This window comes from Oncorhynchus clarkii, chromosome 6 (assembly GCF_045791955.1).
Source record: "Oncorhynchus clarkii lewisi isolate Uvic-CL-2024 chromosome 6, UVic_Ocla_1.0, whole genome shotgun sequence".
Lineage (NCBI taxonomy): Eukaryota > Metazoa > Chordata > Actinopteri > Salmoniformes > Salmonidae > Oncorhynchus > Oncorhynchus clarkii.
The window spans coordinates 1748531-1820619 of record NC_092152.1 but is presented as its reverse complement, the minus strand read 5'-3'; the positions used below and the strand labels follow the sequence as shown (position 1 = coordinate 1820619).

The window sequence follows — 72089 nt, the reverse complement described above, 5'->3', positions numbered from 1 at the left end:
AGCCGTGGCGAAGCACAGACCCAGCCGTGACGAAGCACAGACCCAGCCGTGACGAAGCACAGACCCAGCCGTGGCGAAGCACAGACCCAGCCGTGACGAAGCACAGACCCAGCCGTGGTGATGATTATAGAATGTTTGCCTGATGTTGCAAGAACCTTCCCATATCACATGTAGTCTGTTCTTTAAAGGTTCCCAGATCACATGTAGTCTGTTCTTTAAAGGTTCCCAGATCACATGTAGTCTGTTCTTTAAAGGTTCCCAGATCACATGTAGTCTGTTCTTTAAAGGTTCCCAGATCACATGTAGTCTGTTCTTTAAAGGTTTTTGCACCCTATTAGAAACATTGTAGAATCATCCACCCAACTGGACAATTTTTGTTTTTTGCTTTATGTAATCTGGGTGGAGGGGCCCCAGCTGTTCCCATGCTCACACCGCTTTATGTAATCTGGGTGGAGGGGCCCCATCTGCTCCCATGCTCACACCGCTTTATGTAATCTGGGTGGAGGGGCCCCATCTGCTCCCATGCTCACACTGCCTTATGTAATCTGGGTGGAGGGGCCCCATCTGCTCCCATGCTCACACTGCCTTATGTAATCTGGGTGGAGGGGCCCCATCTGCTCCCATGCTCACACCGCTTTATGTAATCTGGGTGGAGGGGCCCCATCTGCTCCCATGCTCACACTGCCTTATGTAATCTGGGTGGAGGGGCCCCATCTGCTCCCATGCTCACACTGCCTTATGTAATCTGGGTGGAGGGGCCCCATCTGCTCCCATGCTCACACTGCCTTATGTAATCTGGGTGGAGGGGCCCCATCTGCTCCCATGCTCACACTGCCTTATGTAATCTGGGTGGAGGGGCCCCATCTGCTCCCATGCTCACACTGCCTTATGTAATCTGGGTGGAGGGGCCCCAGCTGCTCCCATGCTCACACTGTTTTATGTAATCTGGGTGCAGGGGCCCAAGTCACCCTGGGAAATATGTTTAGCCAGGCCCAGAAACGACCAAATCTTTAAAAAGCGGAATGTTCTGAAAACTATAGCTATGTCTGATAACATCCTCTAGCTAGGATACAGGTTGTTTCTGGCTTTTGGACCTTGTTGGATTTTAAACACATTGTAAATTCTAAAACAATTACGCTGAGTTCATTTAGTTAATTGAGTAATCTAATAATCTAGGATGTTAGTTCAAAGGATTTGGGGATATTTCCCAACAGTGTTTCTCCTCTAACCATGCCGTCTGTAGGCCTCACCTGGTGTTCCTGCCATCTGTAGGCCTCACCTGGTGTTTGTTTCCTCTGTAGGCCTCACCTGGTGTTTGTTTCCTCTGTAGGCCTCACCTGGTGTTTGTTTCCTCTGTAGGCCTCACCTGGTGTTTATTTCCTCATTAGGCCTCACCTGGAGACAACTCGTCCAGGACGCCCCTCCAGTCTGAACTCTACAGCCAAGTCGTCATCTATGACCACATCACCAGGAGGACCTAGCCAATCACCTCTCACTGTCTCCTCCCACCACATCACCAGGAGGACCTATCCAATCACCTCTCACTGTCTCCTCCCACCACATCACCAGAAGGACCTAGCCAATCAGCTCTCACTGTCTCCTCCCTGCTACCACCACCTCACACTGCTATTAAACACATACTGGAAGTCACTGGAAGCCTCTAATGTGATGTAATAAAGGTTGTCCCCCATCAATGTGGTGCTCTTTCTCCTGTCTCTTTCTATAAGCCTCTCCACCTGGGTGTGGGGACTGAGGACTGATGACAGTGCAGCCTAACTATCCTGTAGGGTGCTGTGCTACACACTGAATGTGAAATCCCATGGAAAACCCAAACAACAACAGAACAGACCGTCAGACCTTATGGTAGACTTTACCTCTGATATAGTCTCATCTTGGATCATATCTACAGACCTTATTGTAGACTTTACCTCTGATAGAGTCTCATCTTGGATCATATCTACAGACCTTATGGTAGACTTTACCTCTGATATAGTCTCATCTTGGATCATATCTACAGACCTTATGGTAGACTTTACCTCTGATATAGTCTCATCTTGAATCATATCTACAGACCTTATTGTAGACTTTACCTCTGATAGAGTCTCATCTTGGATCATATCTACAGACCTTATGGTAGACTTTACCTCTGATAGAGTCTCATCTTGGATCATATCTACAGACCTTATGGTAGACTTTACCTCTGATATAGTCTCATCTTGAATCATATCTACAGACCTTATGGTAGACTTTACCTCTGATAGAGTCTCATCTTGGATCATATCTACAGACCTTATGGTAGACTTTACCTCTGATATAGTCTCATCTTGAATCATATCTACAGACCTTATGGTAGATTTTACCTCTGATAGAGTCTCATCTTATGATCATATCTACAGACCTTATGGTAGACTTTACCTCTGATAGAGTCTCATCTTGGATCATATCTACAGACCTTATGGTAGACTTTACCTCTGATAGAGTCTCATCTTGGATCATATCTACAGACCTTATGGTAGACTTTACCTCTGATATAGTCTCATCTTGAATCATATCTACAGACCTTATGGTAGATTTTACCTCTGATAGAGTCTCATCTTATGATCATATCTACAGACCTTATGGTAGACTTTACCTCTGATAGAGTCTCATCTTATGATCATATCTACAGACCTTATGGTAGACTTTACCTCTGATAGAGTCTCATCTTGGATCATATCTACAGACCTTATGGTAGACTTTACCTCTGATAGAGTCTCATCTTGGATCATATCTACAGACCTTATGGTAGACTTTACCTCTGATAGAGTCTCATCTTATGATCATATCTACAGACCTTATGGTAGACTTTACCTCTGATAGAGTCTCATCTTGGATCATATCTACAGACCTTATGGTAGACTTTACCTCTGATATAGTCTCATCTTGAATCATATCTACAGACCTTATGGTAGACTTTACCTCTGATATAGTCTCATCTTGGATCATATCTACAGACCTTATGGTAGACTTTACCTCTGATAGAGTCTCATCTTGGATCATATCTACAGACCTTATGGTAGACTTTACCTCTGATAGAGTCTCATCTTGGATCATATCTACAGACCTTATGGTAGACTTTACCTCTGATATAGTCTCATCTTGAATCATATCTACAGACCTTATGGTAGACTTTACCTCTGATAGAGTCTCATCTTGGATCATATCTACAGACCTTATGGTAGACTTTACCTCTGATAGAGTCTCATCTTGGATCATATCTACAGACCTTATGGTAGACTTTACCTCTGATATAGTCTCATCTTGAATCATATCTACAGACCTTATGGTAGACTTTACCTCTGATAGAGTCTCATCTTGGATCATATCTACAGACCTTATGGTAGACTTTACCTCTGATAGAGTCTCATCTTGGATCATATCTACAGACCTTATGGTAGACTTTACCTCTGATAGAGTCTCATCTTGGATCATATCTACAGACCTTATGGTAGACTTTACCTCTGATATAGTCTCATCTTGGATCATATCTACAGACCTTATGGTAGATTTTACCTCTGATAGAGTCTCATCTTATGATCATATCTACAGACCTTATGGTAGACTTTACCTCTGATAGAGTCTCATCTTGGATCATATCTACAGACCTTATGGTAGACTTTACCTCTGATAGAGTCTCATCTTGAATCATGTCTATACCAAGTCAGATGTTGTGATCATGATCAAGTATATCCCAAGTTATAGCTAGTTCATCAATATATTTAAAAAATAAAAATAAATGGAGGAACTTATTCAACAAAGATCCAGTGTAATATTTTATCAAAATAAAGAGAACTGGATGGAATATTGGGGAAATTTTTTTGAATCTTCAACATAGAAATGCTACCAAAAAGAATTTACTGAAACTTGTTACAAATGATGGAGTCACTCATGATTCACCAAATGATATTTAGAAAGATGAAGTAAAGTACTTTAAGCATGTTTTGGTTTCAGTCTCCTCCATCTCTTCTAACAGAAGGTGTATGTTTTTTCTATTAATAATGTCAAATGAACATCTGTACAGAAAGACTCATGTCAAGGTAAATTACAGAGGAGGAACTTCTTGATGCTATTAAAGCCTGTAAGTCTGGGAAAACTCCAGGGCTGGATGACATACCAGTGGAGGTTTGTGGTTGTACTCATTGGTTCTGTGGTTATTAGCATGTTTTAACCACTCCTATATAAACGGTAGATTATCAGACACTCAACAAGGTCTGATTTCATTATTACTGAAACAGGATCCAAGTTGGTGAATATAAAGATCCAGTCCATTAAAAAAATAGAGGCCCCTTACACTTCAGTGTTGTGATGCAAAAATTCTAGCAAAATGTATAGCGCATAGAATTGAAAAGGTTTTGTCGGACATTAATCATTCTAATCAGACAGGTTTTTTACATGGTCGATACATTGGAGATAATAAACTCAGCAAAAAAAAGAAACATCCTCTCACTGTCAACTGCGTTTATTTTCAGCAAACTTAACATGTGTAAATATTTGTATGAACATAACAAGATTCAACAACTGAGACATAAACTGAACAAGTTCCACAGACATGTGACTAACAGAAATGGAATAATGTGTTCCTGAACAAAGGGGGGGTCAAAATCAAAAGTAACAGTCAGTATCTGGTGTGGCCACCAGCTGCATTAAGTACTGCAGTGCATCTCCTCCTCATGGACTGCACCAGATCTGCCGGTTCTTGCTGTGAGATGTTACCCCGCTCTTCCACCAAGGCACCTGCAAGTTCTCTGACATTTCTGGGGGGAATGGCTCTATCCCTCACCCTCCGATCCAACAGGTCCCAGACGTGCTCAATGGGATTGAGATCCGGGCTCTTCGCTGGCCATGGCAGAACACTGACATTCCTGAAATCACGCACATTCCTGAAATCACGCACAGAACGAGCAGTATGGCTGCTGGCATTGTCATGCTGGAGGGTCATGTCAGGATGAGCCTGCAGGAAGGGTACCACGTGAGGGAGGAGGATGTCTTCCCTGTAACCAAAATTACAACATTACCTCAAAAATGGAAGAGGAAAAATATTGAAGCAACATCTCAAGGCACCAGTCAGGAATTTAAAGCTTGGTCTTAAATGGGTCTTCCAAATGGACAATGACCCCAAGCATACTTCCAAAATTGAGGCAAAATGGCTTAAGGACAACAAAGTCAAGGTATTGGAGTGGCCATCACAAAGCCCTGACCTCAATCATATAGAAAATGTGTGGGCAGAACTGAAACAGCATGTGCAAGCAAGGAGGCCTACAAACCTGACTTGGTTACACCAGCTCTGTCAGGAGGAATGGGCCAGAATTCACCCAAATTATTGTGGGAAGCTTGTGGAAGTCTACCCGAAACGTTTGACCCAAGTTAAACAATTCAAAGGCAATGCTACCAAATACTAATTGAGTGTATGTAAACTTCTGACCAACTGGGAATGTGATGAAAGAAATAAAAGCTGAAATAAATTATTCTCTCTACTATTATTCTGGCATTTCACATTCTTAAAATAAAGTGGTCATCCTAACTGACCTAAGACAGGGAATTATTACTAGGATTAAATGTCAGGAGTTGTGAAAAACTGAGTTTAAATGTATTTGGCTAAGGTGTATGTAAACTTCTGACTTCAACTGTATATATATATATATTTGCAAGAATATATTTGGGGGATTGTAAGTGATGCAGACAATTACATTGATGGAAGCTACAATCTATCTGCAATATTAAAGCTGATCTACCCCTTAAAAAATGATTAGAATAATACTTTTTTTTTTAAATACCCCCCAAAAATCATATAAAATCATCAGAATATATTTGAGACTGTTATGTAGGTGTTGTCAGGCAGACAGCTGGTGAGCTTGGTCTCCTGTCCTTGTTCAGACGCAGGTAGACCTGGTGGCCTCGTGCTATGATGTTGGGATGCAGGTTACAGTTATACTAACTCTGCTAATCAAATCAAATCAAATTTTATTTGTCACATACACATGGTTAGCAGATGTTAATGCGAGTGTAGCGAAATGCTTGTGCTTCTAGTTCCGACAATGCAGTAATAACCAACAAGTAATCTAACTAACAATTCCAAAACTACTGTCTTGTACACAGTGTAAGGGGATAAAGAATATGTACATAAGGATATATGAATGAGTGATGGTACAGAGCAGCATAGGCAAGATACAGTAGATGGTATCGAGTACAGTATATACATATGAGATGAGTATGTAAACAAAGTGGCATAGTTAAAGTGGCTAGTGATACATGTATTACATAAGGATACAGTCGATGATATAGAGTACAGTATATACGTATGCATATGAGATGAATAATGTAGGGTAAGTAACATTATATAAGGTAGCATTGTTTAAAGTGGCTAGTGATATATTTACATCATTTCCCATCAATTCCCATTATTAAAGTGGCTGGAGTTAAGTCAGTGTCAGTGTGTTGGCAGCAGCCACTCAATGTTAGTGGTGGCTGTTTAACAGTCTGATGGCCTTGAGATAGAAGCTGTTTTTCAGTCTCTCGGTCCCAGCTTTGATGCACCTGTACTGACCTCGCCTTCTGGATGATAGCGGGGTGAACAGGCAGTGGCTCGGGTGGTTGATGTCCTTGATGATCTTTATGGCCTTCCTGTGACATCGGGTGGTGTAGGTGTCCTGGAGGGCAGGTAGTTTGCCCCCGGTGATGCGTTGTGCAGACCTCACTACCCTCTGGAGAGCCTTACGGTTGAGGGCGGAGCAGTTGCCGTACCAGGCGGTGATACAGCCCGCCAGGATGCTCTCGATTGTGCATCTGTAGAAGTTTGTGAGTGCTTTTGGTGACAAGCCAAATTTCTTCAGCCTCCTGAGGTTGAAGAGGCGCTGCTGCGCCTTCTTCACAATGCTGTCTGTGTGAGTGGACCAATTCAGTTTGTCTGTGATGTGTATGCTGAGGAACTTAAAACTTGCTACCCTCTCCACTACTGTTCCATCGATGTGGATAGGGGGGTGTTCCCTCTGCTTTTTCCTGAAGTCCACAATCATCTCCTTAGTTTTGTTGACGTTGAGTGTGAGGTTATTTTCCTGACACCACACTTCGAGGGCCCTCACCTCCTCCCTGTAGGCCGTCTCGTCGTTGTTGGTAATCAAGCCTACCACTGTTGTGTCGTCCGCAAACTTGATGATTGAGTTGGAGGCGTGCGTGGCCACGCAGTCGTGGGTGAACAGGGAGTACAGGAGAGGGCTCAGAACGCACCCTTGTGGGGCCCCAGTGTTGAGGATCAGCGGGGAGGAGATGTTGTTGCCTACCCTCACCACCTGGGGGCGGCCCGTCAGGAAGTCCAGTACCCAGTTGCACAGGGCGGGGTCGAGACCCAGGGTCTCGAGCTTGATGACGAGCTTGGAGGGTACTATGGTGTTGAATGCCGAGCTGTAGTCGATGAACAGCATTCTCACATAGGTATTCCTCTTGTCCAGATGGGTTAGGGCGGTGTGCAGTGTGGTTGAGATTGCATCGTCTGTGGACCTATTTGGGCGGTAAGCAAATTGGAGTGGGTCTAGGGTGTCAGGTAGGGTGGAGGTGATATGGTCCTTGACTAGTCTCTCAAAGCACTTCATGATGACGGAAGTGAGTGCTACGGTGCGGTAGTCGTTTAGCTCAGTTACCTTAGCTTTCTTGGGAACAGGAACAATGGTGGCCCTCTTGAAGCATGTGGGAACAGCAGACTGGTATAGGGATTGATTGAATATGTCCGTAAACACACCGGCCAGCTGGTCTGCGCATGTTCTGAGGGCGCGGCTGGGGATGCCGTTTGGGCCTGCAGCCTTGCGAGGGTTAACACGTTTAAATGTCTTACTCACCTCGGTTGCAGGCCGTGTCAGTGGCACTGTATTGTCCTCAAAGCGGGCAAAAAAGTTATTTAGTCTGCCTGGGAGCAGGACATCCTGGTCCGTGACTGGGCTGGATTTCTTCCTGTAGTCCGTGATTGACTGTAGACCCTGCCACATGCCTCTTGTGTCTGAGCTTAGAAGTAGAATTGAGATTCTACTTTGTCTCTGTACTGACGCTTAGCTTGTTTGATAGCCTTGCGGAGGGAATAGCTGCACTGTTTGTATTCGGTCATGTTACCAGACACCTTGCCCTGATTAAAAGCAGTGGTTCGCGCTTTCAGTTTCACGCGAATGCTGCCATCAATCCACGGTTTTTGGTTAGGGAATGTTTTAATCGTTGCTATGGGAACGACATCTTCAACGCAAGTTCTAATGAACTCGCACACCGAATCAGCGTATTCGTCAATGTTGTTGTCTGACGCAATACGAAACATGTCCCAGTCCACGTGGTGGAAGCAGTCTTGGAGTGTGGAGTCAGCTTGGTCGGACCAGCGTTGGACAGACCTCAGCGTGGGAGCCTCTTGTTTTAGTTTCTGTCTGTAGGCAGGGATCAACAAAATGGAGTGTGGTCAGCTTTTCCGAAAGGGGGGCGGGGCAGGGCCTTAAATGCGTCGCGGAAGTTAGAGTAACAATGATCCAAGGTCTTTCCACCCCTGGTTGCGCAATCGATATGCTGATAAAATTTAGGGAGTCTTGTTTTCAGATTAGCCTTGTTAAAATCCCCAGCTACAATGAATGCAGCCTCCGGATAAATGGTTTCCAGTTTGCAAAGAGTCAAATAAAGTTCATTCAGAGCCATCGATGTGTCTGCTTGGGGGGGGATATATACGGCTGTGATTATAATCGAAGAGAATTCTCTTGGTAGATAATGCGGTCTACATTTGATTGTGAGGAATTCTAAATCAGGTGAACAGAAGGATTTGAGTTCCTGTATGTTTCTTTCATCACACCATGTCACGTTAGTCATAAGGCATACGCCCCCGCCCCTCTTCTTACCAGAAAGATGTTTGTTTCTGTCTGCGCAATGCGTGGAGAAACCCGTTGGCTGCACCGCCTCGGATAGCGTCTCTCCAGTGAGCCACGTTTCCGTGAAGCAAAGAACGTTACAGTCTCTGATGTCCCTCTGGAATGCTACCCTTGCTCGGATTTCATCAACCTTGTTGTCAAGAGACTGGACATTGGCAAGAAGAATGCTAGGGAGTGGTGCACGGTGTGCCCGTCTCCGGAGTCTGACCAGAAGACCGCCTCGTTTCCCTCTTTTTCGGAGTTGTTTTTTTGGGTCGCTGCATGGAATCCACTCCGTTGTCCTGTTTGTAAGGCAGAACACAGGATCCGCGTTGCGAAAAACATATTCTTGGTCGTACTGATGGTGAGTTGACGCTGATCTTATATTCAGTAGTTCTTCTCGACTGTATGTAATGAAACCTAAGATGACCTGGGGTACTAATGTAAGAAATAGCACGTAAAAAAACAAAAAACTGCATAGTTTCCTAGGAACGCGAAGCGAGGCGGCCATCTCTGTCGGCGCCGGAAGTCAAAAAAAATAAAAATAAAATAAAAGGTATGCTATGACCTGCTATGATGTTGGGATGCAGGTTACAGTTATACTAACTCTGCTATGATGTTGGGATGCAGGTTACAGTTATACTAACTCTGCTATGATGTTGGGATGCAGGTTACAGTTATACTAACTCTGCTATGATGTTGGGATGCAGGTTACAGTTATACTAACTCTGCTATGATGTTGGGATGCAGGTTACAGTTATACTAACTCTGCTATGATGTTGGGATGCAGGTTACAGTTATACTAACTCTGCTATGATGTTGGGATGCAGGTTACAGTTATACTAACTCTGCTATGATGTTGGGATGCAGGTTACAGTTATACTAACTCTGCTATGATGTTGGGATGCAGGTTACAGTTATACTAACTCTGCTATGATGTTGGGATGCAGGTTACAGTTATACTAACTCTGCTATGATGTTGGGATGCAGGTTACAGTTATACTAACTCTGCTATGATGTTGGGATGCAGGTTACAGTTATACTAACTCTGCTATGATGTTGGGATGCAGGTTACAGTTATACTAACTCTGCTATGATGTTGGGATGCAGGTTACAGTTATACTAACTCTGCTCTGATGTTGGGATGCAGGTTACAGTTATACTAACTCTGCTATGATGTTGGGATGCAGGTTACAGTTATACTAACTCTGCTATGATGTTGGGATGCAGGTTACAGTTATACTAACTCTGCTATGATGTTGGGATGCAGGTTACAGTTATACTAACTCTGCTATGATGTTGGGATGCAGGTCACAGTTATACTAACTCTGCTATGATGTTGGGATGCAGGTTACAGTTATACTAACTCTGCTATGATGTTGGGATGCAGGTCACAGTTATACTAACTCTGCTATGATGTTGGGATGCAGGTTACAGTTATACTAACTCTGCTATGATGTTGGGATGCAGGTTACAGTTATACTAACTCTGCTATGATGTTGGGATGCAGGTTACAGTTATACTAACTCTGCTATGATGTTGGGATGCAGGTTACAGTTATACTAACTCTGCTATGATGTTGGGATGCAGGTCACAGTTATACTAACTCTGCTATGATGTTGGGATGCAGGTTACAGTTATACTAACTCTGCTATGATGTTGGGATGCAGGTCACAGTTATACTAACTCTGCTATGATGTTGGGATGCAGGTTACAGTTATACTAACTCTGCTATGATGTTGGGATGCAGGTCACAGTTATACTAACTCTGCTATGATGTTGGGATGCAGGTTACAGTTATACTAACTCTGCTATGATGTTGGGATGCAGGTTACAGTTATACTAACTCTGCTATGATGTTGGGATGCAGGTTACAGTTATACTAACTCTGCTATGATGTTGGGATGCAGGTTACAGTTATACTAACTCTGCTATGATGTTGGGATGCAGGTCACAGTTATACTAACTCTGCTATGATGTTGGGATGCAGGTTACAGTTATACTAACTCTGCTATGATGTTGGGATGCAGGTCACAGTTATACTAACTCTGCTATGATGTTGGGATGCAGGTTACAGTTATACTAACTCTGCTATGATGTTGGGATGCAGGTTACAGTTATACTAACTCTGCTATGATGTTGGGATGCAGGTTACAGTTATACTAACTCTGCTATGATGTTGGGATGCAGGTTACAGTTATACTAACTCTGCTATGATGTTGGGATGCAGGTTACAGTTATACTAACTCTGCTATGATGTTGGGATGCAGGTTACAGTTATACTAACTCTGCTATGATGTTGGGATGCAGGTTACAGTTATACTAACTCTGCTATGATGTTGGGATGCAGGTTACAGTTATACTAACTCTGCTATGATGTTGGGATGCAGGTTACAGTTATACTAACTCTGCTATGATGTTGGGATGCAGGTTACAGTTATACTAACTCTGCTATGATGTTGGGATGCAGGTTACAGTTATACTAACTCTGCTATGATGTTGGGATGCAGGTTACAGTTATACTAACTCTGCTATGATGTTGGGATGCAGGTTACAGTTATACTAACTCTGCTATGATGTTGGGATGCAGGTTACAGTTATACTAACTCTGCTATGATGTTGGGATGCAGGTTACAGTTATACTAACTCTGCTATGATGTTGGGATGCAGGTTACAGTTATACTAACTCTGCTATGATGTTGGGATGCAGGTTACAGTTATACTAACTCTGCTATGATGTTGGGATGCAGGTTACAGTTATACTAACTCTGCTATGATGTTGGGATGCAGGTTACAGTTATACTAACTCTGCTATGATGTTGGGATGCAGGTTACAGTTATACTAACTCTGCTATGATGTTGGGATGCAGGTTACAGTTATACTAACTCTGCTATGATGTTGGGATGCAGGTTACAGTTATACTAACTCTGCTATGATGTTGGGATGCAGGTTACAGTTATACTAACTCTGCTATGATGTTGGGATGCAGGTTACAGTTATACTAACTCTGCTATGATGTTGGGATGCAGGTTACAGTTATACTAACTCTGCTATGATGTTGGGATGCAGGTTACAGTTATACTAACTCTGCTATGATGTTGGGATGCAGGTTACAGTTATACTAACTCTGCTATGATGTTGGGATGCAGGTTACAGTTATACTAACTCTGATGTACAGTTATACTAACTCTGGGATGCAGGTTACAGTTATACTAACTCTGCTATGATGTTGGGATGCAGGTTACAGTTATACTAACTCTGCTATGATGTTGGGATGCAGGTTACAGTTATACTAACTCTGCTATGATGTTGGGATGCAGGTTACAGTTATACTAACTCTGCTATGATGTTGGGATGCAGGTTACAGTTATACTAACTCTGCTATGATGTTGGGATGCAGGTTACAGTTATACTAACTCTGCTATGATGTTGGGATGCAGGTTACAGTTATACTAACTCTGCTATGATGTTGGGATGCAGGTTACAGTTATACTAACTCTGCTATGATGTTGGGATGCAGGTTACAGTTATACTAACTCTGCTATGATGTTGGGATGCAGGTTACAGTTATACTAACTCTGCTATGATGTTGGGATGCAGGTTACAGTTATACTAACTCTGCTATGATGTTGGGATGCAGGTTACAGTTATACTAACTCTGCTATGATGTTGGGATGCAGGTTACAGTTATACTAACTCTGCTATGATGTTGGGATGCAGGTTACAGTTATACTAACTCTGCTATGATGTTGGGATGCAGGTTACAGTTATACTAACTCTGCTATGATGTTGGGATGCAGGTTACAGTTATACTAACTCTGCTATGATGTTGGGATGCAGGTTACAGTTATACTAACTCTGCTATGATGTTGGGATGCAGGTTACAGTTATACTAACTCTGCTATGATGTTGGGATGCAGGTTACAGTTATACTAACTCTGCTATGATGTTGGGATGCAGGTTACAGTTATACTAACTCTGCTATGATGTTGGGATGCAGGTTACAGTTATACTAACTCTGCTATGATGTTGGGATGCAGGTTACAGTTATACTAACTCTGCTATGATGTTGGGATGCAGGTTACAGTTATACTAACTCTGCTATGATGTTGGGATGCAGGTTACAGTTATACTAACTCTGCTATGATGTTGGGATGCAGGTTACAGTTATACTAACTCTGCTATGATGTTGGGATGCAGGTTACAGTTATACTAACTCTGCTATGATGTTGGGATGCAGGTTACAGTTATACTAACTCTGCTATGATGTTGGGATGCAGGTTACAGTTATACTAACTCTGCTATGATGTTGGGATGCAGGTTACAGTTATACTAACTCTGCTATGATGTTGGGATGCAGGTTACAGTTATACTAACTCTGCTATGATGTTGGGATGCAGGTTACAGTTATACTAACTCTGCTATGATGTTGGGATGCAGGTTACAGTTATACTAACTCTGCTATGATGTTGGGATGCAGGTTACAGTTATACTAACTCTGCTATGATGTTGGGATGCAGGTTACAGTTATACTAACTCTGCTATGATGTTGGGATGCAGGTTACAGTTATACTAACTCTGCTATGATGTTGGGATGCAGGTTACAGTTATACTAACTCTGCTATGATGTTGGGATGCAGGTTACAGTTATACTAACTCTGCTATGATGTTGGGATGCAGGTTACAGTTATACTAACTCTGCTATGATGTTGGGATGCAGGTTACAGTTATACTAACTCTGCTATGATGTTGGGATGCAGGTTACAGTTATACTAACTCTGCTATGATGTTGGGATGCAGGTTACAGTTATACTAACTCTGCTATGATGTTGGGATGCAGGTTACAGTTATACTAACTCTGCTATGATGTTGGGATGCAGGTGCAGGTTACAGTTATACTAACTCTGCTATGATGTTGGGATGCAGGTTACAGTTATACTAACTCTGCTATGATGTTGGGATGCAGGTTACAGTTATACTAACTCTGCTATGATGTTGGGATGCAGGTTACAGTTATACTAACTCTGCTATGATGTTGGGATGCAGGTTACAGTTATACTAACTCTGCTATGATGTTGGGATGCAGGTTACAGTTATACTAACTCTGCTATGATGTTGGGATGCAGGTTACAGTTATACTAACTCTGCTATGATGTTGGGATGCAGGTTACAGTTATACTAACTCTGCTATGATGTTGGGATGCAGGTCACAGTTATACTAACTCTGCTATGATGTTGGGATGCAGGTTACAGTTATACTAACTCTGCTATGATGTTGGGATGCAGGTTACAGTTATACTAACTCTGCTATGATGTTGGGATGCAGGTTACAGTTATACTAACTCTGCTATGATGTTGGGATGCAGGTTACAGTTATACTAACTCTGCTATGATGTTGGGATGCAGGTTACAGTTATACTAACTCTGCTATGATGTTGGGATGCAGGTTACAGTTATACTAACTCTGCTATGATGTTGGGATGCAGGTTACAGTTATACTAACTCTGCTATGATGTTGGGATGCAGGTTACAGTTATACTAACTCTGCTATGATGTTGGTCACAGTTATACTAACTCTGCTATGATGTTGGGATGCACACAGTTATACTAACTCTGCTATGATGTTGGGATGCAGGTTACAGTTATACTAACTCTGCTATGATGTTGGGATGCAGGTTACAGTTATACTAACTCTGCTATGATGTTGGGATGCAGGTTACAGTTATACTAACTCTGCTATGATGTTGGGATGCAGGTTACAGTTATACTAACTCTGCTATGATGTTGGGATGCAGGTTACAGTTATACTAACTCTGCTATGATGTTGGGATGCAGGTTACAGTTATACTAACTCTGCTATGATGTTGGGATGCAGGTTACATGTTGGGATGCAGGTTACAGTTATACTAACTCTGCTATGATGTTGGGATGCAGGTACAGTTATACTAACTCTGCTATGATGTTGGGATGCAGGTTACAGTTATACTAACTCTGCTATGATGTTGGGATGCAGGTTACAGTTATACTAACTCTGCTATGATGTTGGGATGCAGGTTACAGTTATACTAACTCTGCTATGATGTTGGGATGCAGGTTACAGTTATACTAACTCTGCTATGATGTTGGGATGCAGGTTACAGTTATACTAACTCTGCTATGATGTTGGGATGCAGGTTACAGTTATACTAACTCTGCTATGATGTTGGGATGCAGGTTACAGTTATACTAACTCTGCTATGATGTTGGGATGCAGGTTACAGTTATACTAACTCTGCTATGATGTTGGGATGCAGGTTACAGTTATACTAACTCTGCTATGATGTTGGGATGCAGGTTACAGTTATACTAACTCTGCTATGATGTTGGGATGCAGGTTACAGTTATACTAACTCTGCTATGATGTTGGGATGCAGGTTACAGTTATACTAACTCTGCTATGATGTTGGGATGCAGGTTACAGTTATACTAACTCTGCTATGATGTTGGGATGCAGGTTACAGTTATACTAACTCTGCTATGATGTTGGGTTGCAGGTTACAGTTATACTAACTCTGCTATGATGTTGGGATGCAGGTTACAGTTATACTAACTCTGCTATGATGTTGGGATGCAGGTTACAGTTATACTAACTCTGCTATGATGTTGGGATGCAGGTTACAGTTATACTAACTCTGCTATGATGTTGGGATGCAGGTTACAGTTATACTAACTCTGCTATGATGTTGGGATGCAGGTTACAGTTATACTAACTCTGCTATGATGTTGGGATGCAGGTTACAGTTATACTAACTCTGCTATGATGTTGGGATGCAGGTTACAGTTATACTAACTCTGCTATGATGTTGGGATGCAGGTTACAGTTATACTAACTCTGCTATGATGTTGGGATGCAGGTTACAGTTATACTAACTCTGCTATGATGTTGGGATGCAGGTTACAGTTATACTAACTCTGCTATGATGTTGGGATGCAGGTTACAGTTATACTAACTCTGCTATGATGTTGGGATGCAGGTTACAGTTATACTAACTCTGCTATGATGTTGGGATGCAGGTTACAGTTATACTAACTCTGCTATGATGTTGGGATGCAGGTTACAGTTATACTAACTCTGCTATGATGTTGGGATGCAGGTTACAGTTATACTAACTCTGCTATGATGTTGGGATGCAGGTTACAGTTATACTAACTCTGCTATGATGTTGGGATGCAGGTGCAGGTTACAGTTATACTAACTCTGCTATGATGTTGGGATGCAGGTTACAGTTATACTAACTCTGCTATGATGTTGGGATGCAGGTTACAGTTATACTAACTCTGCTATGATGTTGGGATGCAGGTTACAGTTATACTAACTCTGCTATGATGTTGGGATGCAGGTTACAGTTATACTAACTCTGCTATGATGTTGGGATGCAGGTTACAGTTATACTAACTCTGCTATGATGTTGGGATGCAGGTTACAGTTATACTAACTCTGCTATGATGTTGGGATGCAGGTTACAGTTATACTAACTCTGCTATGATGTTGGGATGCAGGTTACAGTTATACTAACTCTGCTATGATGTTGGGATGCAGGTTACAGTTATACTAACTCTGCTATGATGTTGGGATGCAGGTTACAGTTATACTAACTCTGCTATGATGTTGGGATGCAGGTTACAGTTATACTAACTCTGCTATGATGTTGGGATGCAGGTTACAGTTATACTAACTCTGCTATGATGTTGGGATGCAGGTTACAGTTATACTAACTCTGCTATGATGTTGGGATGCAGGTTACAGTTATACTAACTCTGCTATGATGTTGGGATGCAGGTTACAGTTATACTAACTCTGCTATGATGTTGGGATGCAGGTTACAGTTATACTAACTCTGCTATGATGTTGGGATGCAGGTTACAGTTATACTAACTCTGCTATGATGTTGGGATGCAGGTTACAGTTATACTAACTCTGCTATGATGTTGGGATGCAGGTTACAGTTATACTAACTCTGCTATGATGTTGGGATGCAGGTTACAGTTATACTAACTCTGCTATGATGTTGGGATGCAGGTTACAGTTATACTAACTCTGCTATGATGTTGGGATGCAGGTTACAGTTATACTAACTCTGCTATGATGTTGGGATGCAGGTTACAGTTATACTAACTCTGCTATGATGTTGGGATGCAGGTTACAGTTATACTAACTCTGCTATGATGTTGGGATGCAGGTTACAGTTATACTAACTCTGCTATGATGTTGGGATGCAGGTTACAGTTATACTAACTCTGCTATGATGTTGGGATGCAGGTTACAGTTATACTAACTCTGCTATGATGTTGGGATGCAGGTTACAGTTATACTAACTCTGCTATGATGTTGGGATGCAGGTTACAGTTATACTAACTCTGCTATGATGTTGGGATGCAGGTTACAGTTATACTAACTCTGCTATGATGTTGGGATGCAGGTTACAGTTATACTAACTCTGCTATGATGTTGGGATGCAGGTTACAGTTATACTAACTCTGCTATGATGTTTGGTTACAGTTATACTAACTCTGCTATGATGTTGGGATGCAGGTTACAGTTATACTAACTCTGCTATGATGTTGGGATGCAGGTTACAGTTATACTAACTCTGCTATGATGTTGGGATGCAGGTTACAGTTATACTAACTCTGCTATGATGTTGGGATGCAGGTTACAGTTATACTAACTCTGCTATGATGTTGGGATGCAGGTTACAGTTATACTAACTCTGCTATGATGTTGGGATGCAGGTTACAGTTATACTAACTCTGCTATGATGTTGGGATGCAGGTTACAGTTATACTAACTCTGCTATGATGTTGGGATGCAGGTTACAGTTATACTAACTCTGCTATGATGTTGGGATGCAGGTTACAGTTATACTAACTCTGCTATGATGTTGGGATGCAGGTTACAGTTATACTAACTCTGCTATGATGTTGGGATGCAGGTTACAGTTATACTAACTCTGCTATGATGTTGGGATGCAGGTTACAGTTATACTAACTCTGCTATGATGTTGGGATGCAGGTTACAGTTATACTAACTCTGCTATGATGTTGGGATGCAGGTTACAGTTATACTAACTCTGCTATGATGTTGGGATGCAGGTTACAGTTATACTAACTCTGCTATGATGTTGGGATGCAGGTTACAGTTATACTAACTCTGCTATGATGTTGGGATGCAGGTTACAGTTATACTAACTCTGCTATGATGTTGGGATGCAGGTTACAGTTATACTAACTCTGCTATGATGTTGGGATGCAGGTTACAGTTATACTAACTCTGCTATGATGTTGGGATGCAGGTTACAGTTATACTAACTCTGCTATGATGTTGGGATGCAGGTTACAGTTATACTAACTCTGCTATGATGTTGGGATGCAGGTTACAGTTATACTAACTCTGCTATGATGTTGGGATGCAGGTTACAGTTATACTAACTCTGCTATGATGTTGGGATGCAGGTTACAGTTATACTAACTCTGCTATGATGTTGGGATGCAGGTTACAGTTATACTAACTCTGCTATGATGTTGGGATGCAGGTTACAGTTATACTAACTCTGCTATGATGTTGGGATGCAGGTTACAGTTATACTAACTCTGCTATGATGTTGGGATGCAGGTTACAGTTATACTAACTCTGCTATGATGTTGGGATGCAGGTTACAGTTATACTAACTCTGCTATGATGTTGGGATGCAGGTTACAGTTATACTAACTCTGCTATGATGTTGGGATGCAGGTTACAGTTATACTAACTCTGCTATGATGTTGGGATGCAGGTTACAGTTATACTAACTCTGCTATGATGTTGGGATGCAGGTTACAGTTATACTAACTCTGCTATGATGTTGGGATGCAGGTTACAGTTATACTAACTCTGCTATGATGTTGGGATGCAGGTTACAGTTATACTAACTCTGCTATGATGTTGGGATGCAGGTTACAGTTATACTAACTCTGCTATGATGTTGGGATGCAGGTTACAGTTATACTAACTCTGCTATGATGTTGGGATGCAGGTTACAGTTATACTAACTCTGCTATGATGTTGGGATGCAGGTTACAGTTATACTAACTCTGCTATGATGTTGGGATGCAGGTTACAGTTATACTAACTCTGCTATGATGTTGGGATGCAGGTTACAGTTATACTAACTCTGCTATGATGTTGGGATGCAGGTTACAGTTATACTAACTCTGCTATGATGTTGGGATGCAGGTTACAGTTATACTAACTCTGCTATGATGTTGGGATGCAGGTTACAGTTATACTAACTCTGCTATGATGTTGGGATGCAGGTTACAGTTATACTAACTCTGCTATGATGTTGGGATGCAGGTTACAGTTATACTAACTCTGCTATGATGTTGGGATGCAGGTTACAGTTATACTAACTCTGCTATGATGTTGGGATGCAGGTTACAGTTATACTAACTCTGCTATGATGTTGGGATGCAGTTATACTAACTCTGCTATGATGTTGGGATGCAGGTTACAGTTATACTAACTCTGCTATGATGTTGGGATGCAGGTTACAGTTATACTAACTCTGCTATGATGTTGGGATGCAGGTTACAGTTATACTAACTCTGCTATGATGTTGGGATGCAGGTTACAGTTATACTAACTCTGCTATGATGTTGGGATGCAGGTTACAGTTATACTAACTCTGCTATGATGTTGGGATGCAGGTTACAGTTATACTAACTCTGCTATGATGTTGGGATGCAGGTTACAGTTATACTAACTCTGCTATGATGTTGGGATGCAGGTTACAGTTATACTAACTCTGCTATGATGTTGGGATGCAGGTTACAGTTATACTAACTCTGCTATGATGTTGGGATGCAGGTTACAGTTATACTAACTCTGCTATGATGTTGGGATGCAGGTTACAGTTATACTAACTCTGCTATGATGTTGGGATGCAGGTTACAGTTATACTAACTCTGCTATGATGTTGGGATGCAGGTTACAGTTATACTAACTCTGCTATGATGTTGGGATGCAGGTTACAGTTATACTAACTCTGCTATGATGTTGGGATGCAGGTTACAGTTATACTAACTCTGCTATGATGTTGGGATGCAGGTTACAGTTATACTAACTCTGCTATGATGTTGGGATGCAGGTTACAGTTATACTAACTCTGCTATGATGTTGGGATGCAGGTTACAGTTATACTAACTCTGCTATGATGTTGGGATGCAGGTTACAGTTATACTAACTCTGCTATGATGTTGGGATGCAGGTTACAGTTATACTAACTCTGCTATGATGTTGGGTTATACTAACTCTGCTATGATGTTACAGTTATACTAACTCTGCTATGATGTTGGGATGCAGGTTACAGTTATACTAACTCTGCTATGATGTTGGGATGCAGGTTACAGTTATACTAACTCTGCTATGATGTTGGGATGCAGGTTACAGTTATACTAACTCTGCTATGATGTTGGGATGCAGGTTACAGTTATACTAACTCTGCTATGATGTTGGGATGCAGGTTACAGTTATACTAACTCTGCTATGATGTTGGGATGCAGGTTACAGTTATACTAACTCTGCTATGATGTTGGGATGCAGGTTACAGTTATACTAACTCTGCTATGATGTTGGGATGCAGGTTACAGTTATACTAACTCTGCTATGATGTTGGGATGCAGGTTACAGTTATACTAACTCTGCTATGATGTTGGGATGCAGGTTACAGTTATACTAACTCTGCTATGATGTTGGGATGCAGGTTACAGTTATACTAACTCTGCTATGATGTTGGGATGCAGGTTACAGTTATACTAACTCTGCTATGATGTTGGGATGCAGGTTACAGTTATACTAACTCTGCTATGATGTTGGGATGCAGGTTACAGTTATACTAACTCTGCTATGATGTTGGGATGCAGGTTACAGTTATACTAACTCTGCTATGATGTTGGGATGCAGGTTACAGTTATACTAACTCTGCTATGATGTTGGGATGCAGGTTACAGTTATACTAACTCTGCTATGATGTTGGGATGCAGGTTACAGTTATACTAACTCTGCTATGATGTTGGGATGCAGGTTACAGTTATACTAACTCTGCTATGATGTTGGGATGCAGGTTACAGTTATACTAACTCTGCTATGATGTTGGGATGCAGGTTACAGTTATACTAACTCTGCTATGATGTTGGGATGCAGGTTACAGTTATACTAACTCTGCTATGATGTTGGGATGCAGGTTACAGTTATACTAACTCTGCTATGATGTTGGGATGCAGGTTACAGTTATACTAACTCTGCTATGATGTTGGGATGCAGGTTACAGTTATACTAACTCTGCTATGATGTTGGGATGCAGGTTACAGTTATACTAACTCTGCTATGATGTTGGGATGCAGGTTACAGTTATACTAACTCTGCTATGATGTTGGGATGCAGGTTACAGTTATACTAACTCTGCTATGATGTTGGGATGCAGGTTACAGTTATACTAACTCTGCTATGATGTTGGGATGCAGGTTACAGTTATACTAACTCTGCTATGACGTTGGGATGCAGGTTACAGTTATACTAACTCTGCTATGATGTTGCAGTCATTGTGTTGTGAGTGCAGCCGGTCAGTGTGTTGTGAGTGCAGCCGGTCAGTGTGTTGTGAGTGCAGCCGGTCAGTGTGTTGTGAGTGCAGCCGGTCAGTGTGTTGTGAGTGCAGCCGGTCAGTGTGTTGTGAGTGCAGCCGGTCAAGCCCCACTGTCCTCTCATAATGGGGACTTCATTGTTTATATTCCACATAGTAAAGGCAGTCCCAGATTGTTTTAAGTTTACGTCCCAAATGCAACCCAATTCTCTATATAGTACACTACACAGGGCTCCTGTCAACAGTAGTACACTACACAGGGCTCCGGTCAACAGTAGTACACTACACAGGGCTCCTGTCAACAGTAGTACACTACACAGGGCTCCGGTCAACAGTAGTACACTAAACAGGGCTCCTGTCAACAGTAGTACACTACACAGGGCTCCGGTCAACAGTAGTACACTACACAGGGCTCCTGTCAACAGTAGTACACTAAACAGGGCTCCTGTCAACAGTAGTACACTACACAGGGCTCCGGTCAACAGTAGTGCACTACACAGGGCTCCTGTCAACAGTAGTACACTACACAGGGCTCCTGTCAACAGTAGTACACTACACAGGGCTCCGGTCAACAGTAGTACACTACACAGGGCTCCTGTCAACAGTAGTACACTACACAGGGCTCCGGTCAACAGTAGTACACTACACAGGGCTCCTGTCAACAGTAGTACACTACACAGGGCTCCTGTCAACAGTAGTACACTACACAGGGCTCCTGTCAACAGTAGTACACTACAGTATATAGAGAATAGGATGCCATTTGGGATGCAGGATTGGAGCGGGAACCATGAACCTGCTGTAAGAGGACATGAGGCCTGGGGGCTACTCCACTCTACCTTAGTTTCACCCTGCTATGAGGCCTGGGGGCTACTCCACTCTACCTTAGTTTCACCCTGCTATGAGGCCTGGGGGCTACTCCACTCTACCTTAGTTTCACCCTGCTATGAGGCCTGGGGGCTACTCCACTCTACCTTAGTTTCACCCTGCTATGAGGCCTGGGGGCTACTCCACTCTACCTTAGTTTCACCCTGCTATGAGGCCTGGGGGCTACTCCACTCTACCTTAGTTTCACCCTGCTATGAGGCCTGGGGGCTACTCCACTCTACCTTAGTTTCACCCTGCTATGAGGCCTGGGGGCTACTCCACTCTACCTTAGTTTCACCCTGCTATGAGGCCTGGGGGCTACTCCACTCTACCTTAGTTTCGCCCTGCTATGAGGCCTGGGGGCTACTCCACTCTACCTTAGTTTCGCCCTGCTATGAGGCCTGGGGGCTACTCCACTCTACCTTAGTTTCGCCCTGCTATGAGGCCTGGGGGCTACTCAACTCTACCTTAGTTTCGCCCTGCTATGAGGCCTGGGGGCTACTCCACTCTACCTTAGTTTCACCCTGCTATGAGGCCTGGGGGCTACTCCACTCTACCTTAGTTTCACCCTGCTATGAGGCCTGGGGGCTACTCCACTCTACCTTAGTTTCACCCTGCTCTCTACATGTTTATAGCTGTTTGTCTAAACAAATGAAAAAGACGTAAGAGGTCTGAGAGACCAGGGGGGGGGGCGTCTGCTGTAACCCCTCAGGCTGCAGTAGTAGATGTGAAGAATGCTGCCTGCCCCGTCTCCACAAAAAGAGAGGAAGCAAGGGAAATGGGCTCCTCCTCCTTCCTTCCCTCCCACATGCCAGGCAGATCTAGCCTGAGTCCCAAACAGCACCCTATTCCCTATATAGTGCTTTTGAATAGGATACCGTTTGGGACGGACCACTGGTTTACTGGCTACATCAAAGCCCTCTATCATTTACAAATCACTCATTCAATGACTATTTCCAGTCCACAGAGAAAGAGAACGGGGAGTTTACAAATAATTGAGGAGATAAATATTTGTTGCGGTGACGGGCGGGTATCTGATTTGACTTCGCTGTTCAGTTGGCAAACTGTTAGTTTGATGTGTTTTTAGTTTGTGGTTTCCGTAGCTTTGATTGTAGATCACTCTGAAACAGCCTGTAGGAGATGTGGCTGAGATGTCTAATTACCAAAGAACAACAAATCAGGATGGTTCATCACATATTGGTTTGTTTAAGGTCAAAACAGGCACAAGGAAACTGGTTTCTGATCATTATTTCAAAGTGATGGAGTTTTAAATGGAATTGGTTTGAGAAAGAATGGTTAGACATCCAATCAAATCACTGTGTCTGTGTGTGTGAGAGAGACAAGGAAAACTCAGACACGTGGGGACATTTCTCCGGTCCCCACAAGGGAAAAGGCTGTTGTAGACGTAGAGGTCAGGTTTAGGTTTCATGGGCCGCCGGAAACGTGTAACAGGTGACAGAGAAAATAGGAATTTAAATCGGAATCAATTGGTCCCAACAAGGATAGTAAAACAAACGTGTGTGTGTGTGTGTGTGTGTGTGTCCATACATTTCTTAATCTAATCATAACCTCGCTGACTGGCTGTGTGGGTGGATGGGTGACGGACTGGCTGGCTGGGTGGCTGATTGGCTTGGGGGAGGGAGGGGGGGGGGGTAGGTGGGTGGTGAATGAGGAGGGTTGCAGACACATTTAGAACTGTTTAGCTTTACAGGCCTCTGTTTTATCATGTGGTGGGATGCTGTAATGAAACTACCCGGAGGGGAGGGGAGACAAGATGAGAGGAGGGGAGGGAGGAGAGAAGGGGAGACAAGGGGAGGGGATTGGAGGGGAGGGGAGGGGAGAGGAGAGGAAGGCAGGGGAAGGGATTGGAGGAGAGGAGAGGAGAGGAGAGGAGAGGAGAGGAGAGGAGGGCACTACTCACACCATTCAAATAACACGTGCTTGCTCTTGAAATACAGGGTGAGGTTTGGAAGGTGAGGGGAAGTGATTGGAGGAGAGGAGAGGAGAGGAGAGGAGGGGAGGGAGGAGAGAAGGGGAGAGGAGAGGAGAGGAGAGGAGAGGAGAGGAAGGCTCTTGAAATACAGGGTGAGGTTTGGAAGGTGAGGGGAAGTGATTGGAGGAGAGGAGAGGAGAGGAGAGGAGGGGAGGGAGGAGAGAAGGGGAGAGGAGAGGAGAGGAGGGGAGAGGAGAGGAGAGGAGAGGAGAGGAGAGGAGAGGAGAGGAGAGGAGAGGAGAGGAAGGCTCTTGAAATACAGGGTGAGGTTTGGAAGGTGAGGGGAAGTGACAAACCAGCAAGTCCCAATGCCTCCTATCCTCCTGGAATGACTTCATCCCAAATGGAACCCTATTCCATACATAGTGCACAACTTTAGACCAGAGCCCTATGGAACCCTATTCCATACATAGTGCACAACTTTAGACCAGAGACCCCTGGGCCCTATGTAGGGAATAGGGTGCATTTGGGATACATACTGGTTTTTATGTGATTAGTTTCACTGAAAGCCCCAGAACAGCTGGTTGAAACTCACTCAAACAGATCACGAGGCTATAGTAAAATAGTAATGATTGTAACAATAAAGTCAGAATTAAATGCCTGATTATAAATAGCTGTTTCCCTTCTGTGTTTCAACCAGAAACCTGCTGCTACTAGATGTTACCAAATGAAGTGGTGAATTTAGGTCAGAGAAGACCTTATAGTTGGAGATGAAGTCTACAACCTCCATAATGGGTAGGAAGTCTACAACTTCTATAATGAGTAGGAAGTCTACAACTTCTATAATGGGTAGGAAGTCTACAACTTCTATAATGGGTAGGAAGTCTACAACCTCTATAATGGGTAGGAAGTCTACAACCTCCATAATGGGTAGGAAGTCTACAACTTCTATAATGGGTAGGAAGTCTACAACCTCTATAACGGGTAGGAGGTCTACAACCTCCGTAATGGGTAGGAAGTCTACAACTACTATAATGGGTAGGAAGTCTACAACCTCTATAATGGGTAGAAAGTCTACAACTTCTATAATGGGTAGGAAGTCTACAACCTCCATAATGTGTAGGAAGTCTACAACCTCCATAATGGGTAGGAAGTCTACAACTTCTATAATGGGTTGGAGAAGCTTTCTGCTCTGTTTTTAGACCTGGGGGATATTTTAAACTTGGCAGCAGCTACTCTTCCTGGGGTTTATTATGGATCCCCATTATTTCCTGCCAAGGCAGCAGCTACTCTTCCTGGGGTTTATTAAGGGTCCCCATTATTTCCTGCCAAAGCAGCAGCTACTCTTCCTGGGGTTTATTATGGATCCCCATTATTTCCTGTCAAGGCAGCAGCTACTCTTCCTGGGGTTTATTAAGGGTCCCCATTATTTCCTGCCAAAGCAGCAGCTACTCTTCCTGGGGTTTATTAAGGGTCCCCATTATTTCCTGCCAAGGCAGCAGCTACTCTTCCTGGGGTTTATTATGGATCCCCATTAGTTCCTGCCAAGGCAGCAGCTACTCTTCCTGGGGTTTATTATGGATCCGTATTAGTTCCTGCCAAGGCAGCAGCTACTCTTCCTGGGGTTTATTATGGGTCCCCATTAGTTCCTGCCAAGGCAGCAGCTACTCTTCCTGGGGTTTATTATGGATCCCCATTAGTTCCTGCCAAGGCAGCAGCTACTCTTCCTGGGGTTTATTAAGGGTCCCCATTAGTTCCTGCCAAGGCAGCAGCTACTCTTCCTGGGGTTTATTATGGATCCCCATTAGTTCCTGCCAAGGCAGCAGCTACTCTTCCTGGGGTTTATTATGGATCCCCATTAGTTCCTGCCAAGGCAGCAGCTACTCTTCCTGGGGTTTATTAAGGGTCCCCATTAGTTCCTGCCAAGGCAGCAGCTACTCTTCCTGGGGTTTATTATGGGTCCCCATTAGCTCCTGCCAAGGCAGCAGCTACTCTTCCTGGGGTTTATTATGGATCCCCATTAGTTCCTGCCAAGGCAGCAGCTACTCTTCCTGGGGTTTATTATGGATCCCCATTAGTTCCTGCCAAGGCAGCAGCTACTCTTCCTGGGGTTTATTATGGATCCCCATTATTTCCTGCCAAGGCAGCAGCTACTCTTCCTGGGGTTTATTATGGATCCCCATTAGTTCCTGCCAAGGCAGCAGCTACTCTTCCTGGGGTTTATTATGGATCCGCATTAGTTCCTGCCAAGGCAGCAGCTACTCTTCCTGGGGTTTATTATGGGTCCCCATTAGTTCCTGCCAAGGCAGCAGCTACTCTTCCTGGGGTTTATTATGGATCCCCATTAGTTCCTGCCAAGGCAGCAGCTACTCTTCCTGGGGTTTATTAAGGGTCCCCATTAGTTCCTGCCAAGGCAGCAGCTACTCTTCCTGGGGTTTATTAAGGGTCCCCATTATTTCCTGCCAAAGCAGCAGCTACTCTTCCTGGGGTTTATTATGGATCCCCATTATTTCCTGTCAAGGCAGCAGCTACTCTTCCTGGGGTTTATTAAGGGTCCCCATTAGTTCCTGCCAAGGCAGCAGCTACTCTTCCTGGGGTTTATTATGGATCCCCATTAGTTCCTGCCAAGGCAGCAGCTACTCTTCCTGGGGTTTATTATGGATCCCCATTAGCTCCTGCCAAGGCAGCAGCTACTCTTCCTGGGGTCCAGCAACATTAAGGAAGTTATACACAATTTAAAATATTACATGACATTACATTTCATAACACTTTTCACAACACATTAAGTGTGTTCCCTCAGACCACTACTCTACAACACATTAAGTGTGTTCCCTCAGACCACTACTCTACTACCACATATCTACAATACATTAAGTGTGTTCCCTCAGACCACTACTCTACTACCACATATCTACAACACATTAAGTGTGTTCCCTCAGACCACTACTCTACTACCACATTTCTACAACACATTAAGTGTGTTCCCTCAGACCACTACTCTACTACCACATATCTACAACACATTATGTGTGTTCCCTCAGACCACTACTTTACTACCACATATCTACAATACATTAGGTGTGTTCCCTCAGACCACTACTCTACATTTTGTTGATCCCTGCCTACAGACAGAAACTAAAACAAGAGGCTCCCACGCTCCACACTCCAAGACTGCTTCCATCACGTGGACTGGGAGATGTTTCGTATTGCGTCAGATAACAACATTGACGAATACGCTGATTCGGTGTGCGAGTTCATTAGAACGTGCGTTGAAGATGTTGTTCCCATAGCAACGATTAAAACATTCCCTAACCAGAAACCGTGGATTGATGGCAGCATTCGTGTGAAACTGAAAGCGCGAACCACTGCTTTTAATCAGGGCAAGGTGTCTGGTAACATGACCGAATACAAACAGTGCAGCTATTCCATCCGCAAGGCTATCAAACAAGCTAAGCGCCAGTACAGAGACAAAGTAGAATCTCAATTCAACGGCTCAGACACAAGAGGCATGTGGCAGGGTCTACAGTCAATCACAGACTACAGGAAGAAATCCAGCCCAGTCACGGACCAGGATGTCTTGCTCCCAGGCAGACTAAATAACTTTTTTGCCCGCTTTGAGGACAATACAGTGCCACTGACACGGCCTGCAACGAAAACATGCGGTCTCTCCTTCACTGCAGCCGAGGTGAGTAAGACATTTAAACGTGTTAACCCTCGCAAGGCTGCAGGCCCAGACGGCATCCCCAGCCGCGCCCTCAGAGCATGCGCAGACCAGCTGGCCGGTGTGTTTACGGACATATTCAATCAATCCCTATACCAGTCTGCTGTTCCCACATGCTTCAAGAGGGCCACCATTGTTCCTGTTCCCAAGAAAGCTAAGGTAACTGAGCTAAACGACTACCGCCCCGTAGCACTCACTTCCGTCATCATGAAGTGCTTTGAGAGACTAGTCAAGGACCATATCACCTCCACCCTACCTGACACCCTAGACCCACTCCAATTTGCTTACCGCCCAAATAGGTCCACAGACGATGCAATCTCAACCACACTGCACACTGCCCTAACCCATCTGGACAAGAGGAATACCTATGTGAGAATGCTGTTCATCGACTACAGCTCGGCATTCAACACCATAGTACCCTCCAAGCTCGTCATCAAGCTCGAGACCCTGGGTCTCGACCCCGCCCTGTGCAACTGGGTACTGGACTTCCTGACGGGCCGCCCCCAGGTGGTGAGGGTAGGCAACAACATCTCCTCCCCGCTGATCCTCAACACTGGGGCCCAACAAGGGTGCGTTCTGAGCCCTCTCCTGTACTCCCTGTTCACCCACGACTGCGTGGCCACGCACGCCTCCAACTCAATCATCAAGTTTGCGGACGACACAACAGTGGTAGGCTTGATTACCAACAACGACGAGACGGCCTACAGGGAAGAGGTGAGGGCCCTCGGAGTGTGGTGTCAGGAAAATAACCTCACACTCAACGTCAACAAAACTAAGGAGATGATTGTGGACTTCAGGAAACAGCAGAGGGAACACCCCCGTATCCACATCGATGGAACAGTAGTGGAGAGGGTAGCAAGTTTTAAGTTCCTCGGCATACACATCACAGACAAACTGAATTGGTCCACTCACACAGACAGCATCGTGAAGAAGGCGCAGCAGCGCCTCTTCAACCTCAGGAGGCTGAAGAAATTCGGCTTGTCACCAAAAGCACTCACAAACTTCTACAGATGCACAATCGAGAGCATCCTGGCGGGCTGTATCACCGCCTGGTATGGCAACTGCACCGCCCATAACCGTAAGGCTCTCCAGAGGGTAGTGAGGTCTGCACAACGCATCACCGGGGGCAAACTACCTGCCCTCCAGGACACCTACACCACCCGATGTCACAGGAAGGCCATAAAGATCATCAAGGACATCAACCACCCGAGCCACTGCCTGTTCACCCCGCTATCATCCAGAAGGCGAGGTCAGTACAGGTGCATCAAAGCTGGGACCGAGAGACTGAAAAACAGCTTCTATCTCAAGGCCATCAGACTGTTAAACAGCCACCACTAACACTGAGTGGCTGCTGCCAACACACTGACACTGACTCAACTCCAGCCACTTTAATAATGGGAATTGATGGGAAATGATGTAAATATATCACTAGCCACTTTAAACAATGCTACCTTATATAATGTTACTTACCCTACATTATTCATCTCATATGCATACGTATATACTGTACTCTATATCATCGACTGTATCCTTATGTAATACATGTATCACTAGACACTTTAAACTATGCCACTTTGTTTACATACTCATCTCATTTGTACATACTATACTCGATACCATCTACTGTATCTTGCCTATGCTGCTCTGTACCATCACTCATTCATATATCCTTATGTACATATTCTTTATCCCCTTACACTGTGTACAAGACAGTAGTTTTGGAATTGTTAGTTAGATTACTTGTTATTACTGCATTGTCGGAACTAGAAGCACAAGCATTTCGCTACACTCGCATTAACATCTGCTAACCATGTGTATGTGACAAATTTGATTTGATTTGATTTGATTTGATTTACAATACATTAAGTGTGTTCCCTCAGACCACTACTCTACAACACATTAAGTGTGTTCCCTCAGACCACTACTCTACAACACATTAAGTGTGTTCCCTCAGACCACTACTCTACTACCACATTTCTACAACACATTAAGTGTGTTCCCTCAGACCACTACTCTACAACACATTAAGTGTGTTCCCTCAGACCACTACTCTACTACCACTACTCTACAACACATTAAGTGTGTTCCCTCAGACCACTACTCTACTACCACATATCTACAACACATTAAGTGTGTTCCCTCAGACCACTACTCTACTACCACATATCTACAACACATTAAGTGTGTTCCCTCAGACCACTACTCTACAACACATTAAGTGTGTTCCCTCAGACCACTACTCTACAACACATTAAGTGTGTTCCCTCAGACCACTACTCTACTACCACATATCTACAACACATTAAGTGTGTTCCCTCAGACCACTACTCTACAACACATTAAGTGTGTTCCCTCAGACCACTACTCTACAACACATTAAGTGTGTTCCCTCAGACCACTACTCTACAACACATTAAGTGTGTTCCCTCAGACCACTACTCCACTACCACATATCTACAACACATTAAGTGTGTTCCCTCAGACCACTACTCTACTACCACATATCTACAACACATTAAGTGTGTTCCCTCAGACCACTACTCTACTACCACTACTCTACAATACATTAAGTGTGTTCCCTCAGACCACTACTCTACAATACATTAAGTGTGTTCCCTCAGACCACTACTCTACTACCACATATCTACAACACATTAAGTGTGTTCCCTCAGACCACTACTCTACAATACATTAAGTGTGTTCCCACAGACCACTACTCTACTACCACATATCTACAATACATTAAGTGTGTTCCCTCAGGCCTCTACTCTACTACCACATATCTACAACACATTAAGTGTGTTCCCTCAGACCACTACTCTACTACCACATATCTACAATACATTAAGTGTGTTCCCTCAGACCACTACTCTACTATCACATATCTACGATACATTAAGTGTGTTCCCACAGACCACTACTCTACTACCACTACTCTACAACACATTAAGTGTGTTCCCTGAGACCACTACTCTACTACCACATATCTACAACACATTAAGTGTGTTCCCTCAGACCACTACTCTACTACCACATATCTACAATACATTAAGTGTGTTCCCTCAGACCACTACTCTACTACCACATATCTACAACACATTAAGTGTGTTCCCTCAGACCACTACTCTACTACCACATATCTACAATACATTAAGTGTGTTCCCTCAGACCACTACTCTACTACCACATATCTACAACACATTAAGTGTGTTCCCTCAGACCACTACTCTACTACCACATATCTACAATACATTAAGTGTGTTACCTCAGACCACTACTCTACAACACATTAAGTGTGTTCCCTCAGACCACTACTCTACAACACATTAAGTGTGTTCCCTCAGACCACTACTCTACAATACATTAAGTGTGTTCCCTCAGACCACTACTCTACTACCACATATCTACAACACATTAAGTGTGTTCCCTCAGACCACTACTCTACTACCACATATCTACAATACATTAAGTGTGTTCCCTCAGACCACTACTCTACTACCACATATCTACAACACATTAAGTGTGTTCCCTCAGACCACTACTCTACTACCACATATCTACAACACATTAAGTGTGTTCCCTCAGACCACTACTCTACTACCACATATCTACAACACATTAAGTGTGTTCCCTCAGACCACTACTCTACTACCACATATCTACAACACATTAAGTGTGTTCCCTCAGACCACTACTCTACTACCACTACTCTACAACACATTAAGTGTGTTCCCTCAGACCACTACTCTACTACCACATATCTACAATACATTAAGTGTGTTCCCTCAGACCACTACTCTACTACCACATATCTACAACACATTAAGTGTGTTCCCTCAGACCACTACTCTACAATACATTAAGTGTGTTCCCTCAGACCACTACTCTACTACCACATATCTACAATACATTAAGTGTGTTCCCTCAGACCACTACTCTACTACCACTACTCTACAACACATTAAGTGTGTTCCCTCAGACCACTACTCTACAATACATTAAGTGTGTTCCCTCAGACCACTACTCTACTACCACATATCTACAATACATTAAGTGTGTTCCCTCAGACCACTACTCTACTACCACATATCTACAATACATTAAGTGTGTTCCCTCAGACCACTACTCTACTATACATTAAGTGTGTTCCCTCAGACCACTACTCTAATACCACATATCTACAACACATTAAGTGTGTTCCCTCAGACCACTACTCTACTACCACATATCTACAACACATTAAGTGTGTTCCCACAGACCACTACTCTACTACCACATATCTACAACACATTAAGTGTGTTCCCTCAGGCCTCTACTCTACTACCACATATCTACAACACATTAAGTGTGTTCCCTCAGACCACTACTCTACTACCACATATCTACAATACAACATCCATGCGTATGTGTTTGTAGAGTGCGTGTTTTATCATGTGCCTGTGTGTGTCTCTTCACAGTCCCCGATGTTCCATAAGGTGAATTTAATCTGTTGTTTAAATCTGATTATACTGTTTGCATCAGTTACCTGATGTGGAATAGAGTTCTGTGTAGTCATGGCTCTATGTAGTACTGTGGAATAGAGTTCCATGTAGTCATGTCTCTATGTAGTACTGTGGAATAGAGTTCCATGTAGTCATGGCTCTATGTAGTACTGTGGAATAGAGTTCCATGTAGTCATGTCTCTATGTAGTACTGTGGAATAGAGTTCCATGTAGTCATGTCTCTATGTAGTACTGTGGAATAGAGTTCCATGTAGTCATGGCTCTATGTAGTACTGTGGAATAGAGTTCCATGTAGTCATGTCTCTATGTAGTACTGTGGAATAGAGTTCCATGTAGTCATGTCTCTATGTAGTACTGTGGAATAGAGTTCCATGTAGTCATGGCTCTATGTAGTACTGTGGAATAGAGTTCCATGTAGTCATGTCTCTATGTAGTACTGTGGAATAGAGTTCCATGTAGTCATGGCTCTATGTAGTACTGTGGAATAGAGTTCCATGTAGTCATGGCTCTATGTAGTACTGTGGAATAGAGTTCCATGGAGTCATGGCTCTATGTAGTACTGTGGAATAGAGTTCCATGTAGTCATGTCTCTATGTAGTACTGTGGAATAGAGTTCCATGTAGTCATGGCTCTATGTAGTACTGTGGAATAGAGTTCCATATAGTCATGGCTCTATGTAGTACTGTGCGCCTCCCATAGTCTGTTCTGGATTTGGGGACTGTGAAGAGACCTCTGGTGACATGTCTTGTGGGGTATGTATGGGTGTCTGAGCTGTGTGCCAGTAGTTTAGACAGACAGCTTGGTGCATTCAACATGTCAATGCCTCTCATAAATACAAGTAGTGATGAAGTCAATCTCTCCTCCACTTTGAGCCAGGAGAGATTGACATGCATATTATTCATATTAACTCTCAGTGTACATTTCAGGGCCAGCCGTGCTGTGCACAAAGTCCCTCTTTGTGGCACCTGACCACACAACTGAACAGTAGTCCAGGTGAGACAAAACTAGAGCCTGTAGGACCTGCCTTGTTGATAGTGTTATTAAGAAGGTAGAAACTAGGGCCTGTAGGACCTGCCTTGTTGATAGAGTTGTTAAGAAGGTAGAAACTAGGGCCTGTAGGACCTGCCTTGTTGATAGTGTTGTTAAGAAGGTAGAAACTAGGGCCTGTAGGACCTGCCTTGTTGATAGTGTTGTTAAGAAGGCAGAGCAGCACTTTATTATGGAAAGACTTCTCCCCATCTTAGCTACTGTTGTATCAATATGTTTTGACCATGACAGTTTACAATCCAGGGTTACTCCAAGCAGTTTAGTTACCGCAACTTGCTACATTTCCACATTATTTACTCAAAGATTTAGTTGAGGTTTAGGATTTAGTGAATGATTTGTCCCAAATATATTTGCTTTTATTTTATTTTTTTATATTTAGGACCAACTTATTCCTAGCCATCCATTCTGAAACTAACTGCAGCTCTTTGTTAAGTGTTGCAGTGATTTCAGTCGCTGTAGTAGTTCATTTGTATAGTGTTGAGTCATTCGCATACATAGACACACTGGCTTTACTCAGTGCCAGTGGCAGGTCATTGGTAAAGATTGAAAAAAGTAAGGGGCCTAGACAGGTGCCCTGGGGAATTCCTGATTCTACCAGTAAGGGTCCTAGACAGCTGCCCTGGGGAATTCCTGATTCTACCTGGATTATGTTGGAGAGGCTTCCATTAAAGAACACCCTCTGTGTTCTGTTAGACCAGTAACTTTTTATCCACAATATAGCAGAGTGTAAAGCCATTACACATACGTTTTTCTAGCAACAGACTATGATCGATAATGTCAAAAGCCGCACTGAAGTCTAACAAAACAGCACCCACAATTTTTTTATGATACATTTATCTCAGCCAATCATCAGTCATTTGTGTAAGTGCTGTGCTTGTTGAATGTCCTTCCCTATAAGCGTGCTGAAAGTCTGTTGTTAATTTGTTTACTGTAAAATAGCATTGTATCTGGTCAAACACCATTTTTTTAAGTTTAAGGGTTGGTAACAGGATGATTGGTCAGCTATTTGAGCCAGTGAAGGGGGCTTTACTATTCTCAGGTAGCAGAATGACTTATGCTTCCCTCCAGGCCTGAGGGCAGACACTTTATAGTAGGTAAATAGGAGTGGCAATATCATCTGCTATTATCCTTAGTCATTTTCCATCCAAGTTGTCAGACCCCGGTGGCTTGTCATTGTTGAAAGACAACAATTATTTGTTCACCTCATCCACACTCACTTTACGGAATAAACAATTACAATGCTTGTCTTTCAGAATTTGATCAGTTATACTTGGATGTGTAGTGTCAGCGTTTGTTGCTGGCATGTCATCCCTAAGTTTGCTAATCTTGCCAATAAAAAAAATATTAAAATAGTTGGCAATATCAGTGGGTTTTGTGATGAATGAGACATCTGATTCAATGAATGATGGAGCTGAGTTTGCCTTTTTGCCCAAAATTGAATTTACGGTGCTCCAAAACTTTTTACCATCATTCTTTATATAATTTACCTTTGTGTCATAGAACAGTTTATTTTATTTTTATTCATTTTAGTCACGTTGTTTATACGTCATTTCAACCCCCCAAAATCTATGTGATGACGTTGACTCAATGTGGAAAAATCACTGGATTTGCAAAAAGTCATTAAGGTAATTACATTTCGTCTTATTTTCACCCAACCTTTAACTTGAATCCAATGACATTGTTTGTAAATTTCACATAGAATTTACGTTAGTTGACAACTTAACCATACTGGGTTATAGGTCCATGACAATATTACGTATCAATACTGGGCTATAGGTCCATGACAATAACACATATCAATACTGGGTTATAGGTCCATGACAATAACACGTATCAATACTGGGCTATAGGTCCATGACAATATTACGTATCAATACTGGGCAATAGGTCCATGACAATAACACGTATCAATACTGGGCTATAGGTCCATGACAATAACACGTATCAATACTGGGCTATAGGTCCATGACAATAACACGTATCAATACTGGGCTATAGGTGGAATTTCTCTAGTCTGGAATGAAGATCATATGTATCCTAACAGAGAGAGATAATATTCCTCTGGAATGAAGATCATATGTATCCTAACAGAGAGAGATAATATTCCTCTGGAATGAAGATCATATGTATCCTAACAGAGAGAGATAATATTCCTCTGGAATGAAGATCATATGTATCCTAACAGAGAGAGATAATATTCCTCTGGAATGAAGATCATATGTATCCTAACAGAGAGAGATAATATTCCTCTGGAATGAAGATCATATGTATCCTAACAGAGAGAGATAATATTCCTCTGGAATGAAGATCATATGTATCCTAACAGAGAGAGATAATATTCCTCTGGAATGAAGATCATATGTATCCTAACAGAGAGAGATAATATTCCTCTGGAATGAAGATCATATGTATCCTAACAGAGAGAGATAATATTCCTCTGGAATGAAGATCATATGTATCCTAACAGAGAGAGAGATAATATTCCTCTGGAATGAAGATCATATGTATCCTAACAGAGAGAGAGATGTCCATCATGGGACGGGACGGACGGATGGGGAAATAATAATTTCCTCCCGAGTGACCCAGAACAAGACCGCAGTGACTTCACAGGAGGATGGGTAGAGGGGCAGGGTGGGAAGCCCTATCTAATACCCGTACATGGATCTGGGGTGTAGGGACGAGCTGCAGCATCCGGATCGCACTGTGATATACAGGATATACAGGCTTAGCTCTATTGAACTGGCCTAAATAGGGGAGAAAGCCTTTAATACCCAACAATAAGCCATTTCATTCAGCACCGCGCGGCCCAGACATACAGCGCGTTGCAGAAGTAGGCTTCACACGTTGACAGTTGAGATGACATGATGACTCACTCTGTATCACAACTACCAGGGGCCGTTGGTTGGAGACGTGACGAGCATCTGGTTTTCAACACCACAATAACTTAGGTGGTCCCAGTAGTAATACCCAGCTGGTCCCAGTAGTAATACCCAGCTGGTCCCTGTAGTAATACCCAGCTGGTCCCAGTAGTAATACCCCGCTGGTCCCAGTAGTAATACCCAGCTGGTCCCAGTAGTAATACCCAGCTGGTCCCAGTAGTAATACTCAGCTGGTCCCAGTAGTAATACCCAGCTGGTCCCAGTAGTAATACCCAGCTGGTCCCAGTAGTAATACCCAGCTGGTCCCAGTAGTAATACCCAGCTGGTCCCAGTAGTAATACCCAGCTGGTCCCAGTAGTAATACCCAGCTGGTCCCAGTAGTAATACCCAGGTGGTCCCAGTAGTAATACCCCGCTGGTCCCAGTAGTAATACCCAGCTGGTCCCAGTAGTAATACCCCGCTGGTCCCAGTAGTAATACCCCGCTGGTCCCAGTAGTAATACCCAGCTGGTCCCAGTAGTAATACCCAGCTGGTCCCAGTTGTAAACCCAGCTGGTCCCAGTAGTAATACCCAGCTGGTCCCAGTAGTAATACCCAGCTGGTCCCAGTAGTAATACCCAGCTGGTCCCAGTAGTAATACCCAGCTGGTCCCAGTAGTAATACCCTGCTGGTCCCAGTAGTAATACCCAGGTGGTCCCAGTAGTAATACCCCGCTGGTCCCAGTAGTAATACCCAGCTGGTCCCAGTAGTAATACCCCACTGGTCCCAGTAGTAATACCCCGCTGGTCCCAGTAGTAATACCCAGCTGGTCCCAGTAGTAATACCCAGCTGGTCCCAGTAGTAATACCCAGCTGGTCCCAGTAGTAATACCCAGCTGGTCCCAGTAGTAATACCCAGCTGGTCCCAGTAGTAATACCCAGCTGGTCCCAGTAGTAATACCCAGCTGGTCCCTGTAGTAATACCCAGCTGGTCCCTGTAGTAATACCCAGCTGGTCCCTGTAGTAATACCCAGCTGGTCCCAGTAGTAATACCCAGCTGGTCCCAGTTGTAAACCCAGCTGGTCCCAGTAGAAATGCCCAGCTGGTCCCAGTAGTAATGCCCAGCTGGTCCCAGTAGTAATACCCAGCTGGTCCCAGTAGTAATACCCAGCTGGTCCCAGTAGTAATGCCCAGCTGGTCCCAGTAGTAATACCCAGCTGGTCCCAGTAGTAATACCCAGCTGGTCCCAGTAGGAATACCCAGCTGGTCCCAGTAGTAATACCCAGCTGGTCCCAGTAGTAATACCCAGCTGGTCCCAGTAGCCATATACATTACCAAGCACAACATCCTTCACCTTCAATGAAAGCTCAGAGACGGGGATGATTGGCTGTCGATGGAGAGATCTGCCCAGATCTGAACAAAACCAAGAGCTGCTGCCCTCTTCAACACTATTAGCTATTACTTCGAACTGGGAAGAGGGAGTCCTTATTCACTCAACCGAGAGAGAGGGAGAGATCATCTTTGATATAACTTTTCAACTGCACGGCAGACAGAGTGGAGCGCGCTGCAGGAGCACAGCGCGCTGTCCGTTTTGTTACCTCTTATTTGTTTCTTTTAGTGGGCGTCGAGTTTTTCAGGTGATTTTTAAACAAATCACTGGTCGAATCTTAAGGTGATCTTAAGGTGATGCCACCTATTTTCACTCTTAAGAGGACCTGGGACACGCGCTCTGAGTGGGATACTAAGACCAGCAAGTTATTCTGACTGAACGTGTCCACCACTATTCTCACTGGGAACATGGCTCTCTGTCCGCAGTTACTGCTGCTGCTCGGATGGAGCTATCTATTCGGTGGATATTGCGCGATGTTGAAAGATCATTTCACTGGTTTGAAAAGAAAAGGTGAATCTGGGCACTCAGGTGCCCCCCTGGGGGACAAAGACCGCTCAGAGAAGAATGAGCAAGACCTGCTTTTACAGGATACTATGACGGAACACATGCAGATGCTTTACGACAAATACAACCGTGCAGGATTTCCTTTCAAGGATGGGAATACGGTCCGCAGCTTTAAAGCGCATTGGGGTAAATCTAATTAAATATGTATTTGTCTCATGCCGAATTTAACGAATGTAGACTTAACAATGATATTCTTGCTTAGAAGCCCTTCACAACTATGTAGAGTTACATAAATGTAATTTTAAAAATATATGAGCACAAGAGGAATATAATACACAATAATCCAACATGTGAGCCAGATTGGTTGAATCAATGTTGTTTCCACGTCATTTCAACCCCCCCCCCCAAAAAAAAAGATATGTGATGACGTTGAACTAACATGGATAACTAATTGAATTTGCAAAAAGTAATCAACATTAGCGCGTTTCATATTTTTTAACGTAGATCCAAGAGTTAAATTGTTTGCTGATTTCAAGTTCGTTTACAACTCAACCAAATGTAAAACAAAACTAGACATTGAATTGATTGATGTCTGTGCCCTGTGGGATGGAACTATACAGGGAGTACCAGTACCAGATCAATGAGGTAGATATGTACATGAAGGCAGGGTAAAGTGACTAGGCATCAGGATATATAATAATGTATTTGAGGTAGATATGTACATGAAGGCAGGGTAAAGTGACTAGGCATCAGGATAGATAATAATAAGGTACTTGAGGTAGATATGTACATGAAGGCAGGGTAAAGAGACCAGACATCAGGATAGATAATAATAAGGTATTTGAGGTAGATATGTACATGAAGGCAGGGTAAAGTGACTAGACATCAGGATAGATAATAATGTATTTGAGGTAGATATGTACACGAAGGCAGGGTAAAGTGACTAGGCATCAGGATAGATAATAATAATGTATTTGAGGTAGATATGTTACATGAAGGCAGGGTAAAGTGACTAGACATCAGGATAGATAATAATAAGAGTAAAATAAAGAACAGAGTAACAACAGCAAATTATTAGTGTGAAAGTGTGTTTGTGCGTGTCTAGTGTATGTGAATGTGTGTGTGTGTTGTCGGTATGAGTGTGTGTTGGTGCGTGTCTAGTGTATGTGAATGTGTGTGTGTGTTGTCGGTATGAATGTGTGTGTGGGTGTTGTCGGTATGAATGTGTGTTTGTGCGTGTCTAGTGTATGTGAATGTGTGTGTGTGTTGTCTGTATGAGTGTGTGTTGGTGCGTGTCTAGTGTATGTGAATGTGTGTGGGTTTTGTGTGAATGTGTGTATATAGTGTATGTGAATGTGTGGGGGTTTTGTGTGAATGTGTGGGGGTTTTGTGTGAATGTGTGTGGGTTTTGTGTGAATGTGTGTGGGTTTTGTGTGAATGTGTGTGGGTTTTGTGTGAATGTGTGTATATAGTGTGTGTGAATGTGTGTGGGTTTTGTGTGAATGTGTGTATATAGTGTATGTGAGTGTGTGTGGGTTTTGTGTGAATGTGTGTATATAGTGTATGTGAATGTGTGTGGGTTTTGTGTGAATGTGTGTATATAGTGTGTGTGTGTTGTCGGTATGAGTGTGTGTTTGTGCGTGTCTAGTGTATGTGAATGTGTGTGGGTTCTGTGTGAATGTGTGTATATAGTGTGTGTGAATGTGCGTATCTAGTGTGTGTGAATGTGTGTGGGTTTTGTGTGAATGTGTGTATATAGTGTATGTGAATGTGTGTGGGTTTTGTGTGAATGTGTGTGGGTTTTGTGTGAATGTGTGTGGGTTTTGTGTGAATGTGTGTATATAGTGTGTGTATATAGTGTGTGTGTATATATATATAGTGAACAAGCATTAGGAACACCTGCTCTTTCCATGACAGATTGACCAGGTGAATCCAGGTGAAAGTTATGACCCCTTATTGAAGTCACTTGTGAAATTCACTTCAATCAGTGTAGATGAAGGGGAGGAGACAGGTTAAAGAAGGATTTTTAAGCCTTGAGACAATTGAGACATGGATTGTGTGTTTGTGCCATTCAGAGGGTGAATGGGCAAGACAAAATATTTAAGTGCCTTTGAACAGGGTATGGTAGTAGGTGCCAGGTGCACCGGTTTGAGTGTGTCAAGAACTGCAAAGCTGCTGGGATTGTCATGCTGAACAGTTAACCTTGTGTATCAAGAATGGTCCACCACCCAAAAGACAACTTGTCCAGCCAACTTGATACAACTGTGGGAAGCATTGGAGTCAACATGGGTCAGCATCTCTGTGGAACGATTTAGAGACCTTGTAGAGTCCCCGCCCTGACGGATTGATGCTGTTATGCAACTCGATATTAGGAAGGTGTTTGTATAGTTGGGACTATAAAGCACCTGTTGATCCAAAGCCCAACCACTGAGCCCATTACCCAAACGGAACGGCTGCTTCACCTGTTCTTTAGTAGCCTAGGGAAATGAACGGCTGTTTCACCTGTAATTTAGTAGCCTAGGGAAATGACCGGCTGTTTCTCAGGTTGTTTAGTAGCCTTGGAAAATGAACGGCTGTTTCACCTGTTGTTTAGTAGCCTAGGGAAATGAACGACTGTTTCACCTGTAATTTAGTAGCCTAGGGAAATGAACGACTGTTTCACCTGTTGTTTAGTAGCCTAGGGAAATGAACGGCTGTTTCACCTGTTGTTTAGTAGCCTAGGGAAATGACCGGCTGTTTCACCTGTTGTTTAGTAGCCTAGGGAAATGAACGGCTGTTTCACCTGTAATTTAGTAGCCTAGGGAAATGAACGGCTGTTTCACCTGTAATTTAGTAACCTAGGGAAATGACCGGCTGTTTCTCAGGTTGTTTAGTAGCCTAGGGAAATGAACGGCTGTTTCACCTGTTGTTTAGTAGCCTAGGGAAATGACCGGCTGTTTCACCTGTTGTTTAGTAGCCTAGGGAAATGAACGGCTGTTTCACCTGTAATTTAGTAGCCTAGGGAAATGAACGGCCGTTTCACCTGTTGTTTAGTAGCCTAGGGAAATGAACGGCTGTTTCACCTGTTGTTTAGTAACCTAGGGAAATGAACGGCTGTTTCACCTGTTCTTTAGTAACCTAGGGAAATGAACGGCTGTTTCTCAGGTTGTTTAGTAGTCTAGGGAAATTAACGGCTGTTTCACCTGTTGTTTAGTAGCCTAGGGAAATGAACGGCTGTTTCACCTGTTGTTTAGTAGCCTAGGGAAATGAACGGCTGTTTCACCTGTTGTTTAGCCCTAACCCTAACCCTAACCCTAGGGAAATGGTTTGGACTAACAGTAGCCTTCAAGCCTGTTATACATTTTTGTGTCTGTGTTTATGGGTGAGTAGCCAATGATAGGACAGGTCATTTGTGTCTGTGTTTATGGGTGAGTAGCCAATGATAGGACAGGTCATTTGTGTCTGTGTTTATGGGTGAGTAGCCAATGATAGGACAGGTCATTTATGTTTATGGGTGAGTAACCAATGATATGACAGGTCATTTGTGTCTGTGTTTATGGGTGAGTAGCCAATGATAGGACAGGTCATTTGTGTCTGTGTTTATGGGTGAGTATCCAATGATAGGACAGGTCATTTGTGTCTGTGTTTATGGGTGAGTAGCCAATGATAGGACAGGTCATTTGTGTCTGTGTTTATGGGTGAGTATCCAATGATAGGACAGGTCATTTGTGTCTGTGTTTATGGGTGAGTAGCCAATGATACGACAGGTCATTTGTGTCATTGTTTATGGGTGAGTAGCCAATGATAGGACAGGTCATTTGTGTTTATGGGTGAGTAGCCAATGATAGGACAGGTCATCTGTGTTTATGGGTGAGTAGCCAATGATAGGACAGGTCATTTGTGTTTATGGGTGAGTAGCCAATGATAGGACAGGTCATTTGTGTCTGTGTTTATGGGTGAGTAGCCAATGATAGGACAGGTCATTTGTGTCTCTGTTTATGGGTGAGTAGCCAATGATAGGACAGGTCATTTGTGTATGTGTTTATGGGTGAGTAGCCAATGATAGGACAGGTCATTTGTGTATGTGTTTATGGGTGAGTAGCCAATGATACGACAGGTCATTTGTGTCATTGTTTATGGGTGAGTAGCCAATGATAGGACAGGTCATTTGTGTTTATGGGTGAGTAGCCAATGATAGGACAGGTCATCTGTGTTTATGGGTGAGTATCTAATGATATGACAGGTAATTTGTGTCTGTGTTTATGGGTGAGTAGCCAATGATACGACAGGTCATTTGTGTCATTGTTTATGGGTGAGTAGCCAATGATAGGACAGGTCATCTGTGTTTATGGGTGAGTAGCCAATGATAGGACAGGTCATCTGTGTTTATGGGTGAGTAGCCAATGATAGGACAGGTCATTTGTGTTTATGGGTGAGTAGCCAATGATAGGACAGGTAATGTGTGTCTCTGTTTATGGGTGAGTAGCCAATGATAGGACAGGTCATTTGTGTATGTGTTTATGGGTGAATAGCCAATGATAGGACAGGTCATTTGTGTCTGTGTTTATGGGTGAGTAGCCAATGATACGACAGGTCATTTGTGTCATTGTTTATGGGTGAGTAGCCAATGATAGGACAGGTCATTTGTGTTTATGGGTGAGTAGCCAATGATAGGACAGGTCATCTGTGTTTATGGGTAAGTAGCCAATGATAGGACAGGTCATTTGTGTTTATGGGTGAGTAGCCAAGGATAGGACAGGTCATTTGTGTCTCTGTTTATGGGTGAGTAGCCAATGATAGGACAGGTCATTTGTTTATGTGTTTATGGGTGAGTAGCCAATGATAGGACAGGTCATTTGTGTATGTGTTTATGGGTGAGTACCCAATGATAGAACAGGTCATTTGTGTCTGTGTTTATGGGTGAGTAGACAATGATAGGACAGCTCATCTGTGTTTATGGGTGAGTAGCCAGTGATAGTATAGGTCATTTGTGTTTATGGATGAGTAGCCAATGATAGGACAGGTAATTTGTGTTTATGGGTGAGTAGCCAATGATAGGACAGGTCATCTGTGTTTATGGGTGAGTAGCCAATGATAGGACAGGGCATTTGTGTTTATGGGTGAGTAGCCAATGATAGGACAGGTCATTTGCGTTTATGGGTGAGTAGCCAATGAAAGGACAGGGCATTTGTGTTTATGGGTGAGTAGCCAATGATAGGACAGGTCATTTGTGTTTATGGGTGAGTAGCCAATGATAGGACAGGTAATTTGTGTTTATGGGTGAGAAGCCAATGATAGGACAGGTCATTTGTGTTTATGGGTGAGTAGCCAATGATAGGACAGGTCATCTGTGTTTATGGGTGAGTAGCCAATGATAGGACAGGTCATCTGTGTCTGTGTTTATGGGTGAGTAGCCAATGATAGGACAGGTCATCTGTGTCTTTGGTTATGGGTGAGTAGCCAATGATAGGACAGGTCATTTGTGTCTGTGTTTATGGGTGAGTAGCCAATGATAGGACAGGTCATCTGTGTTTATGGGTGAGTAGCCAATGATAGGACAGGTCATTTGTATCTGTGTTTATGGGTGAGTAGCCAATGATAGGACAGGTCATCTGTGTTTATGGGTGAGTAGCCAATGATAGGACAGGTCATCTGTGTTTATGGGTGAGTAGCCAATGATAGGACAGGTAATTTGTGTCTGTGTTTATGGGTGAGTAGCCAATGATAGGACAGCTCATCTGTGTTTATGGGTGAGTAGCCAATGATAGGACAGGTCATTTGTGTATGTGCTTATGGGTGAGTAGCCAATGATAGGACAGGTCATTTGTGTCTGTGTTTATGGGTGAGTAGCCAATGATATGACAGCTCATCTGTGTTTATGGGTGAGTAGCCAATGATAGGACATGTCATTTGTGTTTATGGGTGAGTAGCCAATGATAGGACAGGTAATTTGTGTTTATGGGTGAGTAGCCAATGATAGGACAGGTCATCTGTGTTTATGGGTGAGTAGCCAATGATAGGACAGGACATTTGTGTTTATGGGTGAGTAGCCAATGATAGGACAGGTCATTTGTGTTTATGAGTGAGTAGCCAATGATAGGACAGGGCATTTGTGTTTATGGGTGAGTAGCCAATGATAGGACAGGTCATCTGTGTTTATGGGTGAGTAGCCAATGATAGGACAGGTCATTTGTGTTTATGGGTGAGTAGCCAATGATAGGACAGGTAATGTGTGTCTCTGTTTATGGGTGAGTAGCCAATGATAGGACAGGTCATTTGTGTATGTGTTTATGGGTGAATAGCCAATGATAGGACAGGTCATTTGTGTCTGTGTTTATGGGTGAGTAGCCAATGATACGACAGGTCATTTGTGTCATTGTTTATGGGTGAGTAGCCAATGATAGGACAGGTCATTTGTGTTTATGGGTGAGTAGCCAATGATAGGACAGGTCATCTGTGTTTATGGGTAAGTAGCCAATGATAGGACAGGTCATTTGTGTTTATGGGTGAGTAGCCAAGGATAGGACAGGTCATTTGTGTCTCTGTTTATGGGTGAGTAGCCAATGATAGGACAGGTCATTTGTTTATGTGTTTATGGGTGAGTAGCCAATGATAGGACAGGTCATTTGTGTATGTGTTTATGGGTGAGTACCCAATGATAGAACAGGTCATTTGTGTCTGTGTTTATGGGTGAGTAGCCAATGATAGGACAGCTCATCTGTGTTTATGGGTGAGTAGCCAGTGATAGTATAGGTCATTTGTGTTTATGGATGAGTAGCCAATGATAGGACAGGTCATTTGTGTTTATGGGTGAGTAGCCAATGATAGGACAGGTCATCTGTGTTTATGGGTGAGTAGCCAATGATAGGACAGGGCATTTGTGTTTATGGGTGAGTAGCCAATGATAGGACAGGTCATTTGCGTTTATGGGTGAGTAGCCAATGAAAGGACAGGGCATTTGTGTTTATGGGTGAGTAGCCAATGATAGGACAGGTCATTTGTGTTTATGGGTGAGTAGCCAATGATAGGACAGGTAATTTGTGTTTATGGGTGAGAAGCCAATGATAGGACAGGTCATTTGTGTTTATGGGTGAGTAGCCAATGATAGGACAGGTCATCTGTGTTTATGGGTGAGTAGCCAATGATAGGACAGGTCATCTGTGTCTGTGTTTATGGGTGAGTAGCCAATGATAGGACAGGTCATCTGTGTCTTTGGTTATGGGTGAGTAGCCAATGATAGGACAGGTCATTTGTGTCTGTGTTTATGGGTGAGTAGCCAATGATAGGACAGGTCATCTGTGTTTATGGGTGAGTAGCCAATGATAGTACAGGTCATTTGTATCTGTGTTTATGGGTGAGTAGCCAATGATAGGACAGGTCATCTGTGTTTATGGGTGAGTAGCCAATGATAGGACAGGTCATCTGTGTTTATGGGTGAGTAGCCAATGATAGGACAGGTAATTTGTGTCTGTGTTTATGGGTGAGTAGCCAATGATAGGACAGCTCATCTGTGTTTATGGGTGAGTAGCCAATGATAGGACATGTCATTTGTGTATGTGCTTATGGGTGAGTAGCCAATGATAGGACAGGTCATTTGTGTCTGTGTTTATGGGTAGCCAATGATAGGACAGCTCATCTGTGTTTATGGGTGAGTAGCCAATGATAGGACAGGTCATTTGTGTATGTGCTTATGGGTGAGTAGCCAATGATAGGACAGGTCATTTGTGTCTGTGTTTATGGGTGAGTAGCCAATGATATGACAGCTCATCTGTGTTTATGGGTGAGTAGCCAATGATAGGACATGTCATTTGTGTTTATGGGTGAGTAGCCAATGATAGGACAGGTCATTTGTGTTTATGGGTTCGTAGCCAATGATAGGACAGGTAATCTGTGTTTATGGGTGAGTAGCCAATGATAGGACAGGACATTTGTGTTTATGGGTGAGTAGCCAATGATAGGACAGGTCATTTGTGTTTATGAGTGAGTAGCCAATGATAGGACAGGGCATTTGTGTTTATGGGTGAGTAGCCAATGATAGGACAGGTCATCTGTGTTTATGGGTGAGTAGCCAATGATAGGACAGGGCATTTGTGTTTAACCCTAACCCTAGGGAAATGGTTTGGACTAACAGTAGCCTTCAAGCCTGTTATACATTTTTGTGTCTGTGTTTATGGGTGAGTAGCCAATGATAGGACAGGTCATCTGTGTCTGTGTTTATGGGTGAGTAGCCAATGATTGGACAGGTCATTTGTGTCTGTGTTTATGGGTGAGTAGCCAATGATATGACAGCTCATCTGTGTTTATGGGTGAGTAGCCAATGATAGGACATGTCATTTGTGTTTATGGGTGAGTAGCCAATGATAGGACAGGTCATTTGTGTTTATGGGTGAGTAGCCAATGATAGGACAGGTCATCTGTGTTTATGGGTGAGTAGCCAATGATAGGACAGGTCATTTGTGTTTATGGGTGAGTAGCCAATGATAGGACAGGTCATTTGTGTTTATGAGTGAGTAGCCAATAATAGGACAGGGCATCTGTGTTTATGGGTGAGTAGCCAATGATAGGACAGGGCATTTGTGTTTAACCCTAACCCTAGGGAAATGGTTTGGACTAACAGTAGCCTTCAAGCCTGTTATACATTTTTGTGTCTGTGTTTATGGGTGAGTAGCCAATGATAGGACAGGTCATCTGTGTCTGTGTTTATGGGTGAGTAGCCAATGATAGGACAGGTCATCTGTGTCTGTGTGTGTTACATCTGTATTTTCTTTCAACTTGATTCAACTTTCCAATGGAATGTCTGGTGTAAACTGGGCTGGTGTGGCCTATGTAACTCCTAAATATAAATGTTTTACTTTCAAGAGGCCGTTATGCAGTTGTCACACTGGGATATCACCACTAATATGATAGAACTCCCTATTGCCATGTAGAACCTGTCAGGTTTCAGCACCCATATATTAGAAAACAGTGCCTTCTACTGGATTGTGTTGATAATGCAGGGGGGGTGGATAAGGTTGGCAATGCCGCGTTCAATGCCGTCACTGCAGCCTACAGAAAACCCACACAGAACATTCCCTTCAGGTTCTCTTTTAGTTATTAAAAACAAGACTTTCCAACAACATTCTGTCAAACCAACATTTGTTAACCGGGAACCAAATGACTAGTGATGGGTTATTATTGCAAGATTTCCCTAGAAAATGCCATTTGAAGCTATGAAACATTTGAATGATAGGGTTTGTAGACCTGCCTTAAATAGCCTCTAATTACATTTTTTTTTGTTCTGCTCCAGGTTTGAAACTAAACTGAACGATATGCAGAGATCTTATAGTTCTATGGACACGTGGACCTCTCTGACCTATACTCTCGATTCCAGGGGTGTTCAAATCTTAACCTCCTACTGCTGGTTCTCTGTTCTACCTGGTCATTAATGGCACCCACCTGGTGTCAGAGGTATAAGTGATTTGAATTTGTGGGCTCTATACTAACTGCCTCGTCCTATTGCTCTCCCAGGCACCATCAACAACAAGCAGCTCCAGGTCTTCAACCTGACGTCTCTCACCAAGTCAGAGGCCATCCTGTCGGCCACGCTCCACTACTACATAGGAGACCTCCAGAACAGCACCCAGCACCTGGGCTGCAACAGCACCACCAGGCCCAAGAGCTGTGGAGCCCCTTCACCATTCCGCCATGGCCTCAGGAGACACAGCCACCTCCAGATGGATGTGTGGAGCTTTTCCTCAGTGGACAACCACACCAGGGCTTTGGGCCACTTTGTGATCAACGTGTCTACATTATACAGGGACTTCATCTCTTGGCAGTGGAAGGACGTCACCCGGGTGGTGAACCAAGCCAAGCGTCATCGTGAGCTGCTGATCGGGATAGACGTGGCATCCCAGCCTGGACCCAGGCCCTGGAAGAAGCTCCTCTCAGACCGCTCTCCTTACATCCTGGTCTACGCCAACGACTCGGCCATCTCTGAGCCCGAGAGTGTGGCGTCGACACTACAGAGGCATCAAACGATGACTACAGCTGGAGAAGGGGCTTTCGCCTCTGGCTTCAATAGACTGGGGCTGCACGCTCTGAATAACACAGCCGCGCAACAACAGGCGCCTCCTCACAGACGCCGGCGCTCGGCTAGCGTCCTCCTCCCGCTCCAGAACAACGAGTTACCGGGGCCGGAGTACCCGTATGAGGCGACGGGCTGGGACGAGACCAGCCCCTACGAACCGCTGGAGAACAAGCCAGTCCGTCGGCCGAGGAAAAAGACGCGTGGTAAGAGCCAGAGGCACGACGGTAAGATGCCCCTGCTGCAGTTTGACGAGCAGACGATAAAGAAGTCTCGTAAGAAGCAGTGGAACGAACCACGGAACTGTGCTCGTCGCTACCTGAAGGTGGACTTTGCAGACATTGGCTGGAGCGAGTGGATTATATCTCCCAAGTCTTTTGATGCCTACTACTGCTCAGGGTCATGCCAGTTCCCCATGCCTAAGGTATGTCTTCATGCTTCATGTAATTAATAATATATTGTGCCAGTATGTGTTTCCCAGACAGAGTCCCCAACCCTCATCCTGGAGAGCTGCAGGTTCTGCTGCTTGGTTAGACAGGGTCCCCAACCCTCATCCTGGAGAGCTGCAGGTTCTGCTGCTTGGTTAGACAGGGTCCCCAACCCTCATCCTGGAGAGCTGCAGGTTCTGCTGCTTGGTTAGACAGGGTCGCCAACCCTCATCCTGGAGAGCTGCAGGTTCTGCTGCTTGGTTAGACAGGGTCCCCAACCCTCATCCTGGAGAGCTGCAGGTTGAGCAGGCTTTTGTTCCGGCAGGCTTTTGTTCCAAGTTCTTGATGAGCAGAATCAGGTGTAACAAAGTGCTGCACACTGAAGCTCTCCAGAGCCTGGCAGGCTCATATAACAGCTACTCACAGACTCTGTTTGTCAACTTCAGTGGCCCTTCAGCACCACCGTGTGGCAGAATGTAGAACTGCTGTTGTCAACCATTGTTTCTCAATTATGATCTTAACACTTGGGTTTCCACATTTTTCTGCTCATGATCCCAAATTTACGTCAAGAAATTCTGGTGACCCCAATTTGGAGAGTAATGTAGTTTATTGGTTTTTGATATTGAACAACAGGGCATGTGGAATGTTGTGTATTATGACTAGCAGTCTGTGCTGATAGCAATGAACACAACTGTGTACACATGATGTTCTGAGTCAAGAATGGTGACATCATGCCGGCTCTTTCAGACATTGTCTGGTTAGTTACTCCACTCTGATGGAACATTGTGTTACTCCAGTCTGATGGGACATTGTCTGGTTAGTTACTCCAGTCTGATGGAACATTGTGTTACTCCAGTCTGATAGAACATTGTCTGGTTAGTTACTCCAGTTTGATAGAACATTGTGTTACTCCAGTCTGATAGAACATTGTGTTACTCCAGTCTGATAGAACATTGTCTGGTTAGTTACTCCAGTCTGATAGAACATTGTGTTACTCCAGTCTGATGGAACATCGTCTGGTTAGTTACTCCAGTCTGATAGAACATTGTGTTACTCCAGTCTGATGGAACATCGTCTGGTTAGTTACTCCAGTCTGATAGAACATTGTCTGGTTGGTTACTCCAGTCTGGTAGAACATTGTGTTACTCCAGTCTGATAGAACATTGTCTGGTTAGTTACTCCAATCTGATAGAACATTGTGTTACTCCAGTCTGATGGAACATCGTCTGGTTAGTTACTCCAGTCTGATAGAACATTGTCTGGTTAGTTACTCCAGTCTGATAGAACATTGTGTTACTCCAGTCTGATAGAACATTGTCTGGTTAGTTACTCCAGTCTGATAGAACATTGTGTTACTCCAGTCTGATAGAACATTGTGTTACTCCAGTCTGATAGAACATTGTGTTACTCCAGTCTGATAGAACATTGTGTTACTCCAGTCTGATTGAACATTGTGTTACTCCAGTCTGATAGAACATTGTGTTACTCCAGTCTGATAGAACATTGTGTTACTCCAGTCTGATAGAACATTGTGTTACTCCAGTCTGATAGAACATTGTGTTACTCCAGTCTGATAGAACATTGTGTTACTCCAGTCTGATGGAACATCGTCTGGTTAGTTACTCCAGTCTGATGGAACATTGTGTTACTCCAGTCTGATGGAACATCGTCTGGTTAGTTACTCCAGTCTGATAGAACATTGTCTGGTTAGTTACTCCAGTCTGATAGAACATTGTGTTACTCCAGTCTGATAGAACATTGTCTGGTTAGTTACTCCAGTCTGATAGAACATTGTGTTACTCCAGTCTGATGGAACATCGTCTGGTTAGTTACTCCAGTCTGATAGAACAATGTCTGGTTAGTTACTCCAGTCTGATAGAACATTGTGTTACTCCAGTCTGATAGAACATTGTCTGGTTAGTTACTCCAGTCTGATAGAACATTGTGTTACTCCAGTCTGATAGAACATTGTGTTACTCCAGTCTGATAGAACATTGTGTTACTCTGGTCAGATGGAATGTCGTCTTTAACCTTCGTAGAACTGTCATGTTTGTTGTCATAAGGTGAATGTTGTGGTTCACCTCCTCCTTCTCTTCTGTCCTGTAGTCTCTGAAGCCTAGCAACCACGCCACCATCCAGAGCATTGTGAGAGCGGTAGGGGTGGTTTCTGGTATCCCTGAGCCCTGCTGTGTCCCCGACAAGATGTCTTCCCTCTCCATCCTCTTCTTCGACGAGGACAAGAACGTGGTGCTCAAAGTCTACCCAAACATGACTGTGGACTCCTGCGCCTGCAGATAGGGATAATTACCACACACACACACACACACATAGAACAATCTCTCTGCAACATAGCCACCTCTCAAGGATCAAGGATATTCCACTTTTGCACTCTCAGAGAGGTTAGGGATTACAATCTACTATCTAAATGAAGATGGACCTTTTCAGGGAAGGACTGCTGGACCTTCCTCCTACTGGAATCCTGAAGCACCCTGGGAAATAGACAGCTGACTAGTCTCATCATCGTCATCGCTATCACCACCATCATCATCATGGGGTTTTACTTGTTTGAATACAATTAACCAACCACTGGAAAGGAGGACCTAATGCAGTTTGAGGTAGCACCTTAAAGAGGGAGGCAAAAACACCCAGAATGAAAGACCTTCTGTGATTCCTGAGCTCCAACAGTATTGGGACAATGACACATTTGTTGTTGTTTTGGCTCTGTACTCCAGCACTTTGAAATTATACATTGACTATGAGGTTAAAGTGCAGACTGTCAACATTCATTTGAGGGTATTTTCATCCATATCGGGTGAACCGTTTAGAAAGTACAGAGCTTTTTCTACCTAGTCCACCCATCTTAGGGGACCAAAAGTATTGGGACAAATTCACTTATGTGTATTAAAGTAGTCCTTAATGAATCACAATGAGTGAGAAAGTTACAGATGCACACATACCCCCAAGACATGCTAACCTCTCACCATTACAATAACAGGGGAGGTTAGCATTTTATATCATACCCCCAAGACATGCTAACCTCTCACAATTACAATAACAGGGGAGGTTAGCATTTTATATCATACCCCCAAGACATGCTAACCTCTCACCATTACAATAACAGGGGAGGTTAGCATACCCCCAAGACATGCTAACGTCTCACCATTACAATAACAGGGGAGGTTAGCATACCCCCAAGACATGCTAACCTCTCACCATTACAATAACAGGGGAGGTTAGCATTTTATATCATACCCCCAAGACATGCTAACCCTCTCACCATTACAATAACAGGGGAGGTTAGCATACCCCCAAGACATGCTAACCTCTCACCATTACAATAACAGGGGAGGTTAGCATTTTATATCATACCCCCAAGACATGCTAACCCTCTCACCATTACAATAACAGGGGAGGTTAGCATTTTTATATCATACCCCAAGACATGCTAACCTCTCACCATTACAATAACAGGGGAGGTTAGCATACCCCCAAGACATGCATTTTTGAGAGGGGGTATGATATTTGTGCGTCTGTAACTTTCTCACTCATCAGGATTATCTGTAACCATGGTATAATCCACATTAAGTGTTTAGAAACATATTCTATTCTTATTTACAATAAAAGTGACTTCAAAATGACACAATACATTATTTACCATTCATTTCTATTGGGCACAAAATAATCTGAAACACAACCAAAACAAACAGAAAATGCATCCAACAAGTATATAGAGTCACAAGCTTGATGTAGTCATTGCATGCTAGGAATATGGAACAAAATACTTCACTTTTCCCCTAAAATGGGGGAACAAATAAATTAATTTGTCCCAATACTTTTGATCCCCTAAAATGGGGGAACAAATAAATTAATTTGTCCCAATACTTTTGATCCCCTAAAATGGGGGAACAAATAAATTAATTTGTCCCAATACTTTTGATCCCCTAAAATGGGGGAACTTGGTACAAAAAGTGCTGTACCATTTCAAATCTGAAGTGCTGGAGTACAAAGCCAAAAAAGCTCACTGTGTTTTAATAACCAGAGGACCCCAGACCCCAGTACTGCCCTTGTTTTAATAACCACAGGACCCCAGTACTGCCCCTGTTTTAATAACCACAGGACCCCAGTACTGCCCCTGTTTTAATAACCAGAGGACCCCAGTACTGCCCCTGTTTTAATAACCACAGGACCCCAGTACTGCCCTTGTTTTAATAACCACAGGACCCCAGTACTGCCCCTGTTTTAATAACCACAGGACCCCAGTACTGCCCCTGTTTTAATAACCACAGGACCCCAGTACTGCCCTTGTTTTAAAAACCACAGGACCCCAGTACTGCCCTTGTTTTAATAACCACAGGACCCCAGTACTGCCGTTGTTTTAATAACCACAGGACCCCAGTACTGCCCCTGTTTTAATAACCACAGGACCCCAGTACTGCCCCTGTTTTAATAACCACAGGACCCCAGTACTGCCCTTGTTTTAATAACCACAGGACCCCAGTACTGCCCTTGTTTTAATAACCACAGGACCCCAGTACTGCCCTTGTTTTAATAACCAGAGGACCCCAGTACTGCCCCTGTTTTAATAACCAGAGGACCCCAGTACTGCCCCTGTTTTAATAACCACAGGACCCCAGTACTGCCCTTGTTTTAATAACCACAGGACCCCAGTACTGCCCCTGTTTTAATAACCAGAGGACCCCAGTACTGCCCTGTTTTAATAACCAGAGGACCCCAGTACTGCCCCTGTTTTAATAACCAGAGGACCCCAGTACTGCCCCTGTTTTAATAACCAGAGGACCCCAGTACTGCCCTTGTTTTAATAACCACAGGACCCCAGTACTGCCCCTGTTTTAATAACCAGAGGACCCCAGTACTGCCCTTGTTTTAATAACCAGAGGACCCCAGTACTGCCCCTGTTTTAATAACCACAGGACCCCAGTACTGCCCCTGTTTTAATAACCAGAGGACCCCAGTACTGCCCCTGTTTTAATAACCAGAGGACCCCAGTACTGCCCCTGTTTTAATAACCACAGGACCCCAGTACTGCCCCTGTTTTAATAACCAGAGGACCCCAGTACTGCCCCTGTTTTAATAACCAGAGGACCCCAGTACTGCCCCTGTTTTAATAACCAGAGGACCCCAGTACTGCCCCTGTTTTAATAACCACAGGACCCCAGTACTGCCCCTGTTTTAATAACCAGAGGACCCCAGTACTGCCCTTGTTTTAATAACCAGAGGACCCCAGTACTGCCCCTGTTTTAATAACCACAGGACCCCAGTACTGCCCCTGTTTTAATAACCAGAGGACCCCAGTACTGCCCCTGTTTTAATAACCAGAGGACCCCAGTACTGCCCCTGTTTTAATAACCACAGGACCCCAGTACTGCCCCTGTTTTAATAACCAGAGGACCCCAGTACTGCCCCTGTTTTAATAACCAGAGGACCCCAGTAATGCCCTTGTTTTAATAACCAGAGGACCCCAGTACTGCCCCTGTTTTAATAACCAGAGGACCCCAGTACTGCCCCTGTTTTAATAACCACAGGACCCCAGTACTGCCCTTGTTTTAATAACCACAGGACCCCAGTACTGCCCCTGTTTTAATAACCAGAGGACCCCAGTACTGCCCCTGTTTTAATAACCACAGGACCCCAGTACTGCCCCTGTTTTAATAACCAGAGGACCCCAGTACTGCCCCTGTTTTAATAACCAGAGGACCCCAGTACTGCCCCTGTTTTAATAACCAGAGGACCCCAGTACTGCCCCTGTTTTAATAACCACAGGACCCCAGTACTGCCCCTGTTTTAATAACCAGAGGACCCCAGTACTTCCCCTGTTTTAATAACCGCAGGACCCCAGTACTGCCCCTGTTTTAATAACCAGAGGACCCCAGTACTGCCCCTGTTTTAATAACCACAGGACCCCAGTACTGCCCCTGTTTTAATAACCAGAGGACCCCAGTACTGCCCCTGTTTTAATAACCAGAGGACCCCAGTACTGCCCCTGTTTTAATAACCACAGGACCCCAGTACTGCCCCTGTTTTAATAACCACAGGACCCCAGTACTGCCCCTGTTTTAATAACCACAGGACCCCAGTACTGCCCCTGTTTTAATAACCACAGGACCCCAGTACAGCCTCATCACCCCAGTACAGCCTCGTCACCCCGGTACAGCCTCGTCACCCCAGTACAGCCTCGTCACCCCAATACAGCCTCATCACCCCAGTACAGCCTCGTCACCCCAGTACAGCCTCGTCACCCCAGTACAGCCTCATCACCCCGGTACAGCCTCGTCACCCCGGTACAGCCTCGTCACCCCGGTACAGCCTCGTCACCCCGGTACAGCCTCGTCACCCCAGTACAGCCTCGTCACCCCGGTACAGCCTCGTCACCCCGGTACAGCCTCGTCACCCCGGTACAGCCTCGGCACCCCAGTATTGCCTCAGTGGGACTCTTCTGGGTTGACTGAAGTGGTCAGACAGACACACTCTATATCCTTCCTCCCCAGTTCTAAGTTTTTTTTTTACCATTACCAAGGAACCTCCTCCTCTCCTCAACCTCTTCCTCCACCTCTTCCTCTACCACCTCCTCTTCCTCCTCTCTTCCACCTCTCCGTCCTCCTCCTCCACCTCCTCGCCTCGTCCTCCTCCTCCCTCTCCAACTCCTCGTCCTCCTCCTCCCTCTCCAACCACCTCTTCCTCCCTCTCCTCGTCCTCCTCCTCCACCTCTTCCTCCACCTCTTCCTCCAACTCCTCCACCTCCTCCTCCCTCTCCAACTCCTCCACCTCTTCCTCCTCCCTCTCCTACTCATCCTCCATTTTTTACTGCATGGTTATATGTTACAGTGTCTATGTCCTTAATATGACCTTGTTACTCACTGTTTATGAACATAATGTATACATATGTATTGCCTTGGCTGCTATAGAGAGATATATTTGATTCCAAAGCCAGATATTGTGATGTAGAGTGAATTACATACATCTTTTTCATTGTTTAGATAGTTTATCCATAAAGTATAATTGTACATATTGATAGAACTTCTAAGAATAATTCATATGCAAAACAAGTAAGCTATATTTCATACATTCAAGTCTGGGATAAAATGTGGTAAAAACAGTTATAGTTTACCTGAGAATATATTTTATTTGAGTGTTGTAGTTGAATAGGCTGACTAGGTTGGGTGGTAGTGGTAGTGTTGTAGTTGAATAGGCTGAATAGGTTGGGTGGTAATGGTAGTGTTGTAGTAGTGGTTGTTGTGGTAGTTGTAGTAGTAGTAGAAGCAGTAGTAGTAGTAGTAGTAGTAGTAGTAGTAGTAGTAGTAGTAGTTGTTGTAGTAGTTGTAGTAGTAGTAGTTGTAGAAGCAGCAGTAGTAGTAGTAGTAGTAGTGGTAGTAGCAGTAGTAGTAGTAGTATTAGTAGCGGTGGTAGTGGTAGTAGTAGTAGTAGCGGTGGTAGTGGTAGTAGTAGTAGTAATGCTGGTAGTAGTAGTAGTGCTGGTAGTAGTAGTAGTAGTAGTGCCAGTAGTAGTAGTGGTAGTAGTAGTAGTAGTGGTAGTAGTAGTAGTAGTAGTAGTAGTAGTAGTAGTAGTAGTAGTAGTAGTGGTGGTAGTAGTAGTAGTGGTAGTAGTAGTATTAGTAGTGGTAGTAGTAGTGCCATTAGTAGTAATAGTAGTAGTAGTAGTAGTAGTGTTAGTAGTAGTGGTAGTAGTAGTAGTAGTAGTAGTAGTAGTAGTAGTAGTGGTAGTAGTAGTGCCAGTAGTAGTAGTGCCAGTAGTAGTAGTAGTAGTAGTAGTGGTAGTAATAGTGGTAGTAGTAGTGGTAGTAGTAGTAGTAGTGGTAGTAGTAGTAGTGGTAGTGGTAGTAGTAGTAGTGGTAGTAGTATGACTACCAGTTTATTAGGTACACCCATCTAGTACCAGGCCAGTTTATTAGGTACACGTGAAGGAGGAGGACGGCCATTTATGAGATACTGAATCACCACGCTCAAAGTCGTTTAGGTCACTCGTTTCGCCCATTCTAACGTTCAATGGAACAGTAACTGAATGCCTTGAAGCCTGTCTGCCTGCTTTATATAGCAAGCCATGGCCACGTGACTCACTGTCTGTAGGAGCGATCCATTTTGGTGAACGTGGTTGTGTACCTAATAAAGTGGCCGGTGAGTATAGTTTAGAATAACAGAGCCATATCAAGTAACAACATGTTATCTACAACTGGCTTGATCTGAGAGAAGGATGACATCATTATTCAAACCCAGAGTTCATTTAGCCTGACAGGCAAATCGCCAGCACGTTTCGGCTCGTAATTGGCTACCAAGCCCTCATTGGTTGTCTATCTCACTAGACATTGGTATTGTCTCTAAATGCATGTGCAGCATACATCACTGAGAGGCTTGAAAGGCATGGCTGGATACCATCACTGGTAGATCGCCCATGTCTTTCTAGTCTTGACTCGGCAATGGATTCAACTATTTCCTACATAATGAAGTCTGTCAACCACATATTTATTTACAGCAGGTAGAATACAATGTAGAGGCAAACGCTAGATTTATTTTAATATAGATTTGTACAGTGTTTTTGTATATAATGCACTATATGTCAATGATATTATAATGCTGTCTCCTTGGAGAAGGGAACACACTCTTGTTGAATGGATGAATTCAGCTCCCGATCAACTGAAATGGAATTCAGAATTGCCGTTTGAAAAGGCTTCTTTGTGAATAATCTAGACCATTCTATGGAATTATAGATTCACAGAACAACATTCTATGGAATTATAGAATCACAGAACAACATTCTATGGAATTATAGAATCACAGAACAACATTCTATGGAATTATAGAATCACAGAACAACATTCTATGGAATTATAGAATCACAGAACAACCTTCTATGGAATTATAGAATCACGGAACAACTGAAGGGACGAAATCAGCTGACGTGGAGCTGAACTGTCTTCAACTAGCAAACACAGATTTACTTTTATAAAAACTGGGTATTTTTTTATAAGAGAACAGAGTTTTCAATAAGTGAATTTTGTTGTTGTTGATAATAATCATGGTTGATAATAAAAATGTACATCCTGATAGTATTGCAAATTATATCCAGTAAACACTATTTGTTTTGTACACACATTGTTTTTGTTTATATGTAAACTATTGTGAAGTGTTTGTCTACCATCCTCCAGTATTTTCTTCTTCACATTGTTCCATTTGAGTGATTCATGTATCTGAATGGAGTGCTTCCTTAGTACAGGTACAGGTATATCAGCAGGACTACTGAACAGGACTAGTGTCCTGTTCAGGGGGTGGATTAGTGTCCTGTCCAGGTGGTGGACTAGTGTCCTGTCCAGGTGATAGACTAGTGTCCTGTCCAGGGGGTGGACTAGTGTCCTGTCCAGGGGGTGTACTAGTGTCCTGTTCAGGGGGTGGACTAGTGTCCTGTTCAGGGGGTGGACTAGTGTCCTGTCCAGGTGGTGGACTAGTGTCCTGTTCAGGGGGTGGACTAGTGTCCTGTCCAGGTGGTGGACTAGTGTCCTGTTCAGGGGGTGGACTAGTGTCCTGTTCAGGGGGTGGACTAGTGTCCTGTCCAGGGGGTGTACTAGTGTCCTGTCCAGGTGGTGGACTAGTGTCCTGTCCAGGGGGTGGACTAGTGTCCTGTCCAGGGGGTAGACTAGTGTCCTGTCCAGGGGGTGTACTAGTGTCCTGTCCAGGAGGTGTACTAGTGTCCTGTTCACGGGGTGGACTAGTGTCCTGTCCAGGGGGTGGACTAGTGTCCTGTTCAGGGGGTGGACTAGTGTCCTGTTCAGGGGGTGGACTAGTGTCCTGTCCAGGGGGTGTACTAGTGTCCTGTCCAGGTGGTGGACTAGTGTCCTGTCCAGGGGGTGGACTAGTGTCCTGTCCAGGGGGTAGACTAGTGTCCTGTCCAGGGGGTGTACTAGTGTCCTGTCCAGGAGGTGTACTAGTGTCCTGTTCACGGGGTGGACTAGTGTCCTGTCCAGGGGGTGGACTAGTGTCCTGTTCAGGGGGTGGACTAGTGTCCTGTCCAGGGGGTGTACTAGTGTCCTGTCCAGGGGGTGTACTAGTGTCCTGTCCAGGGGGTGGACTAGTGTCCTGTCCAGGGGGTGGACTAGTGTCCTGTCCAGGGGGTGGACTAGTGTCCTGTTCAGGGGGTGGACTAGTGTCCTGTTCAGGGGGTGGACTAGTGTCCTGTTCACGGGGTGGACTAGTGTCCTGTCCAGGGGGTGTACTAGTGTCCTGTTCAGGGGGTGTACTAGTGTCCTGTTCAGGGGGTGGACTAGTGTCTTGTCCAGGTGACAGACTATTGTCCTGTCCAGGGGGTGGACTAGTGTCCTGTTCAGGGGGTGGACTAGTGTCCTGTCCAGGGGGTGGACTAGTGTCCTGTTCAGGGGGTGTACTAGTGTCCTGTTCAGGGGGTGGACTAGTGTCCTGTCCAGGGGGTGGACCAGTGTCCTGTCCAGGGGGTGAATACGATTCAATGTGATACAACATGATTCAATGTGATACAATACGATTCAATGTGATACAACACGATTCAATGCGATACAACACGATTCAATGCGATACAACACGATTCAATGCGATACAACATGATTCAATGCGATACAACACGATTCAATGCGATACAATACGATTCAATGCGATACAATACGATTCAATGCGATACAACACGATTCAATGTGATACAACACGATTCAATATGATATAATACGATTCAATGCAATACCATACGATTCAATATGATATAATACGATTCAATGCGATACAACACGATTCAATATGATATAATACGATTCAATGCAGTACCATACGATTCAATATGATATAATACGATTCAATGCGATACAACACGATTCAATATGATATAATACGATTCAATGCAATACCATACGATTCAATATGATATAATACGATTCAATGCGATACAACACGATTCAATATGATATAATACGATTCAATGCAATACCATACGATTCAATATGATATAATACGATTCAATGCAATACCATACGATTCAATATGATATAATACGATTCAATGCGATACAATACGATTCAATATGATATAATACGATTCAATGCGATACAATACGATTCAATGCGATACAATACGATTCAATGTGATATAATACGATTCAATGCGATACAATACGATTCAATGTGATATAATACGATTCAATGCGATACAATACGATTCAATGTGATATAATACGATTCAATGTGATACAATACGATTCAATGTGATATAATACGATTCAATGTGATACAATACGATTCAATGCGATACCATACGATTCAATGTGATATAATACGATTCAATGCGATATTCAATGCGATACCATACGATTCAATGTGATATAATACGATTCAATGCGATACCATACGATTCAATGTGATATAATACGATTCAATGCGATACAATACGATTCAATGCGATACAATACGATTCAATGCGATACAATACGATTCAATGTGATACAATACGATTCAATGTGATATAATACGATTCAATGCGATACAATACGATTCAATGTGATATAATACGATTCAATGTGATATAATACGATTCAATGCGATACAATACGATTCAATGTGATATAATACGATTCAATGTGATATAATACGATTCAATGTGATATAATACGATTCAATGCAATACCATACGATTCAATATGATACAACATGATTCAATGTGATATAATACGATTCAATGTGATATAATACGATTCAATGTGATATAATACGATTCAATGCAATACCATACGATTCAATGCGATACAATACGATTCAATGTGATATAATACGATTCAATGTGATATAATACGATTCAATATGATATAATACGATTCAATGCGATACAATACGATTCAATGTGATATAATACGATTCAATGCGATACAATACGATTCAATGTGATATAATACGATTCAATGCGATACAATACGATTCAATGTGATATAATACGATTCAATGTGATATAATACGATTCAATGTGATATAATACGATTCAATATGATATAATACGATTCAATGTGATATAATACGATTCAATGTGATACAATACGATTCAATGTGATACAATACGATTCAATGCGATATAATACGATTCAATGTGATACAATACGATTCAATGTGATATAATACGATTCAATGTGACAACATTTGTTGCATAAACACATTAATTTTCCTTTTTATATTCACATCTATTGCTGATGGAGCTCATGAGCTGGGCCTCTCTGAGATGCATCTGTCTGAGCTGTGTGTGTGTGTGTGTGTGTGTGTGTGTGTGTATTCAATCCATTTTAGAGTGAGGCTGTAAAGTAACAAAATGTGTAAAAAGTCAAGGGGTCTGAATACTTTCCGAAGGCACCGTATCTTGATTAGATAACTATTCACCACCTGAGTCAATACATGTTAGAATCACCTTCTCCAGAGATTACAGCTGTGAGGCTTTCTGGGTAATTCTCTAAGAGCTTTTCACACCTGGATTGTGCAACATTTACCTATTATTCTTTTCAGAATTCATCAGGCTCTGTCAAATTGGTTGTTGATCATTGCTAGACAACATAGATTTTCAAGGAGATTTAAATCAATACCATAACCTGGCCATTCAGGAACATTCACTGTCTTCTTGGTAAGCAATTCCAGTGTTGATTTGGCCTTGTGTTTTAGGTTATTATCAAATCAAATCAAATTTTATTTGTCACATACACATGTTTAGCAGATGTTAATGCGAGTGTAGCGAAATGCTTGTGCTTCTAGTTCCGACAATGCAGTAATAACCAACAAGTAATCTAGCTAACAATTCCAAAACTACTACCTTATAGACACAAGTGTAAAGGGATGAAGAATATGTACATAAAGATATATGAATGAGTGATGGTACAGAACGGCATAGGCAAGATGCAGTAGATGGTATCGAGTACAGTATATACATATGAGATGAGTAATGTAGGGTATGTAAACATTATATTAAGTGGCATTGTTTAAAGTGGCAAGTGATACATTTTTTACATAAATTTTTCTAATATTAAAGTGGCTGGAGTTGGGTCAGTATGTTGGCAGCAGCCACTCAATGTCAGTGGTGGCTGTTTAACAGTCTGATGGCCTTGAGAAAGAAGCTGTTTTTCAGTCTCTCGGTCCCAGCTTTGATGCACCTGTACTGACCTCGCCTTCTGGATGATAGCGGGGTGAACAGGCAGTGGCTCGGGTGGTTGTTGTCCTTGATGATCTTTATGGCCTTCCTGTGACATCGGGTGGTGTAGGTGTCCTGGAGGGCAGGTAGTTTGCCCCCGGTGATGCGTTGTGCAGACCTCACTACCCTCTGGAGAGCCTTACGGTTGTGGGCGGAGCAGTTGCCGTACCAGGCGGTAATACAAAAAGTTTGTGAGTGCTTTTGGTGAAAAGCCGAATTTCTTCAGCCTCCTGAGGTTGAAGAGGCGCTGCTGCGCCTTCTTCACGATGCTGTCTGTGAGGGTGGACCAATTCAGTTTATCTGTGATGTGTACGCCGAGGAACTTAAAACTTACTACCCTCTCCACTACTGTTCCGTCGATGTGGATAGGGGGGTGTTCCCTCTGCTGTTTCCTGAAGTCCACAATCATCTCCTTAGTTTTGTTGACGTTGAGTGTGAGGTTATTTTCCTGACACCACACTCCGAGGGCCCTCACCTCCTCCCTGTAGGCCGTCTCGTCGTTGTTGGTAATCAAGCCTACCACTGTTGTGTCGTCCGCAAACTTGATGATTGAGTTGGAGGCGTGCGTGGCCACGCAGTCGTGGGTGAACAGGGAGTACAGGAGAGGGCTCAGAACGCACCCTTGTGGGGCCCCAGTGTTGAGGATCAGCGGGGTGGAAATGTTGTCGCCTACCCTCACCACCTGGGGGCGGCCCGTCAGGAAGACCAGTACCCAGTTGCACAGGGCGGGGTCGAGACCCAGGGTCTCGAGCTTGATGACGAGCTTGGAGGGCACTATGGTGTTAAATGCCGAGCTGTAGTCGATGAACAGCATTCTCACATAGGTATTCCTCTTGTCCAGATGGGTTAGGGCGGTGTGCAGTGTGGTTGAGATTGCATCGTCTGTGGACCTATTTGGGCGGTAAGCAAATTGGAGTGGGTCTAGGGTGTCAGGTAGGGTGGAGGTGATATGGTCCTTGACTAGTCTCTCAAAGCACTTCATGATGACGGAAGTGAGTGCTACGGGGCGGTAGTCGTTTAGCTCAGTTACCTTAGCTTTCTTGGGAACAGGAACAATGGTGGCCCTCTTGAAGCATGTGGGAACAACAGACTGGGATAGGGATTGATTGAATATGTCCGTAAACACACCAGCCAGCTGGTCTGTGCATGCTCTGAGGGCGCGGCTGGGGATGCCGTCTGGGCCTGCAGCCTTGCGAGGGTTGACACGTTTAAATGTTTTCCTCACGTTGGCTGCAGTGAAGGAGAGTCCGCATGTTTTAGTTGCGGGCCGTGTCAGTGGCACTGTATTGTCCTCAAAGCGGGCAAAAAAGTTATTTAGTCTGCCTGGGAGCAAGACATCCTGGTCCGTGACGGGGCTGGTTTTCTTTTTGTAATCCGTGATTGACTGTAGACCCTGCCACATACCTCTTGTGTCGGAGCCGTTGAATTTGAGATTCTACTTTGTCTCTATACTGACGCTTAGCTTGTTTATTGCCTTGCGGAGGGAATAGTTACACTGTTTGTATTCGGTCATGTTTCCGGTCACCTTGCCCTGATTAAAAGCAGTGGTTCGCGCTTTCAGTTTCACGCGAATGCTGCCATCAATCCACGGTTTCTGGTTTGGGAATGTTTTAATCGTTGCTATGGGAACGACATCTTCAACGCACGTTCTAATGAACTCGCTCACCGAATCAGCGTATTCGTCAATGTTGTTGTCTGACGCAATACGAAACATATCCCAGTCCACGTGATGGAAGCAGTCTTGGAGTGTGGAATCAGATTGGTCGGACCAGCGTTGAACAGACCTCAGCGCGGGAGCTTCTTGTTTTAGTTTCTGTCTGTAGGCAGGGATCAACAAAATGGAGTCGTGGTCAGCTTTTCCGAAAGGAGAGCGGGGCAGGGCCTTATATGCGTCGCGGAAGTTAGAATAGCAATGATCCAAGGTTTTTCCAGCCCTGGTTGCGCAATCGATATGCTGATACAATTTAGGGAGTCCTGTTTTCAGATTAGCCTTGTTAAAATCCCCAGCTACGATGAATGCAGCCTCCGGATATATGGATTCCAGTTTGCAAAGAGTCAAATAAAGTTCGTTCAGAGCCATCGATGTGTCTGCTTGGGGGGGAATATATACGGCTGTGATTATAATCGAAGAGAATTCCCTCGCCCCTCTTCTTACCAGAAAGATGTTTGTTTCTGTCGGCGCAATGCATGGAGAACCCAGCTGGCTGCACCGACTCCGATAGCGTCTCTCGAGTGAGCCATGTTTCCGTGAAGCAAAGAACGTTACAGTCTCTGATGTCCCTCTGGAATGCTACCCTTGCTCGGATTTCATCAACCTTGTTGTCAAGAGAATGGACATTGGCGAGAAGAATGCTACGGATTGGTGCACGATGTGCCCGTCTCTGGAGTCTGACCAGAAGACCGCTCCGTTTCCCCCTTTTACGAAGTCGTTTTTTTGGGTCGCCGGCTGGGATCCATTCCGTTGTCCTGGGTGAAAGGCATAACACAGGATCCGCTTCGCGAAAGTCATATTCTTGGTCGTACTGATGGTGAGTTGACCCTGCTCTTATGTTTAGTAGTTCTTCTCGACTGTATGTAATGAAACCTAAGATGACCTGGGGTACAAATGTAAGAAATAACACGTAAAAAAACAAAAAACGTCATAGTTTCCTAGGAACGCGAAGCGAGGCGGCCATCTCTGTCGGCGCCGGGAAGGTAGAGCACAGCGTGCGTGTGTGTGACGTGTGCAGTGCTCACGCTTTCTTCTAATAGCTTCTCTCACACGTGTGCATATCACTGGGAGAACTTGCACAATTGGTTTGGAGAACTTGCACAATTGGTGGCTGACTATATACTTTTTTGCCCCACTGTGTGTGTGTGTGTGTGTGTGTATATATATATATATACAGTGCCTTGCGAAAGTATTCGGCCCCCTTGAACTTTGCGACCTTTTGCCACATTTCAGGCTTCAAACATAAAGATATAAAACTGTATTTTTTTGTGAAGAATCAACAACAAGTGGGACACAATCAGGAAGTGGAACGACATTTATTGGATGTTTCAAACTTTTTTAACAAATCAAAAACTGAAAAATTGGGCGTGCAAAATTATTCAGCCCCTTTACTTTCAGTGCAGCAAACTCTCTCCAGAAGTTCAGTGCGGATCTCTGAATGATCCAATGTTGACCTAAATGACTAATGATGATAAATACAATCCACCTGTGTGTAATCAAGTCTCCGTATAAATGCACCTGCACTGTGATAGTCTCAGAGGTCCGTTAAAAGCGCAGAGAGCATCATGAAGAACAAGGAACACACCAGGCAGGTCCGAGATACTGTTGTGAAGAAGTTTAAAGCCGGATTTGGATACAAAAAGATTTCCCAAGCTTTAAACATCCCAAGGAGCACTGTGCAAGCGATAATATTGAAATGGAAGGAGTATCAGACCACTGCAAATCTACCAAGACCTGTCTGTCCCTCTAAACGTTCAGCTCATACAAGGAGAAGACTGATCAGAGATGCAGCCAAGAGGCCCATGATCACTCGGAATGAACTGCAGAGATCTACAGCTGAGGTGGGAGACTCTGTCCATAGGACAACAATCAGTCGTATATTGCACAAATCTGGCTTTTATGGAAGAGTGGCAAGAAGAAAGCCATTTCTTAAAGATATCCATAAAAAGTATCGTTTAAAGTTTGCCACAAGCCACCTGGGAGACACACCAAACATGTGGAAGAAGGTGCTCTGGTCAGATGAAACCAAAATTGAACTTTTTGGCAACAATGCAAAACGTTATGTTTGGCGTAAAAGCAACACAGCTCATCACCCTGAACACACCATACCCACTGTCAAACATGGTGGTGGCAGCATCATGGTTTGGGCCTGCTTTTCTTCAGCAGGGACAGGGAAGATGGTTAAAATTGATGGGAAGATGGATGGAGCCAAATACAGGACCATTCTGGAAGAAAACCTGATGGAGTCTGCAAAAGACCTGAGACTGGGACGGAGATTTGTCTTCCAACAAGACAATGATCCAAAACAAAGCAAAATCTACAATGGAATGGTTCAAAAATATACATATCCAGGTGTTAGAATGGTCAAGTCAAAGTCCAGACTTGAATCCAATCGAGAATCTGTGGAAAGAACTGGAAACTGCTGTTCACAAATGCTCTCCATCCAACCTCACTGAGCTGTTTTGCAAGGAGGAATGGGAAAAAATGTCAGTCTCTCGATTTGCAAAACTGATAGAGACATACCCCAAGCGACTTACAGCTGTAATCGCAGCAAAAGGTGGCGCTACAAAGTATTAACTTAAGGGGGCTGAATAATTTTGCACGCCCAATTTTTCAGTTTTTGATTTGTTAAAAAAGTTTGAAATATCCAATAAATGTCATTCCACTTCATGATTGTGTCCCACTTGTTGTTGATTCTTCACAAAAAAAATACAGTTTTATATCTTTATGTTTGAAGCCTGAAATGTGGCAAAAGGTCGCAAAGTTCAAGGGGGCCGAATACTTTCGCAAGGCACTGTATATGTATATGTATATGTATATGTATATGTATATGTATATGTATATGTATGTATGTATGTATGTATGTATGTATATATATGTATATACAACGACACAGCCTCCTGCGTCCCAAATTGACACAGCACCTGCGTCCCAAATTGACACAGCACCTGCGTCCCAAATTGGTGAGGGGTTATGTGTTCACACCTCCACCTGCCCCAGCCAACCTCCTCCTCCCCAGACCTCAGCAACCTTTGCGCATAGGAAGCAATATTTAAGAGGAAAGAAGAACACAAGACCAGGAGGGAACAGACAGGAAAGATAGAACATGACAACCCGAAACAATGGTCAGTCACGTAAACATTCAGGAACATGGCACAAAAGACCACAACAGCTACAAACTCCAACGAACAGAACATCAGGGTCCTTAATTTTTACAACTCCCAACGATTCATAGTCACTTCCAATTATTCTTAGTCACTTCCAACGATTCTTAGTCACTTCCAACGATTCATAGTCACTTCCAACGATTCATAGTCACTTCCAACGATTCATAGTCACTTCCAACGATTCATAGTCACTTCCAACAATTCATAGTCACTTCCAACGATTTATAGTTACTTCCAACAATTCATAGTCACTTCCAACGATTCATAGTCACTTCCAACGATTCATAGTCACTTCCAACGATTCATAGTCACTTCCAACGATTCATAGTCACTTCCAACGAAACAGAATTTCACTAATTTCAATCATTTAACCTTGTAGTGTTCAGCGATCTTCAACAGCTGTTCCCTTAGTACATCATTCTAACAGTTCCTGATGGAAAGCGAATTAACTTGTCTACATGAGACACCAAAGTCATAAGTAAATAATCTTGCTCAACCCCTCTGAGCACATCAGACCACAACCAGAGAAATGACAATCAGACTGAGCACCACAGAAGAGAGATGAGATACGGAGCTTCCCCAAAACCTACAATAACTCAACCCTAGTCTTCGTGCAGATTTGCGGTGGGTATTTATGCACTGTAGCCTGCTGGCAAGGAAAAACTCTCCAGCATGCTGGCAAATTCCACCAAGCCACGGATGTGCCCCCGAGACAACTGCTCAGTCCACAGACACCACACAAAAATAACAAACATTTAACCATGCACAACATGTCCAAAATTGAAACACGTCGCTAAGCCTATCAGGGGAAAAAGGCTATAGCTCCGGGTAGCAAGTTCCACTACCCTACACAAATCTCCTACCGAGGTACACAGCCGATTTAATCACCTCCTCAGACTGACTTCCCAACAGAAAGTAGAACAAGAGTTTCCAGGCTAGGCAGGGCCTGGAAACTAACCATTATACTCTCTCCAACGCAGCACACAAGCCAAACAACAAAGGCAACCAATACTGGGCCTATCAAACTCAAACACAATATGCAAACCAAACACGTACCTCCACGGTCTCCCAAACCAATAGTTCAAAGATCCCGGATGAGCCTCCACTTGTCACGAACCGGCTCAAAGCCCGTAACAAAGGGAGACAACGTGGAGATAAGGAGTAACAAAATATATATTTATTAACTAAAGCAACTAAGGAAAATATACAATGGTGTGTGTAATCAGTAATCAGTAGTGTAAGTGAGTGTTTTGCATGCATGAATGTGATAATGCAGGGTGTTGAAAGGTGCCAAAGCAAACAAACAAAAGGCCACCAAGAACCACAACACAATCTACAAAGGTGTCTGCATGGAGAGAGTCTCGTCCATGAATGTGGAAAAGGTCTATTTATCCTGGGAGACACCTGGCCCAGGTGTTTCCCATGAAGCTGACGACCCTCCCAACTCCGCCCACCGGCATCCTAATAAGGAAACAAGAACAAAGAGAGAATACGGCAGACAGAGTGGGAGGGTCGTCACAGGTACCTTACCTCAGCATACTATATTCAGTATGCTTACTTAATTTATTAAATACAGTATGCTTACTTAATTTATTGTGTTCTTCTTATTCTTATATCTTGTATGTTTTTGGTCTACCTTGTTATTTTTAGTATTACATTGTTATTGATTATGCAGGCTCTAACCCCAACATGGCAGTAAAGGCACTGTACGTGTGCATGATGAGACATTAAAAACTTGAAACTAATGACAGAAAGAATGAAGTGTGTTTTGTGGAACTCCCAAAGAGGCTGATTCTGTGATTTAATCTGTTTTCTGCTGACTTTCACTAGTAAGAACAAGAACAAAATAACCACTGAGATATAATAAGAACTGAAGACTGCGTCCAAGATGTCCGACTGTCGTTTTCAAGGTAATCTACTCCTCTTCCCATACTCCGATTCATGGACTGTCTATATCCGTGTTGCATCTGGTTTACATGGAGCAACATCATAGCACGAGCAGCAACGGTGTCATCACGTCATCCAAAAACATGGCAGACATTGGATGAATAGAAAATTGTAATATATTTGATTGTGAATGATGGAGAAAAAAAAATAATCTGCCTCAGCTAAAGTGTCTTATTAGGAATTTTCAGATTTGTCTTTTCCATGTGGCTGTCTATGGAAGTTTAAAGAACATTTCCATGTGCAAATGTACTCTCTTAATTAAGGATGTGGTGATGTTCAACACTTGGCCAATATCATAGTCCTGTCCTCAACCACTTATATTTCTCAAATCCTTTCGAGCTTAAATTCCAGCTAAATTTAGAGCTCAGTTAGGGCTAACTACTTACAAAAAGCATGTTTCTGATAAATCAAATCAAATGTATTTATATAGCCCTTCTTACATCAGCTGATCTCAAAGTGCTGTACAGAAACCCAGCCTAAAACACCAAACAGCAAGCAAATGCAGGTGTAGAAGCACGGCCGCTAGGAAAAACTCCCTAGAAAGGCCAAAACCTAGGAAGAAACCTAGAGAGGAACCAGGCTATGTGGGGTGGCCAGTCCTCTTCTGGCTGTGCCAGGTGGAGATTATAACAGAACATGGCCAAGATGTTCAAATGTTCATAAATGACCAGCATGGTCAAATAATAGTAATCACAGTGAACAGGTCAGGGTTACATAGCCGCAGGCAGAACAGTTGAAACTGGAGCAGCAGCACGGCCAGGTGGACTGGGGATAGCAAGGAGTCATCATGTCAGGTAGTCCTGGGGTATGGTCCTAGGGCTCAGGTCCTCCGAGAGAGAGAGAAAGAAAGAGAGAAAGAGAGAATTAGAGAGAGCACACTTAGATTCACACAGGACACCGAATAGGACAGGAGAAGTACTCCAGATATAACAAACTGACCCTAGCCCCCCGACACATAAACTACTGCAGCATAAATACTGGAGGCTGAGACAGGAGGGGTCAGGAGACACTGTGGCCCCGTTCGAGGACAACCCCGGACAGGGCAAAACAGGAAGGATATAACCCCACTCACTTTGCCAAAGCACAGCCCCCACACCACTGTCTTTATTATATTATGACAGACCAGCTAGCTCTCCTGTCTCTATTATAATATGACAGACCAGCTAAATCTACTGCCTCTATGTCTCTATTATATTATGACAGACCAGCTAGATCTACTGTCTTTATTATATTATGACAGACCAGCTAGATCTACTGTCTCTATTATGTTATGACAGACCAGCTAGATCTACTGTCTCTATTAAATTATGACATACCAGCTAGATCTACTGTCTCTATGTCTCCATTATATTATTACAGACCAGCTAGATCTACTGTCTTTATTATATTATGACAGATCAGCTACATCTACTGTCTCTATTATATTATGACAGACCAGCTAGATCTACTGTCTCTATGTCTCTATTATATTATGACAGACCAGCTAGATCTACTGTCTCTATTATATTATGACAGACCAGCTAGAACTACTGTCTGTATTATATTGTGACAGACCAGCTATATCTACTGTCTCTATTATATTATGACAGACCAGCTAGATCTACTGTCTCTATTATATTATGACAGATCAGCTACATCTACTGTCTCTATTATATTATAACAGACCAGCTAGATCTACTGTCTCTATTATATTATGAGAGACCAGCTAGATCTACTGTCTCTATAATATTATGACAGACCAGCTAGATCTGCTTTCTCTATTATATTATGACAGACCAGCTAGATCTATTGTCTCTTTATTATATTATGACAGACCAGCTAGATCTAATGTCTCTATTATATTATGACAGACCAGCTCGATCTACTGTCTCTATTATAATATGTCAGACCAGCTAAATCTAGTGTCTCTATATCTCTATTATATTATGACAGACCAGCTAGATCTACTGTCTCTCTTATATTATGACAGACCAGCTAGATCTACTGTCTCTATAATATTATGACAGACCAGCTAGATCTACAGCCTCTATTATATTATGACAGACAAGCTAGATCTACAGTCTGTATTATATTATGACAGACCAGCTAGATCTACTGTCTCTATTATATTATGACAGACCAGCTAGATCTACTGTCTCTATAATATTATGACAGACAGGCTAGATTTACTGTTTCTATTATATTATGAAGGTCCCGCTAGATCTATTGTCTCTATTATATTATGACAGACCAGCTAGATCTAATGTCTCTATTATATTATGACAGACCAGCTAGATCTACTGTCTCTATTATATTATGGCAGACCAGCTAAATCTACTGTCTCTATTATATTATGACAGACCAGCTACATCTACTGTCTCTATTATAATATGTCAGACCAGCTAAATATACTGTCCCTATCTCTCTTTTATATTATGACAGACCCGCTAGATCTACTGTCTCTATTATATTACGACAGACCAGCTCGATCTACTGTCTCTATTATATTATGACAGACCAGCTAGATCTACTGTCTCTATTATATTATGACAGACCAGCTAGATCTACTGTCTCTATTATATTATGACAGACCAGCTAGATCTACTGTCTCTATTATATTATGACAGACCAGCTAGAACTACTGTTTCTATTATATTATGAAGGGCCAGCTAGATCTATTGTCTCTATTATATTATGACAGACCAGCTAGATCTAATGTCTCTATTATATTATGACAGACCAGCTAGAACTACTGTCTATATTATAATATGTCAGACCAGCTAAATCTACTGTCTCTATCTCTCTTTTATATTATGACAGACCAGCAATATCTACTGTCTCTATTATATTATGACAGACCAGCTAGATCTACTGTCTCTATTATATTATGACAGACCAGCTATATCTACTGTCTCTATTATATTATGACAGACCACCTAGAACTACTGTTTCTATTATATTATGAAGGGCCAGCTAGATCTATTGTCTCTATTATATTATGACAGACCAGCTAGATCTAATGTCTCTATTATATTATGACAGACCAGCTATAACTACTGTCTCTATTATAATATGTCAGATCAGCTAAATCTACTGTCTCTATCTCTCTTTTATATTATGACAGACCAGCTAGATCTACTGTCTCTATTATATTATGACAGACCAGCTAGATCTACTGTCTCTATTATATTATGACAGACAGCCTACATCTACTGTCTCTATTATATTATGA

General features: G+C 43.3%; 2 protein-coding genes across 2 annotated transcripts in view; both read left to right on the top strand.

Annotated features, from left to right (window-relative positions):
* The window catches only part of LOC139411860 (cilia and flagella associated protein 299), a 250765-nt gene extending 249085 nt beyond the window's left edge, over positions 1 to 1680 (top strand). Inside the window, exon 6 of the mRNA XM_071158605.1 lies at positions 1389 to 1680. Coding sequence (XP_071014706.1) covers positions 1389 to 1481 — 93 coding nt within the window. The 3' untranslated portion in view covers positions 1482 to 1680. The remainder of the gene's footprint in view (positions 1 to 1388) is intronic.
* A 36600-nt stretch (positions 1681 to 38280) lies between these two features.
* Positions 38281 to 51868, top strand: LOC139411859 (bone morphogenetic protein 3-like). Its single transcript, XM_071158604.1, has 3 exons — positions 38281 to 38563; positions 47864 to 48843; positions 50954 to 51868. The coding sequence occupies exons 1-3, from the start codon at positions 38281 to 38283 to the stop codon at positions 51143 to 51145; spliced, it is 1455 nt and encodes a 484-aa protein (XP_071014705.1). The 3' UTR covers positions 51146 to 51868.
* Positions 51869 to 72089: the final 20221 nt, after the last annotated feature.

Bases quoted from the DNA above. Each gene is read 5' to 3' on its own strand.
- LOC139411859 (XM_071158604.1), top strand. From the start codon at position 38,281: ATGGCTCTCTGTCCGCAGTTACTGCTGCTGCTCGGATGGAGCTATCTA. The intron at 38,564-47,863 runs GTAAATCTAATT...TTGCTCTCCCAG, and splicing joins CAGCTTTAAAGCGCATTGGG to GCACCATCAACAACAAGCAG. The intron at 48,844-50,953 runs GTATGTCTTCAT...TCTGTCCTGTAG, and splicing joins GCCAGTTCCCCATGCCTAAG to TCTCTGAAGCCTAGCAACCA.